Raw genomic sequence first — 72,089 nt, 5'->3', positions numbered from 1 at the left:
GTTGACGATGTCTCCAGTCCCGTGGTCGATGCCGTCTCCAGTCCAGTGGTCGACGCCGTCTCCAGTCCAGTGGTCGACGCTGTCTCCTCCAGTCCAGTGGCCGATGCCGTCTCCTCCAGTCCAGTGGTCGATGCCGTCTCCTCCAGTCCAGTGGTTGACGCCGTCTCCTCCAGTCCAGAGGTCGACGCCGTTTCCTCCAGCCCAGGGGTCGACGCCGTTTCCTCCAGCCCAGAGGTCAACGCCGTTTCCTCCAGCCCAGAGGTCGACGCCGCCGCCTCCAGCCCAGAGGTCGTCGCTGCTGCCTCCAGTCCAAAAGTCAAGGATGTCTCCTCCAGCGTCTCTGCCTTCGGTCACCACCGGTCCCACCCTCGCCAGATGCAGGCCCCCAAGAGCCCGTCGTCGCCTCCTCTTCTGCCGCAGACGCAGGCCCCCAAGAGCCTGTCGTCACCTCCTCCTCTGCCACAGACGCAGGCCCCCAAGAGCCCGTCGTCGCCTCCTCCTCTGCCGCAGACGCAGGTCCCCAAGAGCCCATCGTCGCCTCCTCCTCTGCCGCAGACGCAGGCCCCCAAGAGCCCGTCGTCGCCTCCTCTCCTCTGCCGCAGGCCCCTAAGAGCCAGTCGTTGCCTCCTCCTCTGCCCCAGATGCAGGCCCCCGGACTCTACTGGTCCCTGCCTCCTCTCAATCGGCCTCGGTCCCTCTTGGCCCTCCCTCCGGATCCCCCTCCTCCCGCCCTGCTCTGTGTTCCTATGGGCATCTGGAATCGGGGGGGGGGTGTACTGTCACACCCTGTCCTGTCCACATTTGGTTCAGTCTGCGTCTCTGTTAATTGCTCCCACCTGCCTCTCGTTTTCCAGTCACCCAAGCTCTCAGCCCTCTTGTATTTAAACCCAGCGTCCAGCGTGTGTTCACTATTAAAGACTCCAAACTCATTCTGGTTTGTCTGCCTGCCTGCTTCCCTCACCCGCGTGTGGATCCTTGTATCTGCCTCACTCACCGGCACACGCTGACAATTGGACTGTTATGACTGGGGTAATGTCGATGCATCAGTTCTATGACTGTCTGGGGCATCCAAATAAAGGAGCTCTGAATCACTCCAGTTTACAGTCTCAGCTGATTCTGATTAAAAAGCAAAACTTATTGCCATGCTTACTTTAATTTTTAATATAGTTTCCTGCCTGGCAGTGATTCTACAACTGAAGTCCGGCATTGCAGCAATATTACTACCAAGCATGAATGCCGCAAAATTCCCGCATCACCATGCTACCACCGCGCTTTCATAAGACACACCCTGTCGGCAGTATTGCGCTGATTTGTGTAATGGGGTAATTATTGTATGTATCTGGGTGCTTTTAAAGCTTAATATACTACCCTACACTTTGACCAATGTGATGTGAATTTCCATATAATAATGGAAATCCAGTCTGATTGGTCTTGAATGTTTAACCAGAAGATTTAGAATTCTTTGTTTATTCAGGGATTGTAGAACACTTTGTATTGATTCAAGAAGAGAGTCAGGTTTATCAAAAGAAAGAATGAAGACATTATTATTATTATTCCATTTCACGAATGATTAACTCACATGAGCTGAAAATAGTCACTCTTATAACAGTCCAGTCCGGCCTAGATAAGCAGACAGGCTTGGCACAAAAGGGCCTTGAGAAGGGAACATGATGTTGAAGTCTTGACAATCTGAGTGTAAACACGCAGTGGCAAATCTTTTCCTGCAACTTGGAAGAGTAACAGACGCACAGAGGCAGATTCATGTTTGCATCTGACCGATGGCGTGAAGGTCCGTCTGTAGACGAAAAATGACCATTTCTGGACATTACATTTGCCTTCATGATGTGTCTTCTAAATAAGGCAATAGATATAAAGATCTGAAAATAGTAAGATAGTAAATATTTGATCAGTTTGAGTCTTTTACATGTGGCAAAAACACCACTTTGATGCAAACTAAACTTGCTTTTATTTGATGGAATCTTCTCTGATGGTCCAGTTCTATTTGGTTTTCTGGACATTGTTGGTAAAGGTTTTGTGTTGTTTTTGTGCAAATTTTCATTACATTTTCATCTTAATCTACTTAAATCACTGTCAAGAAACAGGAACAGGGACTGTGAATGCAGCTGAAGCTCATTTTGCTGTTGTGTTTTCCTTTAAGTATCACCTTGTGTTGGAGACCCTGCAGACCTATTATGCGAACAGCAGATATGTGCACCATGTAAACATGATAAAACACTTACAGTTTCCTGCTACTGCCTTGTTATTTACTCAGGGAGGCTATAAAGAATGACAATCTTTTCCTACATTTGAGGGGTTTTGTAACAGATGTTATTAGTGTTCGCTTAAAATAAAAAAATTTCCCTTGGAGCATGATCAATAATATGTGCTAAATGTTCAATGTTGAAAATTTAATGTGTTGTTTGTGCATAAGCCATCAGTGTGCAGATTTTTTATACATGTGGAGACTTTTGGACCTCTTCAGAAACACCATTTATGACCAACCAGTGCATAAATGTACTTACATCAATGCACTGTAATTACATCAATACATCTACATGAAGAATCATTGATTTGTGTGTTTCAGTGAGTGTGTTTTAAATGTGTTTAAATTATCACATGAGATATATTAGAATTGTATTCCGTCTATTCCATGTTAGTGATGATAAGGCAGGACAATGTTGTGATAATGAGCCTTGGCAGCATCCAGCCTTCGTATTAAACTCACAATTCTCTCCTTCTTAAGGCAATAAAACATGTTGGGATGTGGTGAAATGTTTACAGCATAGTGGTTGGCTCCTGCAGAATGGCTGGCCATGGGCATTGTTGCACTCCGTTCGAATCGCTCATCCTTGGCACTCAATCAAGGCTCTACACCCCCCACCCCCCACCCACCCATCCACCACCACCACCTTTTCTTTTCCACACTTGTAGAAAACTTAAAGTCTGCTTTACAACAACACTTAAATGTCCTCCTAGGATGCCTATAATCATCAACCCCAGTAAAATAGTTTACTGATTATGCTTGTGTGTGAGATGTTATTCTACAAACCTGCTGCTTGTGGCATCTTGTTGCCGTCTGCAATCACACGGTTGAAAAGACATGTTGAGATGAAAGTCTTTACTGCAGACTTCTCATGAAACATGCTGCTAGTGTGGTTATGGTAAATGTGAAATAAATAACCCGGCAATAGCTGCTACTTGTGTGATGTGGAATCACTTAGCAAAACGACCTTTAACCCCAAAAGTTGCCAAACGTTTTTCAGTTTGTCACTGCTGCAATTAGGAATTATTATCCCGCTTTATTGTTATATGGCTCTAGTAACGCATTCGCAAATGTCTGTAAAATTTTATATTTTAATAAAGTAGAGAGCAGTTTCCTGCTCCTCTGTCCTACTGCTTGAAAGTGGAATTACAGCTTTCGTAAACAACCCTGCAGCAGCCTGCTGTAGCTAGTGCTAACAACAAGCTAACACTAACATGAGTCAACCAATACTAAAATAAACCACAAAGTAAAAAGATCTATGCTGTTGGGCAAAAAAAATGTTATTACCTACTAGTCCAGCAGCAACAAAGCCAGATCACATCAGTCCATGATTTTCTAGTCTACTTTAGTTCCCTCAAACTAGTGTAGGCCGCGCCATGTTCACTCTGGTTTTAGGTCTCCAAAGATATTCACTTACTTTTACTTCCAGGCTCCACCATGATGCTTTTGCTTTTTGTTGACAAACTTAAAATGATGTCCGCTAGCAGTACAGCTACCATTTTCTAAGCAGGTGAAGATTGCTCCCTGCTTCACAAAACTGTAAATAAGGTTTTTGGTCAGCAGAGGGCTGTAGAGTGGTGTCAAATAGGAAACTAGTCAAGTTTCTAACCTAATAATCAAGGAGATCATGAGCTCTAGCTGAAAGTTTAAAAAACTATCTATGATTACTTTAATAATTCAGACTAGCATGGACTGTAGGACCTTTGCAAAGCATTCTTTACAATGTTGTACGATTAATAATGATTATAATAAAAGCAAATAAAGTGAGAAATATAGATTCAACAAAATGTTAGAGGCCAACAAAGTGAGCAGTCATTCAATTAGTAACAGTAAATCCTTAAAGGGGAAAACAAGGCAGTTTTGGTTTACTTTTAGCACCCCCTAGTGTCCGTTTGGTGAACCAAATGCAAAACCCATCTCCTCGCTGTGCGTTTATCTTTTTAACACTTTATCTAACAGCTGAAATATCTCACCAGCCTTCATCAGTGTCTACAAGAGTGATTTATGTCAGCTCAATTTTTCTATGTCCCAACAGAGCAGCCCGCCAGTCTTAAGTTGCAAGTTGAATTTTCTGGCTACAGGGGGTAATGGGGAAGGGAGGGGAAGTTTATTAACTGTACAAAGGGTCATTTTAGCACATATTGGCTCAAGAAAATGATTGCAACCTTTTCATATTTTCAAAGTATACCTTTATATTCACATTGGTGAGGCAGGAACAGTGGTTACATTTGAAACTACATCCTTTGGCCAATCAAAAATAATTTCCTCTGACAAGGATGCCTCTCATAGCACAGATAATCCCATTTCATTTGATTTATTTATGTATTTCACACAACACTGCAACAGTACAAGAGAAGATGAACAAAAATCATATATTTGTAAGAATATAGCTCAGTTATTGATCCTGGTCATTTGAGTTTGAATGATGTTTGGCAGAAACAACCCAAAATAAACAAAATCATTTCATAAATCATCCATCAGATGTCCCGATTTCTCATTGGACATAAAACAAATACAATATTGGTCTACTTTTAATTCAATTTTAGCTTTGAAATTGGTCAGAAATGTAATTTCCGCTTCCGCTCCTACACAGCATACGGTGTATGTTATTGCGTAATACAGCAGAAGAAAGGGAGATAAAACTCACTAGACTGAAACAAGTCGTTCCTCTCAGCACCAGCTGGGTCTTTTAGTTCTTGATGAAGAGATGTCTGATTTTGTTAAGAAGAGCGAGGCTGGCTGCTTACTTTTTGAGTAAGTAGAGCTAATTAGAATTCCTGCAGAGCGAGGACTTTTTTAGCTTCTGCTAAACTCTGTGTGCTTTAGAAGTTCTGCTCTATTTTTGGTAACCTAATTTGTATAAACAGTGGCAAACTGTGCATGTATGTGTGAGTATCGTTTCAGAAATGAGCACTGGTAATGCAGGATATTTGAAGGAGTGTCAACAGTTTCTATAAAGGAAAGTGAAAAAAACATTAATTTGTCTAAAACATTGGTGTTGATGTCTAGTCATTAGCATGCACATGGGCTCTTAATCTAAATTACACATTACACTATACATCTATTGTGATGTCCAGTTTGACCATTCAACATCTGGTCAAAAAGGAGACACAAGACTGCATGTGTTCCTTTTAAATCAGCCTGCCTCCATCCCACCAGCTGGAGCTCAGAGTCTCTGCAGCTGAACACAAATAACAAAATGTCAACCATAACATTCTCTCCTCAAGGTCCAATCTTTCAGGTCTTCATGCCTCCATATAAGGAACACTCCAGCTCGGATCAGTTGCCAAATCAAGAATGGTTTCCTAAAATCAATATGAATTTCTTCTACACCTTATAAGCTAGATAATCATTAAATAAGCATTTGTTTATTGCTACTTATAATAATTATGATATAATGAAATGTTTCATTAATCTGTGCTCAATGATTGAAGTTTGAAAGAATGTTATGTTGTTTATATGGCAAGGTATCACCATTTGCACTCGCACAAGAACAAGTAAGGTTAAGTTGAACTCATGACACATAAATAGTCTTTTACCCTAGTCAGAGCCTTCGTATCAAAGAAGGCGTGTTTCTGAGGTTGTCTTGGTAACCATTCCTCAACTTGTCAACCTTTGGTTGGCTACGCAAATCATAACATGAGATCCTTAAAACTGGATCACTCTGGGTGATTCAGCAGTTCTAGAGAGAGTTTCAGACCAGCTACCTGAAACAAAACCCTCTTTAACCATCAAAGCTTTTGACACTTCATAAAAATCTTTTTGCACCTGCAAAGCTGATACCGCAACAGTTCCTGCAAAACAAGCTGATATTGTTTAGACTCCTTAAGAGTCCCCGACGTGCAGTTCCATCCATCTGTCGTGACCCGAGACATCTCTGGACTAAAGAGGCGGTGCCACGGTATTCTACAGCCCTCCGGTGCCAGAGGTCAGCCGACCTCTCTGACCTTCGGATCCACCAAGAGGGTTTCCGAGAACGGGTGAAGTAGACATGACAGACTGCGTCTGATGTGTTTTGATAACAACCACCTTCATAGCTTAACGCAAACCAAATTCTTTTACATCCAGAACTCCTAGATAAGGAAGTTCTGACTAACATTGCATTCACACATAGGTTCATACATCACATCTAGTTCCATCCATCACAGTAAATGCTTAGTTAACTTGTCATGTTTTAATTGTTGGTAAAATAAATTCTTACATTTATAAACCTGACTGTTTTCTGATTCAAAACAAAGTGTACACAATCCCCTGATAAACAATCCTATATCTTCTGATTAAACACCGTAAAGACCAAGCAGGGTTGATATTCTATATTTAGATAGAGTATCACAGCTTATTGGTCATAAGTAGAGGTTATATATATATATATATATATATATATATATTGAGCTCTTAAAGCACTCAATTTACCAAAGCTGTTCACAAAGCCTATTTATTGGTAAAACAAGCTGATCATGGAGACATCAGAGTGACCTGGTGCTGATGATGCATGCTTTCTACAATGAACAGATGAGCAATGGGAGATTTCCCACAGGTGTGCAAATTACCTGAATATGGCTCTGAGATGCAAATTTAATCAGAAGTCCATGGGACTATTTCAGGTTTTCAACACTAAAGTACCAATAAATGTCAAAGTCTTCTATAGTTTTTGATACTGTTGGATGCCCCTTTGTACTTGTCAGACTGGTTTGTGCGTCTGTGCCAGTGTGATCCTCTATGCTGGGCAGCAGTAATGATCCTGGGGAGAAGCTAGTTGAACTTATTGTGGTGTCTGAGCGAAGGATGGTGCTAAAATTAAACAAAATAATATTTGAGAATAACTCAGTCACAGTGCTGCGGATAGGAGCAGAAGCTCATTTAGCAGCAGAATAATTCCACCATGATGCTCCTCTCACCACAGGAGATCATCCCTGCCACTGGCCCATTGACAGCTCTCTGTAACAACTTAAAGTAAAAAAAATGTATCTTGTGAAAGTAAAAAATGTTCTCATGTTGTATTGTTTTGATTTTTATCCTCATATAATTTTTATCTTTGCAAGTTTGGATCGATTTGTTTTTATTTGTTTTGACCAATTCACCAGCACAAGCTTTGGGTGGTGATCGAAAGAATGAGACCAGGGGCTTAAGCGGGCCAAATGAGTTTTCTCTGCAGAGTATCTGGCCCCTCTCTTAAACATAGGGTGAGAAGCTTGGTCATCCGGGAGGGGCTCGGAGTAGATCCGCTGCTTCTCCACATCGAAAAGAGCCAGTTGAGGTGACTCTGGCATCTACTTAGGCTGCCTCCCATACGCCTCCCTAGCAAAGTTTTCTGGGCACATTCAACCAGGGAAGGGAAGAGACCTACAGGAAGACCCAGGTTATGCCAGAGGGATTATTTCTCTCAGCTGGCCAGGGAACGCCTTGGGATTCCTCTGGAGGAGCTGGCCCAAGTGGCTGGGGAGAGGGAAGTCTGGACCTCTCTGCTTAGGCTGCTGCCCCCGCGACCAGACCCCACATAAGAGGATAAAAATGGATGGATATTTTGTGCAATAATGCAGAAGTTAGAATTTTGGATCATTAAAAAATACTTGATCAGCATCAGAATGTTTGTGGCATTTGACCACAAAAGGTATCTGCCACAGTTGTGTTTTGACAGCTGATGGTCAAAAATGTTTACATCTTATAATTTACAGATTTTCATCTTGATTCTTGTCGTTTTTACTGGTAAGAAAATCGCTTTTTTAACTGGCTATGTTACATCATGTGCTGCAGACGCTGCCAGTACGAACACCTGTCCTTCTCCGACAGTGTTTAAGCTTCTTGGTGATATTTCTGTGCAGATTGAGACTGTCTGCCTGGCAAGCTGAATGCTAAGTTAGTCCTTACAGTATAATTACAGTTCAGCAGATTTGGCTGCTACCGGTCGTCATGCATTAGTCAAACTTTCACACTATTAGCACTGTATACATACATACTTACATACATACATACAATGAAGCCATATTAGAAATGCCACTTTGTTGGTATTGAATGTGAGAATCTAGTCTCATGCTGGTGCTAATTATAAATCTAGTCAGAGGTTGCTCCTGCGTGAAACTTAAGAAAGCACTGCACAGGGCAGTTATCGGCTGATTGTGCCAATTTGCCACCCTCAGACAAGAGACTTACATTTAGTTCAACTTTAATTACCAGGAAGACCTTGTGGTAAATGAGCAGCCAGTGGAGGAGATAAGAAACGAAGAGGAGGAGAATGTTGTAATGATCAGGCCGAAGAGGCAACTTGAGAGGAGCAGAATGAAGCGATGCAGTGATTCTTTTTCTCCTTCTATATTTATCATAGCTATTGCAGATGATTAAGTAGGAGCAGCAGAGAGAGGAGCTAACAGCAACAGTGTACCGTATATCAATGCAGTGCTTTGACAGCATTTTATGCATCGAAGGCAACTGAATACATGCAAACGCTGTCGATATGAAACATATCGCATGTTTAGTGCTGTGCTGTGCAGTGGCAAGATAGTTATATCTGTTCCCTTGGTAATTACCCATTTTTAATGAAGCCAAACTGACTATGCCTCTACCACTGATGTGTATCTGCATATTCACACAATCTGCACATTCATTCTAAAAAGAAAATCAATATGTAATGAACAACAAAAATGTTTGCACCCTGTCGTAATTTTAAGGGATTATGTTAACGGTGTTCACAAAGCCTCATCTATGATTCATTTGATGCAAGAAGCCAAGCCACAGCTGTTTAGCCCCTCAGAGCTTTGTCAAGCGTGCCTATGGGAGATGGTCTGTGGAAAGGCAGAATGGTTTGACTGTTATGAAAAGAATAAATGGCAGGATGGTTCTAAAATGTAACCTTTTGCTGAGTTTGACGTTGCAGCTCCTTTCTCTGCATTTTGTTTTTGCAGCACTCGGTCCTCCATTCCCTCCCTATACTGCAGGTCTTTCCATATTCTATTAATGCTAATTTATGCAGCCTGGCTGGCACAAAACTAGCAGGGAGGGTCTTCTCCCTTGATTACCAGCAGTGAGAACAGCGAGTCGGGGAGGGGGGGGGGGGGGGGGGTTTACACGCTGGGGTAAGGGTGACCTGGACAGACACCTCATTTAATTTAATACATTGGAGCATGCAGCAGCGGGGGAGTTGAGGCGAGGGAGGGAGATAATCAAGAAAGCCAGGGCCTTATAAATGTGCTCTGAGATGACATGGAAGAGATTGGATTTGGAAACGAAGAGCAAAGAAGAGCAAAGCCAAGCGGAACCCAATTGATTGATTCCATTCAAGTGATCGCACCCGCTGATGAGGAATACTTTTTTTTTTTTTGAGGGAGAAGAATCAGATGAGCTTTTTTTGAAATTTCAACATAAGTGTTATCATTGCTTATCCCTTATTCAGCTGACTCTAGCTTCAGGAATAAATATCTACCATAAACCCTGCGGTGCAACTACAAACAGCATTCTCTCCAGCATTAGAGATGGTTGGGTCTATAAAACAAATTCATCTGATTTCAAGAAGCAGCAAATTCACTGATTATGTGGAATAAAGAAACGTTAAATGCACATTTAGATAACTTGATAAATGTATTTAGGAAGTTCACATACTTAAGGATTATTATTTAATTATGGATGTATGGAAAAATGGCAGTTTATGAGCAACATAAACCTTCAGCATAGCCAGACAGCTATTACCCTGCCTTAAATTAGAGTCAATCCTGCCCTTTTAGTACATGGATGAACAATTCATCCTCCAGTACAACACTTCTATAAAGCTTGTCCTCCAAACAACTCACCTCCAACACTCTTTAAAAGGACCCGAGTGTCCGAGCACGAAGAAGTAAAAAGTCAGCTGTAACACTTTTACTCCTGTGCTTGTGTACACTTGTCTTTTAAAGGTGCGGTTCACAAAAAAACAAACATTTTTTTATAATTATTTCTGATTATAACTGATCACTCTGAGTTCTTAATGTGGGCTGAGCATGGAAATACAACGTCATTTAAAATTCATGGACTCATCCATTTTGACTCCCGACGGGGAAGGCTGTTGTTGGTTTAGCCTGTAGGAAACAGCACAGAACGTCTTGACTAGACAAAGCTAACAGTTAGCATTAGCAACACCACCGCACAGCAGAACATTTTCAGACTTGTGTTATTTGTGGAGATAAAACATCAACGTTGCAAGTCAGTGATAGAGTCGCTGTGCTGTTATCCAGTCAGAGGCGAGATGTCTGAATATCAGGAAATAAGACTCCAAAACCTTTCATCTGAAGCTACTTTCTCCAACAGCTGGATTCTTTGTGCTGAAACAGGCACATCTGAGCTTTTTTTCCTCCCAGAGTACAACTTGCAAGCCATTCATTGCTACTAGAGATGAATCACATCAAAGATTTTGATAAAACTCTTTGAAAGTAATAGTCCAATGCAAGATGACTGCCACATTTAAACAGAATTAGTCCACACAAAAGTTACGTCAAAGGGAAACTATGAAATATTTTTATATTTTTAAGTTTTCAGTTTGTGCTAAAATGACCCTTTACACGGTTTACGAAATGCCAGTCAGACCCACCGCCCTTTGTAGCAACAATATCGCACTTGCAACTTCAGAGTGCCGGTCCGCTCCCTTTTGGACTTGGTAAAGGAAAGCTGACATGTGCTTGTGCTGGAGTCTGCCTCCAGCATGTTTCCTACAAGTTTTAGATTGGCTGAATTGTTTGATTTAGTGATGAATCGCTCCTGTAGGCACTGATGAAGGCGGAGGAGTTGTTTCAGCTGTTACATTAAGGTGTTAAAAGACAAACGCCCAGCGAGGAGATAAGTTAGAGCTATTAGAAGCTAACCATCAGCATTAGCTGTTCAGGCTTGTGTTATTTGTTGAGATAAAATTTCGATGCTGCATTTTTTTTTTACCAAAGAAAGAAGCTCAGCTGGAGGCAGAAGTCACATTGTTGTAATTCAATTAGAGGCTAGATGTTCGCATATCATGACTTTTACTCAGTAAGACTCACTACTATAACACATAAAAAAAACATAAAATAATACATTGTTTTTCTAAATAAACATGCTCTGATTGGCCAGCCACAATACTGGCCAGAGCTGTACCGTTCCAATGGAGCATTGCTAAACAGTCAGTTTTGCTTCGGCAAGTGATGGTCGAGAATCCCAGGCTGTGTAATTACGTGATTTCTCATCAAAAGATTATGTTGATTTAAAAATCTAGTAAAAAAGAAAAAATTCTACGTTCAAGGCAATCTCTGTTCCTTTGTGAACGGTTGGATGTTTTCTTTAGTGTTTTGGAGTTAAGCACCCGCCGGGGCTTGTGATCATTTGACCAAATGTTAGAATACACAAGAACGCGGATCTGCAGTATTCTATGTGTCATCCTGGCTCCAGAACTATGTTAACATCCATGTCAGTCATTGAGCTAAACTTTGTTACTCCGTTAGTTTAAATGAAAACCAAACCTTTTCTTTTAAAGATGAGCAGACCCATCCCGAGGCTAAAGCAACTCTCAAAACATCAGCTGAACATTGAAGCACCATCCGCTCATCCCTTCCATACTGTGACGAATGGCAGGAAATCAGATGGTGGCCATGACGGACAGATTATGAAATCCCTCTGTCTACATGACTTAGACCCGTCTCTGCTTCTTAATCGTTAAATGTGATTAAAGCAAACAAACGAAGCATTACTGGATTAGTCAGAAGGACATGGAGTCTTTGTTGCTGATTATGTTTTTCTTTTTAATTAAATGTTGCTTGAAATTAACATAGCCTCCACTGATTTGATTTGGCGTTGCCCCGAGAAATACCAGACAGCTCTCATTTGCCTCCAGACAGTTCGAGATCCTTGTCAGGAGCTTGAGATCAAATGTTGGAACAAGGCAAACATTTCTGATGTTCTGTAAAGTTCAGAGGACTTAACCGAGTTCCTTATGCGTCGCAGTTTAAGCATCAGAGCTTATCGTTGGCGAGAAGTTGCATTACTGAGTTCAGACCTGAAAAAGCAGATCATGGATTAATCAGTTTTTATGTACAACAAAAGAAACGTGAAGCATCAGAGTCACAATGAAACAGCTTATTTATTTTTTTAATTTTTGCAAGCTGGTGTTTTTGGTTTGCACGAATGAGAAGTATGTGTTTCTGCATACAATTGGATGGTAATCTTCTCAGTTTAATCCACCTCTGTGAGTCAATAATCGTTTTAAAATAAAAAAATGTCAAGCTGAGTCCGGTCCGTCTCAGTTGTTATAAAAAGTTGGAATAAATATCAGTCTGGTTTGTCTTAATTGTCTTTGCAACAAGCTAAAAGGGTTGCTTATCCTAAGTCTGTGCAAACAGACATTCAGCATTTTCCAACTTGCATAAAATACATCAGTTAATTTCAAATATTGAAAACTCAAAATAAATGTAATGCTCGATTAAAACAATATTAAATCCATCTCGAAAAAGGGGTGATCGTATTGATGCAGTTTAGTTATTATTATTGTAGGAAGTCACTTTGACATTTGCACCATTTGTTGTTATTTTGATCTCCATTAAAGTTGTGGAACACTGAAAAAAGATTTTTAATGATTATTTCGGAATATAATAATAATTTAAACTCTGGATTTTTCATGCAGGCTGAACATGAAAACAGTCTCCTACACTGATCTGCTTCATTAGCTTCTGATAGAAAATAGATGGTGAAACGCTAGGATTAGAAAAGCCTGACAGATCTACGTCAACCTGTCACTCAATGTCCATGGACCCATCTTAACTCACAACAAGGAAGGCCGTTTTTGTTTTGGAGTCCAGGAAACAGCAGAGAACATCTCAACTAGTAGAAGCTAAATGTTAGCATTAGCAACTTTACCACACCGCAAAAGCTCCTACAGGCTTGTGTTATTTGTAGAGGTAAAACATCGATGTTGCTTCTTTCCAATCTGGGGTGACGTGTAAATATCAGGAAATAAGACTCCAAAACGTGCAGTCTGAATCTCAGCTGTGTTGTGACTCACTTCTAGCTCCTGGAAATGGTGCACTGGTGTTTGTTTTCCCTGAGTACAACTTATAGGGCATTCATTCCTACTGGACCACTGCAAATGTATTGATTAAACGAGCGATACACACCTTTATAGTCCAATTGGTTCTGGATGCTTCATCAGCACTGATTTGGTGAAAACTATGAAAAGATGCATAAAGTAGCATAAAAATATGCATCAAATGAATGGCATGTTTGCCAGTTCTCTGTAGGTTTGTGTTTTATTTTTTTCTTGGGTTTTTTGTTTTTTATGCAGCAAAAGTTTGTAATCCATGCTTTTATGTTGGGTTTTTAATGACCTCCTGCTTTTCTGTAATCTTGCTTTTTTTTCTTTTTTTTTTTTTTTGCTTTCTGCTCTCGTCTCTAACCTAGAGTGTCCTAGTTATGTTTCATTTATGTAGAATGATTTATTATTGTTTTGTGCTGCACTTCCTTACCTTTATCCAACCTGTACAGATGTTATTCATCAGACATTCTGCTATAGCAGCACCCCAGGCTGATGCTCAGCTGTTACTTCATATTTTGTGTGCAGTCAGTGAACAGGATATTTCATGTAAAAGGTTATTTGAACACAAACAAAAAAAGTATATTTATTTGAACCCATTTATGCATTGTTTGTACAGTGTAAACACATTTACTGTTGTTTTTGTATTTTAGCTCCTCCTAGTGTCATCCTTTTCCACCTTTTTTCATTCTGATTATTCTCTCTCTCCTTTTTCCTCCCTCTCCTCTGGCTGGTGGCAGGAGGAAACTTGTCATGCATTTCACGTCAAACTCTGGGTATGTTGCTATGGTGGTTGCTAGGGATTTATCCTGGAGTGACGTGAAATGTCCAAATATTAAAGGTGTCCTTCTGATGCAGAGGCAATGGAAGCTGTGAGGAATGAGCAATCACTTCAGAGAGATTCTCTTTTTAAATCTGCCCTTTTTATTATCACGTCTGGCTCTTTTATGAAACAGCAGAATTGATTTTCAAAACACAATAAAGGTGAATCTGAAGGCATGAAGGGAAATGCTGCCCATGCATCTTATATTTAAACATGTAAACAAAGGTTTATCAGCTTGTGCTTCATAACTAACATCATTTAATTATCTGAAACAATAAATAAGCAAATCAAATGACAAACAATTTGTGCTGCTCTCATTTGCAGCGACTGCAGGTTAGAAGGTAAGATGGCATCCTGCAGCTGAAACAACATACAGAAACACTATTCTGCGGCAAAACTCATTTATCACAGCTCACTTGCTCGTTTTTATAAATATCTAAAAGACTTTCAGGTTTTGCTGGTGGATTTTCACAAATTCTTTCTATGAAAGAATTCTGAGATTCGATGGCCATCTTGCAGGCGCTGCTCCTTTATTAAAGCTACACACAGATTTTTGATGATGTTTTGTAAAAGGATTGCAGCAAATTTTCAGCTTAGCCTTTTAGTGTTGGTCTAAACTGAAGTTGTCTTTATGAGGACTGTTCTTTTGTGGAAACTTTTTTTTTTTTTTACTAACAGCTTCATCCCAGACAGTTTAATGATTTGTATTTATTTTTGCTAGTCAAACGTTTCCTTTTTACTGTCAGTCACAAAATTAACTAGACACCTCAACCTCAGTGTGTAATAGTAACAGGTGATATTGCTTCAAAATCCCAAATAGCTTTACTCAGATGTACTTTTGCTCATTGAAATTTGTCACTAAATTTATTAGGCACATTTCACACACACGGGCAGTTCAATGTGCTTTCCAGAAGCCAGAACAGGATAATCAATGCGAATACGGTAATTAAAATATACCGTAAATCCTCTAATATTAGCCTGTATTTATTTAACTGCCGAGGATCATATTTTGGCCGGTGTCTGAGTCGGCAGAGGTGAATAATGGCCGGTTTTTTATTGTGGCCGGGTAGAATGTGGTAACAAGCAAGTACGGGGGGTGGTTGTGTCATCCGTCTCACTTTTGATTTGCCAGTGATAGACCGCGAGGGTAACTTTAACCGTGCGGAGACGAAGAGGAGGCGAAAATTTGAACGTGCTGATTATGCTGCAGAACACTCTGGGGAGCAGTAGCAGGGGTTGTATGAACTAGTCACTAGTCGACTTCACCGCTCTATAGTGACTTGTTATGCCTGTCATCGACTAGTCGCTGTCACGTGATAATGATCGGCAAAATGCAGTCCACGGAAAAGACAGCAGCCTGCTGTCAGCAGGTGACAAGCTCCTGCGCGTCGGGAGGCAACGCGCTGTGCCAGAGCGTCGGCACTGACACCCGCCGTAAAACGGTCATTTAACCAAATTGTGACGTTTACCCTCTTGCAATTTAACCTTCCCCTCACCCCCATCCTAACCTTAACCAACTTGCGCATGCAAAGCTCTGATTGTTGATGCGCTCCAGACATCTGCGTCCTGAGCACGGCCACAGTAACATTATGAAATCAGGTGTCGCCACCTCAAAAACTAATTTAACACACAATCGTTCATGTCGGCTCATTTCCTTTTATGTTTTCTGTCTTTTATTCTTGTATTTGTGCCTGATGCGTTTCGCTGCTGTGGATCGGGGTGCATCACCTGTTATGTCCTCGGTGACGCACCTAACTGATGTGGCCGGCAAGCAGCAAGCACTCCGCTGTTTTTGCGGTCGGTAGATCTTTTAGAACTGCAGTTCAAAGGTAACTCATAAGGTGAATATATATGAACCCAGGTAGCAGTTTTTCTTTAGGATTGAGAGGAGATGCAGGAAGATAACAGGCAGGACAGGAAAAATAGTCAAATAAAAGCAAGTTAGTTTTTGTACCTGGTTGTTGCAACAAACAGACACCATTGAAGGTAATCAGAAGTGAGGAACAGAAAATGAAATAATTATTTTAATGTTTAGAGCAGCAGGAACTCCGAGAGGCTGCAGGCGCATCAGTGAGTTTGCGGCCGCTGCACAGGGGGAGGGGGAGAGGGCTGAAGCAGAAACTACCGTTGTTAAAAGAAATGTGTTTAACTTTGAAAATGTGGGCGCAATTTTAATTGTCAAAAACTCCAGCGAACCATTAGCTCATTTTGCTCAAATAGAAATTGAGGCCTGCCTCTAATTCTGCCCCTCCTTCCAATAAAGGCCTGGAGCTTGATGAGCTTGAGTCAAATACAGGCCTGGGCCTGTATTAGAGGATTTACAGTAATAAGAAATTTTAATATAATTACATTCACATTTAGAGTGAGCAGGTACAGTGCAGAAGGTGCAGCATAAGAAACAATCATTCATAAGTTCATGAAGAAGCTGATTCCATCTGTATGCAGCAGCTAAAAGCAGCTTTACCCTGTTTCTGACCCGGGGTTCTAATGGCTCTTTTCCATTGGCAGGTTTGGAACGGTCCGGTCTGATTATTTTTGGACCAGTGTGTTCCGGTGTGGGTCTGGAATTTTCAGGCGAGCGTTTAGATCACAGTTTGGGCCATCACGTCAGCAGGTGGGGTTAAACGAACCGCCATGCGCAATTTTCTAAGTTGTCCAATTATTCAGTATTTCTGTGCTGCAATAAATGGTCTACAGAGCTAAAGACAAAAACAAATGCTTACCACAGCCTCCACATGTGACTGCAGAGTGCAGTCGCTAAGTTCAGAAGCCTACCTCGCTGCCTCACCTATAAACAGCATTCAGCGCGTCGTAGCAACTCCGTGTATTTCTCCCATTCGAAAATAAAAATCTACTCTGGCTGTTTCTGTCTTTAACTATTAACTATATTGGGCTTTAATTGCTTTATCTTGGCCCGACACTGAGCCGATGTCTGCTCTGATCCTTGATGCAATCCGCTGAGAAAAAAAACTACCGATTCATCCATCTCCTCCTGACTCTCACTATGACGGTGAGAAATGTATGGAACTCTGAAGGTGACCAACATATGCTGCGACATACTGTTATTTTTTCACATTCATGTACAGCTAACGAAAAAACAAACAACGGAACTCCATTTTATTTTTTTATTTTTTGCTTGTTGCAAGCAGTGACGTATTTCTGTCAGCCAATTAGTGGACTGTGTTCTTGCTCCACCCATACTGTACGGCTCCAAAAATTTCTGGACCTACAACAGAAGGGAGCCAAAAAAGTCCTGTAATTGTCGTGGTTGGGCTAGGTTGTCTGGACCGGTTTTACAATCGGAACAGAAACAATTAGCAACCCAATCCTTCCCATTCCATGCCAGTTTGGGCGATGGAAAAGGCCTATAAGAGCTGACTGCTTCTTAAGGATCTCAGAGCCCTGCTGGGCTACAGGAAAGAGATCCGACATGTATTTTGGCCCCATGTTATTGAGTGATTTATAAACTAGTAGAAGCACTTTGAAATGGATTCTGCAGATTACTGGTAACCAATGTAGAGATTTAAGAACCGGAGCTATGTGCTCAGTTCTCTTGGTTCTCCTCAAGACTCTAGCAGCAGCATTCTGAAAAAGCTGCAGTTGCTTCACAGCTTTTATGGAAAGACCAGTAAAAAGACTGTAGCAATAGTCCAGCCTGCTGTAGATGAACGCATGAATGAGTTTCTGTAGGTCCTGTCTGGACATGAGATCCCTGAGACCACCTAGTGACTGTGGTCACTAGGTGACAGAGCTAGGTAGATCTGGGTGTCATCTGCATACATGGCTCAATTATATGTCAATTTGTTTGCTTGTTGGTTCAAATTGTTGTTGTATTTTATGTCTGATCAGATTCATCCACCCATCCATCCATTTATCCATCCATCCGTTTTAGGCCACGACAGACCAGTACAACAACCACATCACTGTGGGCGCAGCACCAATCCGCCCATTGATCTCTCACTCCAGCTTTCCCTCACTCGTGAACAAAAGCCTGAGATACTTAAACTCCTCCATTTGGGGCAGGACCTCATCCCTGACCCGGAGAAGAAATGCTACCCTTTTCCGACTCAGGACCATGGTTACCAGATTTAGAGGAGCTGATTCTCATCCCAGCTGCTTCACATTTGGCTGCGAACCGCTCCAGCGAAAGCCAGAGATCACGTTCTGATGAAGCCAATAGGACCACATCATCTGCAAAAAGAAGAGACCCGATCCTCAAGCCATCAAAACAAATCCCTTCTACATCTTGGCAGTGCCTTGAAATCATGTCTATAAAGGTTATGAACAAAATCGGTGACAAAGGGCAGCCTTGGCGGGGTCCAGCTCTTACTGGGAACGAGCCCGACTTACAACCAACAATGCAGACCAAGCTCTGACACCGGTCATACAGAGACCTAACAGCCTGTATCAGAGGGCCTGGTACCCCCCATAGGGCGTACCGAGAGACGCGGTTGAACACTTTTTTCAGATCCACAAAACACATGTAGATTGGTTGGGCAAACTCCCACGCACCCTCCAGGATCCCCTAAGGGTATAGAGCTGGTCCAGTGTTCCACGGCCAGGACGAAAACCACATTGATCCTCCTGAATCAGATAATCAGATACATATAAACTTGTTTTGTTAAGATAAATCTTGGACAAGAAGAGTAAAATCAGTCTTTTGAGAATAATTAATTTGTTGGTGATGTTTGCTGCTTTTAAGCATGTTTCCAGTGCTACAGAATCCTTGTTTTGTCCTGTCCGTGTCGTTCCCATTATCGTTGTTATCCCTCATGAGTCTACCTATTCCTGTTCTCATTTCTGTAGTCTTTTCTCTTCCAAACTCTGTTGCCTAAGCAGTCTATGGTGCCACAAATATAACGAAGTTAACTGCACAGCAGAAGTATGTCACATTTTTCTTTTGCACAATACAATTAACTGGTGAATTTGTTGGTACCAGCTTGTCCAGTTCATAAACATTTAGGTGATTTTTTTTTATTTGTTTTCTGATTTTCTTATTCCTCATTAACCTTTAGATCTGAACGCAAACCACTCCTATCAGCGGCACTAACTGTTTACTTCCTGTAATATATTCTGATTGGATGTTTGAATTCATCCATAAGGCTCTTTCATGTATGTGTGACAGCTCAGTGTGCATCTTTGTTAAGCCTGGAGCAATCGATAGCTGCTTAAGTGATGATGTCTGTTGCCTAAATGGAGGCCTGGGTAAAAATGGACCCAATCTGCCTTCCTCCCTTCTTTACTTGCACAGCCTTTTCCTGTGCAGCGGTCCACAGCTGCAGCAGCTGTCACACAACCTCAGGCAGGCCAGTTGGCCCATAGATAAGAGCCTGAATCCATGATCAATAATTTTGGTCAGTCTTCCTAATTGCTCATTGGTCAACAACATTGGCGCCAGGCTGAATGTAAGCGATGTTCCCCCGAGGGACCGACTTCGGCTCTATTTCCACCACTGCCCATCTAGTAGTCACAGTCAGTCCCTGCATGTTCCCATCCTGTGTTCTCACCTGCATTCACCCTCGTTCGTAGCGGAGCGAAAAATCCAGACCAACTAGGAGGAGAGAGCCCTTCCAGAGATCAAGAGTACTGCCCTCCAGCAGGGCCCGTGACACCAAGGCTGCTCAGGTAAATATCCAGGTTTAATAATAAACGGGAAGATTAGCCTGCTGTTCTCCAACGAGTGCCAGGAAATTACCGAGTCTCGCTTTGAGTTTTCTGAACAGCTTATTGTATGATCTAATGCAGACACATTTTACGGGCATAGCAAAGTATTGATTTTGCTCATTGTGAATTATGTGAATGTATAAAAGTGTGAGGGTGCATATATATTAGGTAATTATATGCTGAAGTGCTAATGTAAAAATTCTGCTGAATAAATATGAAATAATGCTGCTATCAGCATCCAGCGTGTGTCCCTAAAACCAGTCATTTGAGATGATAATTGGGGTACAATGTTTGCCTTTATCTGATGAGATGGACCATTGTGATTGCACTCTACAGCCTCAATTTAAATGTGTATTGATCAGAGTTGGGCTCAGGAGCTCAAATCAAAACACCACTGCAGCCCTGCACACTTGTATAAACTCATTGTTTTGCACATCATATTTTTAGAGGAATCTTCGCCTCCTTTGACACAAATCATCAAATAGTTTGTAACTTTGTTCATTTGCTTTTATTCACACACTATTTCCCCCCTAGTAGTGGGCTAATGTCATGATTTAAATGAAGTATTGATCAGTTTAGGAGGGGAGAACAGAGAGAGAGGGAGTGATTGTGAGAGAAAGAAAGCTAGACCAGGGTTATCGGCGTGGATCGCACACAAGAAAGAGGGTGCTAACGGATGAGACGCGTTTTAGGCGATTGGGCGAAATGGATTCCTGCATAAAATGTATTTTTCATTTAGGGAGAAACAGCTTGGCTTCTTTGTTCGACATGTTCCATGAGGCAAAGATGGACACCGAGGCTACAGTAGTGCTTTGAGCACATCAGAATTTTTTCTTCACGTTTCTTGTTGGTTTTGCGGAGTACTTAGCCCAGCCTACATCCTGATGGTTAAAAAGAGATTTTCCTTGATCCTGTCTTTGGGTCCGTCTTGTCTCGTCGTGATTCCTTCGACACCAGTGACACTGCAGCAGCATCAGGCACTCTGGACTAAAGCCGGTGTCCAACTGAACCAGGAGCTAGGTCTGTTTATCTTCTGCTTGCTATCCTCCCTCCTCTTCCTCTCTCTCTCCCTCTGTTTTTGCTTGCTCTCTTCCCTCCATCCCTTCCTCTCCTGATTTATCTGGGGGGGGGGGGGGGGGGGTAATTAGCTGCCTGTTTAATATTGTCCAGCTGTACAGGAACAGCTCATCGGTTTTAGACATCGTGGATGTTTAGTCGTGAATTCTAGCGTAGCGTCACTTATATAAAGCCAAAAAGTGTTTTTCTAAAGGACCTTTCTTTCAGAGCTTTGATAATCACATAAAGTAGTAATGACCCATAAACCAACAGTTTTTGTTTTGCATTTTTACTGCAGCAAATTGTGCTAAATTTAAAAATCTTTTTATTTTTAAGCCACCTGATTACACATGACACAAAGTTGCTTTACAAATGCTTTAGCTGATACATGTACACCCCAATAAATGTAATTTATTCACATTTTACTTTCTGCACTTGGGAAGTCTCTTGTTTATGGACTTCATCTGCATCTCCTTCAATCCTCTTGACACAAAATTAGCAGATAAAGGCTCTAAGGCCTGCCTGTAAAGAACAGGACTCTGCTTGGCTGAATCTGCTCAGGAGGATGGGGGTCCATGGTGCAGCTAACCCTTAACGACAGAGCGAGCAGGTTTGCTGTGCACAGAGGCTAGTCGCTGTGTACCGGATTGATTTTCTTCTCTTCTCGGCACTCTGCCTCCTTTGTGGTTCAGTGGTTGGGCATCCTGAAGCAAAAATCTCTCAGTCGCCGCCTGACCTGCTGGAGAGCTGATTGGATCTCGAGAGGACCAGGAACACATTGCTTCAGAGCCCGGCTCAGCAGGCCCAGGAGCTCCAGGTTCAGGTATGGTGGAATAATGTTTGCTGTGTTTTTCTAATAGGCCTCAAATTCAGTCCTAACTTGATTCGTTTATCTTTTTTCATCAGTTAGTTTTAAACTAAACGTTCATTTGATGCGTACAGTTCAACAATTTGTAGTTAATGTTGATATTTTGCAGATTGTTTTTCCTCATCTACAGTATGGTCTTTGTCTCAGTAAAGTTGTACACATCTGTTTGTCTAAAAGCCCGAGTTAGGGACTAAAATAAGCATAAAATGCAGACAGCAAGGACTAAAAAAATTATTAATGTACAAACAATATGCAATGTCCAGCTAATCTGTGACATAAGCAGCAAAATCAGAACATACAAATATCAACATGAAATAAAAATGCACCCAGAAATCTCATAAACTTGCCTTTAATGTATTATGAGAAAAGGCACCTGCCTGTTTTGCTCACAAACAAATCAGAGCTACTGGCTTTACTGACTGGCGGTTATCGTGTCACTTGTTGCTAAGCTTCTGGGCAGACGGATTCCAGTTTTCTGAGGCTTCATATTCAGTGTTGCACAGAAAATGACAGTTGTTAATGCATTTGGGTTTTGGTTTTGTTTGGGGTTTTTTTTTTCAGCCACTTTTTAAGCATTTGCTTTATTTTTACACTTTTTAATATTACATCTTCCCAGATAAAGACTCAAAATAGCATCCTGAAGTGTGTTACTAGTGAGTGCGTGTGTGTTTTATAGATTTCAGCTTTAAAGGTGTGGTTGACTGAAAAACATTTAGTATTTTTTTATAATCACTCACTCTGGGTTTTTCATGCAGGCTGAACATGAAAATAGTCTCCTACACCTATCTGCTGCATTAGCTTCTGGTAGAAAATAGACGGTGAAACTCTAGGATTAGAAAATCCAGACAGATCTACGTCACAATGTAACTTAACATTCATGGACTCACCCATCTTGACTCACGATGGGGGAGGCTGTTGTTGGTTGTTTTAATGTCCAATAATCAGCAGAGGCTGTCTCAGCTAGTTTAAGCTAATTGTTAGCATTAGCTAACCTCACAGCAGAAGTCCTCCAGGCTTGTGCTATTTGTGGAGATAAAACAACCACGTTTCAAGTCAATGGTAGAGCCGCGTTGCAATTTTTCAGTCCGGGGCGAGATATCCAAATATCAGGAAATGGGTTTTCAAATCCTGCCATCTGAAGCTCAGCTGATGTCGCAGACCTGGCTTTGCTGAGTCAGGGCTTTGTGGGATTTTTTTGTACCCTGAGTACTGCCTGCAAATGAAAATGCAAATGTATTGATTAAACGGGTATTCCCCTCCTTTAAACAAATGAGTGTTCCCCATCAAAATGTATTGTAGTTATTGTAGTTTCAAATCCGATGCTGATACTTAGAAAATGCAGAAAAATGTAAATAAAACTCAGGGAGCATATTTTATTTTGAGTACAGTGCTGTAAGACATCTTGAATCCTCCAAAGATTCTGATGTCTGTTTTCTTTTAAAGCGGCCTTTCTTCTAGAGGCTTCTCAATGTCCTTCAAAGATTTTTAAGTAGCTTTAGTATTTTTATTTTAGTCAACTAACAGAACTTTTCAGATGAGTGTTTATCTTTGCAGACTCGTCTGCTCCTAAACCCAATGTTGCATTGACACATAACAGACAGCTTAACGAGGAACCAGCTTTAACGGGGATCTTTAGATAATCTGTCAGTGTCGTTCTCTTGATTTAGTTGAATCTGTGACAAATAGCAAGGACAACCCTGTTTCACACATGCTGTGGTACATTTGCACCAATGTGGAGATTCCCCAAAACTCAGAGCTGAGCATTTGTGGAAAAAAACTTTAGTGAATAGTTTTGCTTGCATTTGCCACCAATTCTTTCCCAAAAGTTTGTTGACAGAACCTGTTTGTAGGAGTATTTAGGGGGAAAGGCAGGCTCTTTCTACGTGAGTCTTTCCCACTCGTTCAAAGGCAGAAACCAGCTCCAACCAGACAGATTAACAAATCGAATAAAGAACCTAGAAGGAATCCAAAGCTGCTATTATTGATTGTTGTCCAACCAACTACAGCAGACTGTACTGAACTGAAAGATAGACCGGAGCTAAGCAAGATGGATGCCCTCGTGAATGAGATGCTACAAATACTACAAGAGTCCAGCTGCTGAATGACTTAATGCTGTTTGAAATAGTAGAAGCAACCCCAACTGACTGGTGCTTAAGGAGTCTGGACTGCAGACTGATGCAAACAAACATTGTATCTACAATATCTAATATCTACAATACTCAATGCAACACGGGTCGCCTCTTGGCTTTGCCATTGTCCCCACATAAAGCAAATGTACAAATAAGGCTGAACTTGGTATATTAAATGTATATTATGGGAATTTATTTCAAATTGGCCATGTATGCCTTATGAATTTAATCCATTCTCATGCTGGAGTTGAGGAACAATAGCACAATAGTACACTGGTCTTCTACTGGTATAAAACGAGTTTAAATCAAGATTTGTCCCTACATTGTTGTATTGTTCTGCAGTTTGATATCTTTCATGTCTTCTACAGGTTCAAGACTAGGATGTGTATTACAGAAGGAAGCAAAGAGCAAAGCGCCAAAAGTATAAGAGCCCAGGCAGGATTCAGGTCAGTCGATATTGAAAAAACACTGTGATATATTTAGACTTATCCAGTGCCGTGGGAGCATATTTTCCTAAGGGGGTGCTGTGATCAGCCACATACAAAAAAAAAAAAAAAAACGCACACGTGTTTAACATGTTTATATATATTTATGTGTAATAGTAGTAAGCCTTAATTATTCTTGGTTCATTCTTCAACATAGCAGCAGCTTATTACATCAACACTGGGAAAACCCCACAAATGGCAGGTCAAAACTTCCAGAATCCACACCGAACCGCGCTTTTGGCAAGGTAACTGACTGATGGTCTGCAGGCTCTTCAGACAACAGATCTGATACCGAAATGTTTATCAACGGAAAAAGAACCACCCTCCAAGAACATCTCCCTAAATGTAACAGAAACTAAAAACAACATGGAACAATTCCACCCGTTGTTTATGTATGCGCGACACCACAGAAAAACTGTTTCAAACAAATATCACCTAATATCAGTGCAGTAGCGGTTCATTTTTCACTCCAACACATTCTCACACCCTAAGCGTCGGAAACAAACGCTTGGTCAGCCACCCTCCACGTCAGACCCCAGACGCCAAAAGTGCCCTTTTTCGTTATTTATGTGCGAAAAGGGTTTTTTCCCTTTTGTAACTGCAGATCCCAATGCAGCGTAAAACTGACGTGATTAGATACCCGCTGATGCGGCACCGAATCAGCTCATTTAACCGCACCTAAACCTTAACGTTTCACTATAACCTTCCCCTCTCCCTCATCCTAACCTTAACCCTCTTGCTACCCAAAACGTTACTCTCACTGTGATCAAGCGTTTGTTTCCCATGCATTCTGACTCTGACAGTCAGAGTCTGACTGTCAATTTTCGTATTTGCCGCCCAAGGGGAACGTTAGAACATACCAGCTGGCGAGGGGGAGGTTACACATACCCTCTACTTTTAATCTCCACCGTGGTAGTTGAAACCTCCCCCTCGCGTTGGCTCGGTCCAAACTCGACCAATGACGAGGCGGCTCCCGCCGTTCACTTCATAGAGCCGGCTTTTAGAGCGATCGACACATCACTAACGTGTTCACTAGCAAGATGATTAAGGTTAGGACAGGGGTGAGGGGAAGGTTAAAATAAGAGGATAAGGTTAAGGTGAGGTACAATGAGCTTGTTTGGTGCCTTGGCTGCGGACATCCCATCGCGTCAGTGTAACGCTGCATTGGGATCTGCAGTCAAATAAGGGAAAAACCCCTTTTCGCACATAAGTAACGAAAAAGGTTACTTTTGGCGACAGGGGTCTGACGTGGAGGGTGGCTGACCAAGCGTCTGTTTTTGACGCGCTGGGAGTGAGAACGTGTTGTTCACTCTAGTTTCTAGTTCCATTTTGCACGTTTTTTTTTAGCAGCGTATTGGGTTCTGCTTCTGAAGGTTTGAAATTTGACGATGTTTAAACACAAGAGAAAAGTGAAGAGGTAATGCATATCTGAAAAAAGTGCAGAAGTGAGGGTTTTTTTCGGCGGTGCGCTGGGATGAGCTCATCTGCGGGGACAGGAGCACGCGCTGTGCCGAAGCTGGAGCGCATCAGTAATTTGCGCTCCCGCATGGGGGAGGAGACGCAAATCTGCTCAAATGCTGGAAACAAAACTGTTGAGAAATGGAGTCTGGTGTGTTTTTGTGTGTGACACAAAAAGTAGCTACGTACGCTAAACATGTAAAAAAATAAAGTTGACTACTTTGTGGATTTTGCGGGTTATTTTTAGAACTTAACTCTGGCGATTAAGAACCACTGTAACGAGCACAGAACTGATCAACAAGCAATCAACCTTTCCACACAGAGTGAACAAAGAGCAATAATCAAATCAGTCTTACTCACTTTATGATGACCCTCCAAAAGTGTTCCTGCACTCAGGAATTGCGCTGATGTAACACTGCATCATCATGTCTCATATTTTCAACTGTTCCACAGCATTTCCATGCAGGTGCACATGTCTGAGGTGTGTAAAGTTACCACCCTACGGAAATAAATGTTACGGCGGTTTACACGTAAGCGGCGGCCACATTAATTAACGGAAAACCAACTTGGAAGTCTTCTTTGAAAAGCAATGATTATGTGTAAAATACCAGAAAAACGTCTAAGTACATGAACAAAAAGGAATGTAGATGATCTAGTGGGTTTCTCATCCCAATAACGAATCAACAGGCAAATAATCAAGTGTCCCTGTGTACACACATATCTTACGTCTTATATATAATATAGCTCCGTGTATGTTTGACATACAAAAATGTTTTTGAAAATAATATTATGTATTTGTAGTTGTCTTCAATTAAACTCTAAACTAAATCCAATAAAATGCTTTTACTTACTAGAATACCAACATGCACATAATTTGTCATCCACAAGGGGGTGCTGCAGCACCCTCAGCACCCCTTCTTCCAAGGCCTTGGAGTTATCACTCCTCTGCACACAGGCTCAACATAATATATGTAGGTGAACTGGACTTCACAGACAAAGGAATAAAAGAGCAATCACACATATAAGATTCGTTTTTAGAAGTCCTGCGGGGGTTTGAAACATCAGCACAATTAGGTTGTTGGTGATCCACGTATACTCAGCTTGATCTGGAAGTCTAGCACTGATGCAGTGATTAGAGCAAACTACTCATATTAATGAATGTCTTTTGTAGGTTTGTTCTGTGTAATCCATCAAATTCCATTGCTTGGTTCTTTTCTAAAGAAGTAGTAAAGAGATGTTTTATACCTTTTTAAGCTGGCAAGTTTTGGCTAACGCTGTAGCCTTCCTCAGAGCATCGCCGATGTTGGTGGTGTTACTTCCATATCCGTTTATCTGCAGGCAGCAGAGGATGAAGTCACTCTCTACTGCCCACGCCCTCCTCCAATGTGTAAACTCCATCATCTCTGTTCATGGTCCTGGGTCCACGACTCCAGGTTAAATTACAAACCAAACAAATCAAATCTCAACCCTTTTTACTATAGTAAAGTGTGCCTTGATCAAAGTCTATGCTGTGGATAAGTGTGTGTCATCAGCATAGAGGTGGTACTTACTTTAAGATAAGAAAATGTCAGTGGGCCAAAGACAGGTTCTTGTGGAACAACATTAAACATCAAGACCTGTGACCCCTGACTCACTAAATCTGAATGTACATAGGCCTGTTTAAGAATGGTATGTGGTTTTCTGTATGAAAAGTAGAAAAAAAGTTCAGAGGTTAGATGGGAGTCCAAAGCCAGTACAAGCAAGGCCGTTTTATTTATTCAGCACATTTCATACAAAGAAGCAATTCCATGTGCTTTCCAGGAGCAAGATAAACAAGAACATATTCATTTTGACATCAAGGTGTTTCATATGTTAAATAAAGGATGTCCTATATTATCGGTTCACCCTTATTATCGGTCGATAACTGCATTAAAATTTAATATCAGAAAATCTGAGGTTTGGTTTTCATTCTTTAAATGACACAACGTTTACAAATGATACACATCAAGCTCTTCAGCTCCGTCTCCTCTCACTTTAAAGGTCGAAATATGACAGATCTGAGGTAAAGTAGTTTGAGACATTTTTGTTTATTTGGCACAACTTGTGAAGGAGGAATTTGTCCTCTTCATGACTAAAACAAAAATAAAAATCTTCACTCAAGGCTTCTTATCTAAAGATCTTCATAAATGATTTATTACTGTATCTGAAAAAATAAGATAAAATACATCTCTAATTAATACACACATCACAGAGAGCCTAGGGAGACCAAATAAACATGGCACTTTTTCCTTTGACTAACGTAAATTCAAGTATGTATGACAGGAGAAATGTAATGTTAGTGACCTAAAATGTTTTAGCTTGTCCTTTTTTACGAGAGGGAGACACAGTATTTATCAGCATTGGTTTAAAGCGGTATCGTAAATTAAGAGTTGACAATATCGAACATCCCTAGAAATAAATTTAAATTGTGTCCATGATCAGGGGGAGGAATGTAACTTTTGGATGTAATTAATTATGGAACAATTGATGCATATTGCTTTGTGCATGCTTCTCCACACGTTTCATTGCAGATATCCACACACACCCTTATTTTAAAAGAGCAAAAATGACTTATGAGAAAGTTGGCATCTCTGAAAACAGTCAGTGGCTAGAGCAAACAGATACGGCAATGAAAAAAATAAAAAGAATACACGGCTATAAGTCTACAGAGAAATCAGGGAGAACATCCATCCATTTTCTTCCATTTATCTGGACTTGGGTCGCAGAGGCAGCAGCCTAAGCAGAGGGGCAGACTTCCCTCTCCCCAGCCATTTGGGCCAGTTCCTCTGGGGAAATCCCAAGGCGTTCCTTGGCACGCCAAGAAATATAGTCCCTCCAGCATGTCCTGGGTCTTCCTTTTGGGCTCCTCCCTGCTGGACACGCCCAGAAAACCTCACCACGGAGGCATCCAGGAGGAATCCTGACTAGATGCCTGAGCCACCTCAACTGGCTCCTCTCTGTGTGGAGGAGCAGCAAGTCAATTCCAAGACCCTCCCAGATGACCAAGCTTGTCACCCTATCTCCAAGGGCAGCCACCCTGCAGAGAAAACTCATTTTGGCCGCTTATATCCACATTCTTGTTCTTGTGGTCACTATCCAAAGCTCCTGACCATTGGTGATGGTAGGAACAAGCATCGGCCAGTAAATCGAGAGCTTCACCTTCCAGCTCAACTCTCATGATCACAACAGACTGGTAAAACACCCGCATCACTGCAGACACAGCACCAACCCACCTATCGATCTCAGGAAATACATGACTACACTATTAAAACCAACCTGTAGAGAATTCAAACACATTCCATCCATCCATCCATTCTCAATCACTTATCCAGAGTCAGGTCGCGGGGGCAGCAGCCTAAGCCGAGACGCCCAGACTTCTCTCTCCCCAGCTTGGGCCAGCTCTTCCAGGGGAACCCCAAGGCGTTCCCTGGCCAGCTGAGGGACATAGTCCCTCCTGCGTGTCCTGGGTCTCCTCCGAAATGGATGTGCCCAGAAAATCTCACCAGGGAGGCATCCAGGAGACATCCTGACCAGATGGCTGAGCCACCTCAACTGGCTCCTCTTGACGTGGAGGAGCAGCAGGTCTACCCCGAGCCCCTCCCAGATGACCAAGCTCCTCACCCTATCTCTAAGGCTGAGCCCGGCCACCCTACGGAGGAAACTCATTTCGGCCGCTTGTATCCGCGATCTCGTTCTTTCGGTCACTACCCAAAGCTCATGACCATAGGTGAGGGTAGGAACGTAGATCGACCGGTAAATCGAGAGCTTAAACACATTCCATGAGTGTATTTTCTTGCACTGATTTCATGTGCATCCTACATGCTTCCTCCTATGCCATGACTTTAAAAGAAAGTATTTTCCAGAGTTTAAAAGTGGATTTTCATCTCGACCAGGACCCAGTAGCTGCACTGTAATGCTAATAGCACTCACCAGAACCTCTTCTCCACTCAGCTGGGGACTGACTGCAAGTGGTGCCCTGTGTTCTTCTGGTTCGTCAGGAGTAAATCTCGTTTGATCTGTCTGTGAAACTTGAAAAGTAAGTCTTGATTCACCTCGGTGTCCTTTTCATGTCTAAACACTTGACACCAGTCGTTTATGCAAGGTCTATTGATTCTTGGTGATATCGTCTTAGTATTTAAAGCTTTTGGTTTTTTTAACCTTAATATTTATTTGCAACAAATCCCTTATGAATTTCTTATTCCATGAATGCTACAAATTGCCTATTTATGCTCAATTCACCTTGGTATTGAAGAGAGCAATTATCCACACATTCCTGTTGCTTTAAGCCTTATCATTTCTCTACATTCTGCCCAGAAAGTATTATCATCAGCATGTTAAATCTAGCAAGAACTCTAGTCTATGTGAATTTGATGTTTGAAAATCTAGCTGGAGATATGAGGTGTGAGTTCCTGCTTGTCTAACAGCTGCATATTAAAGTTACTATGTGGGAAAAAAGTACAGTTAGCAGCAACTCTGCAGCCAGCTAAAGTAACACACCCATTATTGTGGTTGCATTTACAAAATAAACAATGAATAACTGAAATTGCATGAGAAAAGTGGAGCATTGTAAACAACAAACAGCACAAAGTATTCAGAGGCTTTGCTGTTGTGATCTGTCTATAGAATCTATACTTTTCTTTGCATTAGTGCCTTTGGTTTAATGCATCTCTCCTCTCAGACATCCATCACAGCAACACCTTATTATTCTTATTCACTGGAGGTTTAGGAAATTATATGTGAGAGAAAAGAGGATTTTATTTGTGTGTGCTGCTGACACAGGCAGACATATGTGCTGTGAGAGTACACAGATGAGGTTTTGTTTGGATGTTTTTAATGCATATGTGCATGGTTGCGTGTGAGGGCACATGTGGGTTTCTGATATCCGTCTCCTCTGTCTCTATCACCTTTGTTGACTTTGTCTCTCCCTCTGCAACACTGTGCTCTCTGCTTTAATGACGCATATATCCTATCTTCGGTCCCTACCTAATCCCGCCAGCGCTAGCTCAGGAGCAGATTACCGCTTCCAGACACAAGAGGAGAAAGCAGCAGAGGAGGGTGGGGGTTGCAGGGTAGAAAATGATGCCTCAGTGATACAATATACAGAGGAATTGAGAAGGTGTGCGTAGCATGCGTGCACACTCTATGTTTGCATGTTTTGAAGTAGGAGCAATCACTAACATGCTGGTAAAAATTCTATTTCAGCAAGAAACGGTTCTTATTTTGTTTATCATTCTACCAGTTTACTCCCGTTTATCCGTTTTATTCTAAACTAATATTTAAATTTTCACATAAGCATCCCAAAAGGCAGAGAAATAAATTCAACTGAATGTCTACAGCATGAAAACAAACGTTAAAAGTGATTTTGATGAAACATCATCACTGGAAGTCTGATTAATTGGTGTGTTAGTTTTTCCTCACCCCAGACTGGAGAGGAGACCCTCCAATGGCTGAATTGCTCAACATGGCCATTGCACTCAGCAGGTACAACAACAGACACTTGAAGCTGAATCAAAAATATTAAACCCACCCATCCATCCATCCATCCATTTTCATCTGCTTTTCTGGAGTCGGGTTGCGGGGGCAGTAGCCTAAGTCGAGAGGCCCAGACTTCCCTCTCCCCAGCCCCTTGGGCCAGCTCCTCTGGTGAAACCCCAAAGCGTTCCCTGGCCAGGTGAGACTAATAGTCCCTCCAACGTGTCCTGGGTCTACATTTAGGCCTCCTCCTAGTTAGACGTGCCAGGAAAATCTCACCAGGGAGGCGTCCAGGAGGCATCCTGACCAGATGCCCGAGTCACCTCAACTGGGTCTTCTTGATATAAAACATGTCATGTAAGCGTCATAGAGAGCCTAAAGCCTGAGGCACACCAGAGGCAGATGCACTGCTCAGCCCAAGATTTTGAGAAGTCAAGTGGTCACACAGGACGCGCCGCTGAGCGCTTCTTAGAAAGTCGCGCAATAGTCACAACATCACGCGGGACTTGAAATCAGAAAGCAGGGAGAGGCTTTATTGTTTATGCGTGATCAGACTTGCCGTCGTGTTTTGTGAGACTCTAATTCAGTGGTTCCTAATCTGGGGGTCCCAACCCCCACAAGGGGGCGCCAAAGCCTCTCAGTGGGTCGCCAGGACCACTCCACTTTAAGGGGTTAAAACTTCATTTATTACTTGTTTAAAGCCTACATTTTGCTCACATTTTTTTCATGAGTGAAAAGTTTACTGATATTAAGACAGGAAATAATTAGTACAGAAAAAGTAACACACTTTTAAGAACATTTTGCTTAGCTCACTGTTTTATTTTCAAGTGTCAAAAGTTCATTAAAGATAGGACTGGTTGATTAATCCCAGCCTTTACAGTAAATAATCTAGTATAAACAGTAATATACACATTTAAGTACATTTTGCTCAGTGTATTTTTTATGTGTCAAACGTTTATTGAAAGGAATGATTGATTTATCAGAGTTTACAAGAAACAATGTGTTCAGAAAAGTAATACAAACTGTCAAGCACATTATGCTCTGTTTGGTTAATGACTTTGTTCTGTACTGGAGCCTACTATTACTGTTATCTATTGAATCAAAGCATATTAAAATGTGCTTGAACAATTTTATCATTTCTTAATACTGTTTGTACTGGAAGAGAGAATGGGAGGGGGTCGTCAAAAATGTTACTGATAAAAAAGGGGTCCCTTGGGAAAAAGGTTGGGAACCACTGCTCTAATTCATTAAAAATGGGTAAAAATGACATATATGACATCAACACAGAATCTCCACTGTGCTGGGGTAGCCGCTACGTACCACATGGCGAGATTTATGGTGGTTCTTTCCTCCTGGACAAAGGATTCGAAGTTCGCTGAGCTTACAGCCATTTTCCCTCTGCTCTTCTTTGCTTCGCTTAGTGAAAATAAGCACATTCTTAGCATCAAAATATGTGTTTAAAATTTACAGACATCATATGTGAAATCCACGGCGCATAATAAACAGGATTAGACAATAGCGTTTTTAGCTCCACTGACTTGCATTTGTTTTTTTTCGTTCTTCCGGGGATCCATGGTCCAGCAGTAGATGGGCGTGACGTTAGCCTGATTTATGCTTCTCCGTCTGCGTCAGTGCGGAGACACGCAACGCCATTATCCGTTCTTGCGTAGGGCTCCGGCAGGCACCTAAGTACGTACGGAGTCGAGCCCACTGTTTTAAACATCCGTCGAACGAGACGGATTACGCAAGCTTGTGATTGGTCAGAACGCCGCTGTTGTTTACAGCTCCGCCATTGCAGAGAGCCGAGGATAACTAGGGTCAGACACGGAGAAGCTTGAAGAATACCTCGCGAAAATAACTAAAAATATGAACGTTTAATTCCCCCGTGACTGGAGGAGTGAAAAGATGTGCAGCAAGCGTTTTATTTGTGGACGGAAATGACAGGAAACGTGTCCGTGTTAAAAAGTCTCTTACATACAAAAAAACGGTGTCCGTGTTAAAAAGTCTCTTATATACAAAAAACACAATATAAACACACTATCTTGGACCGATACATGACAGGATACCACAGAACAGCGCTACGCCCTCTGTTGACCTGCCGGGCAATTGCTTTGCAACACTCTCCAGGAGACGGAGAAGTATGAAAGCAAAACGCTTCCATCAATTCATGCGTGTCTGTCTCTTGCGGAGCTGACGGAGAAGCATAAACCAGACTTTAGGCTCCCTTTAGAGAGTTTTCCATAGTGCAGTCATAGCTTGTTGTTTCTCAGTATTGCAATAAGGCAAAGATTTTATTAACACATTTTGAACCACTTCCTGAAACCCCGTGGTCATGTGGGTTTTGTCCAAACTAACATGTTCTACCATTGAAAATGCAACATCTGCTGGTCCTAGCTCACAGATCAGATCCAAACGACAGTATAACGGGAACTTGTAGACAAGACAGAGGCTGAATGTGTGGATAACCCTTCTACAGGGTTCATTAGAGCTCCTTGCTGTCTTCCTGTGCAGGTGTAAGTAATTGGAAGTGGGTGTAGTCTGTTCTGTCCAGCAGCTGTTGTCACCATGCCAGCTGCCTCTCAAGAACATGACTTTTAGGACCAAATGATTGCCAATAAAAGATTTGATGGAGAGAAGAAGAGAGTGGGAACCATAAACAGCCAGGAATCTGCCCTTTAATTTCACCATCTCCACAGAATTGGTTTTGCCGCGTCGTAGAGGAGGTGCCACACGCAAGCAGTTTAGTGATCTGCCCAAGGACTGAAATTTAATTTAGCCTGTGTGTGGCCAGTGTGTGTGTGTGTGTGTGTGTGTGTGTGTGTGTGTGTGTGTGTGTGTGTGTGTGTGTGTGTGTGTGTGTGAGTTTGGAGTTAGAAGCACTTTCCTTTTTTTAAAAGAAGCTTTGCATGAGCTGCATAAATAAATGTTTATGCTCTCGTGTTTTTGTGGGTTCTCTGTCTTCTTATTCTCGTGTGACTTAGTGATTCTACATTGCCAGGTCGCTGCACCATTACACTCTGTCTAGTTATACTCAAGTTCTGATTTCCTTTGTACATTTGCTTTGTTCTTCCTGGATTTGAACTCATGCTTTTGTATTCCTCCAATTGATGTTTTATTGCAGTTTTAACCTGCAAAACCTGAAAAATGTCCTCTTTTGCTGCTGGCAGAATCCGTTTGTTGTAGGAAACATTTTTTTACTGCAATATTTGGTGGAATGTTTGCTAGATTGTTCAACAGTGGCTGCCTTCCCTGCTAGTTTTAAACAGTGCTTTGTGTATATATGTGTGTCTGTTTGTGTGTTTAGGTGCGGGGTCCTGATGAAAGCCTAGAGCAGAGGCATATATCAGAGCTCCAGCGCTAATAAAAGGCCAGCAAGGTTTGTTCCTCTCCTTCTGGGAACGGTACTGGTTTTTACTGCCTCTCTGACAGCAAGATAAAGTGCCCTTCCAATTAGAAAAATATTTGGCCACATACCTACCAACAGCAATCCTCCTTTTTTTCCCTCCTTTTTATTTTTATGCCCCCTGATCATGAATTTTTGCTATTTTTACCGTGTACATTTGTTATTTTTTATTATCCTGTCCCGGGTGTGAACATGCTAATGTGCACCCCATCAGCGGCACCGTTACGCTGTGTAACGTAATAATGTTGGTTGTGATTTGGTCTTTGTTTCATGAGGGTGAGACGCAGCACGGTGATGTTTAGGTGTAGCTTTCGGACTAAGGCTGTCTGTGTTTTAGCACGCTGCATGAGAGGATTCGTGATTCTGTGTGTGTTTGGGTGGGTGTCATTCTTGTTTCCCCTGTCATCCTTCTCTGCCTCATCCAAAAAATGTGTGCATATACACCTAACTGCTGACGCTAGTCCCCACCTCATACTGTAGATTTTCTTTCCTCCCTTCTTTCCAGAGAGTGCATTAAAATGAAATTCTCTCTTGTTGTGAAAAGAGGCACACGTGAAAAATAATTGGCTGCAGGAGAGAACAAAGGGCTGGCTCCCCTCTCCTGCCTGTACACCACAACCAGGCATTAATGCCAAGCCTGCTGCATTGTTCTGCTGTCTGCAGCCATCCCCCTAGCCAGACACTCAGCTCTGGAGAAGTCACTTTTAATGTCTGATAATCAAGGTGAATTTTCAAAAAGCTGCCATTTTCAAATGGTGCTGTATATATTATGTGTAGATGGGAGTTCAGGAGTGGAGGATCCCCTGCTCAGTTAGAAGGCTTCAGCTATGCAAAGTGAAAGAGAGACACCTAATGTTCAAAAGCAGAACTGCTAACAGGTTTTTTTCTTCCAGGACTAATCACAAGTCGCTGAAGGACAGAAGACAGAAACAATGCCGGTGTTTGTGCTGTCGTTTCTTAGTAATTTGATTTGATGCTGAAAAAAACATGATTTCTACTTCTTTCCTGTGCTTTTTGTCAGTATCTAAGCTTAAAATACAAAGTGCATGATGCAGTGTTGCAGCATCTCCCCGTCCTCTGTGACTGTGAGGTGTCATGGTGGTGCTTTTTCCTTGGTACAGACGCTGCACAGCATTGCCCTTAGCTGAAGGGAGGTCTTGTGCTGTGTTATTGGGGAATCAGGTATCCAGCAGCAGAGCAGTGGAGCTCCATTTCCCTGCTACAGGGCAGACTCATCTTCTTCGTGCTCCTCCCTCCCTCCACCCCCCTTTCCCCTACCACTAGGTATGATTATTTCTGCTTCGCTCCAACGCACCATTATATTCCAGGTCTGCAGTTACCCCTCCCTGCTGTCATTTTTCATGGCATGTTTTTTGTCCATGTGCAGCGCTGCACATTTGCAGTGCCTGTGCAATATGTTAAGGAGGTGAATGTATGCAGTGTGCAGAATGTAATAGGTCTATATTTATTTTTTTGCTGGTGATTTGCTGCTTTTTTCTTTCTTGGTGCTTGAGAAGAAAGGCCAACGCTAGCCATGTATCTTAACAAACATGACTGCTGTGTATGCGCTCGCCTCCAAGGCTTCTTACTCACCGGGGAAACCAAATTATACATCTGAGGCAGACTGGCTGTTCTTCGTGCTACGACTGTTAAAAAACCAACTTATTATTTGGAGGTATAAGCTTTGCTAGCGCTGGCTAGCTAAACTTTTGGTTATGTTGATTTGGCAAAAGTGTGGACAGCCGATGAAGTTCTTTTTTTTTTTACTTAAAAATATCCCACAAAAAGCTGCCACCAAGTCAGCCAACCACCTTAAGCAGTTTGATCATTACCTTCACACTGCCCGCCAGTCAAGCGAAGAGCACAGCAAAACAAGGAAAAACATGGCAGGATTCTTCAGAATCAAATCACAACTTACACACACACACACACACACACACACACACACACACACAAGGATGAAACTGACATTAGACTCAGAGAGGAAACCTTGTGAATCAGTAGGATTTAAATGGAGTCCATGTCAGCAGCAGCACGATACACAAGTCTCCCTCTGAGAGGCTGTCACACTGGGACACTCGCGGTTTTGCAGAATAAACAAAAAAAACAAATTGAATCTCAAAGATGCACCACCTAATTTAGTTAATATACACATTATCTTCACTTACATCCTGGATGTTGGGTCTCAGTTTGCTGGTGATTTGTTAAAAGAATTAAGAAGGGAAATGTAATGATGTAAAAACATGGCTGGCAGCAGACATGACATAAAACTAGGATTTGTATCTGAACATTAAAATGTGTGTTTAAACAAGATTTTTTTGTAGTCATTTTGAGGAAACTGTGGAATAAAAACTAGTTCCTCTCTGGAAAAACAAAATACAAAAAATGTTAAAGAGAGAGAGAGAGTGAAGGGAAAGAGGGAAATCAGTGGATCCTGAGGAAGATGGAATAGGTGGTGAGAGCAGAATCAAGAGAGAGTGGTGAAGAAGGTCATACAAAAGCCACTTTGGACAAGTGAGTCTTCAGCTGCTTTTTGAAGGAGACCACTGAGTCCACTGATCTCAGGCTCAGGGGGAGAGAGTTCCAGAGTCTGGGGGCCACAGCAGCAAATGATCTGTCACCTTTGGTCTTTAGCCTGGTGCTGCACAACCAGTAGGCTTTGATCACTGGACCTCAGGGACCTGCTGGGGGTGTAGGGACTAAGAAGATGGTACTTGTCCATTTAAGGCCCTATAGACCAGAACCTGATAACTTTTTTCTTTCCTTGACGTTGGATCTGCTACTGCTAGTTTACCCGTTTCACTATAGATTAACTACGATAAATACAATAAATTTTATCTCTCGCCAAATAGTGTAACCATCGACACATTGCTTGGTGTGTGTGTGTGTGTGTGTGTGTGTGTGTGTGTGTGTGTGTGTGTGTGTGTGTGTGTGTGTGTGTGTGTGTGTGTGTGTGTGTGTGTGTGTGTGTGTGTGTGTGTGTGTGTGTGTGTGTGTGTGTGTGTGTGTGTGTGTGTGTGTGTGTGTGCGCGCTCTGTCTTCTTGATCCCCGGTGAGTTATTTTGGATGGCTGCTTATACTGATCCAGGGTCTTCTGGAGGTTTGTTCCTGTTAAAAGGGAGTTTCCTCTCCACTATCGCTAAATGCTTGCTTAGTATGAGGATTGCATCAAGTCACTGACACTAGTCAGTGACTTGATGCAATTTGCTGGGTTCCTTATATAGGAAACATTTTTTTTTCTGATTGGCTTAATTAACTGATCTGGATTGGAATTTTTTATTATGAGAAGTGCCTTGAGACGACTCTTGTCGTGATTTGGCGCTACATAAATAAACTTGAATTGAATTGAATTGAACCAGGATCTTGAAATGAACCCTGAAGTTGACTGGCAGTCAATGAAGCTGGAGGAGAAGCGGGGTGATGTGGGTGTGTTTGGAGGACTTGCTCAGAAGAAGAATAGAACAGAATGGACCATATTAATCCCACAGTGGGGAAACTCACTCATTACAGCAGCACCAACACTTGGAGAAAATGAAGAAAAATAATAACAAGATTACAGGTAAACACACAAAGGCAGTAAGCTATTATTGTAACCTTCAACAACTAAAAACAATGAATAAAAAGGAAACGTGTGTTTCCAGAACTAAGCAGCACGGGGACACAGACATACTAATACATCCGGAATTGCACAAGTATTGAACACATACTGAATATTGCATTGGTGTTGTTGTGTAACAGGTTAATGCCAGCACCAGTTCATCTGAGGAGTTACAGTCAGTTACAATAACATCAATGCAATACTCAGTATGTGTTCAATACTTGTAGTACAGGACTTATATAGTATGTCTGTGTCTCTTACAGTATGCTGCATAGTTCTGGAAACCAGGTTCTTCAATTTAATTTGTGTTTTTTAGTGGTTGAAGGTCACAATACTTACTGCCGTTGTGTTTATACATGAACCTTTGTTATGGGCCCACTGTGGGATCAATAAGGTCTATTCTACTCTTACTGCAGAGGGAATGAATGACAAAATATTATTATTATTACTATTTTTATCATTATTATTATTATTATTATTATTACATGTTATTAATCATTATTATTAGTTGCAGAAAAAAAGCACAACAGGAAAGACTTCAGATCCATGATTGAAAAAAAAATCCAAACTGAACACATTTCAGAGTGTCATAGGTATGTTACTGTTCTCCCAGGGTACCTGTGTCAAGTGAGATGAAGTCAAATTGTTTATACGATAACTCGGTTTTGCTTTTATTCTGATTGCATAATGCAAAAGCATTCAAATGGCTGAGTGCTTTATTTGTTCCCTGGCAGTACTAGTGCTGGAGTGCTAGTATTATTTTTCGCTGGCTGGTTGGAGGGCATGCTTTCAAAGTGTTGATCTCAGCTGCGGTGCAGAAAGAAAAGACAGAAGAGAGAGCCGCAGGCGTTCTGATAAAGGATGCATAGGGAATTTGAGTTTGGAGGGAGAGGGAGGGTGGGGTTTGCCCATCCGGTGTGGCAGAGTGGGCCTGGCTGTGTGCCAGCATGGGCAGTGTGCCCACGAGGAGGCAGTGTGTGGCTGACGGGGACTAACACTGATAGCAGGAGAGATGCTGACAGACATAAGTGAGTCTACGAGAGAGAGAGAGAGAGAGCGAGAGAGAGAGAGAGAGAGAGAGAGAGAGAGAGAGAGAGAGAGAGAGAGAGAGAGAGAGAGAGAGAGAGAGAGAGAGAGAGAGAGAGAGAGAGAGAGACCTTCATGTGAAGCTGCCAGCTTGTGATACAGCAGGGACAAAGGAGAGAGTTCCTGGGCAGTGTTATGTCATCAGCCCTGTTACACAGGCTTCATGGAAGCGGCACCAGTTGACTCACAGTGGATTTGAATTCTGTTCATAATAACGAGGAGTTGATAGAACAGCTCATTTAATCAAGCGTCTGTTGTTTTGTTTAATCACACCCCTGATTGTTGCTCTTAATTGTGCCGTCTGCTATTTTCTTACGCAGCGCCTGAATAAATACTTTCTCTGTGGCACACAAATGTTATCTTTCTGCTTTGTATGCATTTACATATTGTTTTGCCTTTTCACATGTTATCTCTCTCTCCCTTCTCCTCTCTCTGTTCTCCTCTTTTGTATCCTTAAAATATTCTGCACACCCCTCAGCAGTTCCGCATGGCAGACGGCCCTAATATAATCTGTGCGTCTGAATTCTAATTTATACCGTCAGGATAAAATAAATAGTCTGCAGTTAATTATGGGGAGCCAGCTCCTGGCTTTGCCGGGTGATTTATGAAGCGCACGTAGGCATTCTGCAACACATTTTTCTTAATTTATTTTTAATCTGTCTTTCAATTAATTTCACTGCAGATGTCTTAATGATGGCGAGGGGGCTGTGTTAATGAGGCCTTTGTGGTGAAATGAGCGGGCACTGGTCCCTGTGGGCTGAAAGTGAGAGGCTTTAGGGGTGGGGTCATGAGAAGGGTTTTCAAATCCATAAAGTTCAGTCTCATTTCAGACTCCTTTCACTGTCATTAGAATAAGCCCGTATCTTCAGAGTAGACTCGAGCCATGCAGCAGGACTCTTTTCTACCTAATTTGACTTCTGCCCATAAATCCAGGAACACACATAGTTCTCAGTGACAGACACCGTCCCACCCGTCATCTCTGCCATTCAAGTTGTCTCAATCAGCTGCTGTAAAGGAAGTGCCATCAATTCAATTAAAGTGTATTTATAGCACCAAATCACGACAAGAGTCATCTCAAGGCACTTCACATAATAAACATTCCAATTCAGGTCAGTTCATTAAGCCAATCAGAAATAATGTTTCCTATGTAAGGAACCCAGCAAATTGCATCAAGTCACTGACTAGTGTCAGCGACTTTACAGCAATCCTCATACTAAGCAAGCATAAAGCGACAGTGGAGAGGAAAACTCCCTTTTAACAGGAAGAAACCTCCAGAGAATCCTGGCTCAGTATAAGCAGCCATCCTCCACGACTCACTGGGGATCAAGAAGACAGAGCAGACACACACACACACACACTCACACACACACACACACACACACACACACACACACACACACACACACAACAAAGTAATGTGTCTATAGTTAAATTGTGATGTCTTAGTAAATATTCTATTTGGTGAGAGATAAACTTTATTGTATTTATCCTAGTGGATCTATAATTAAACGGGTAAACTAGTAGTAGCACATCCAACGTCAAGGAAAGCAAAAAGCCATTATCAGGAGAGGGAGAATGTTTAAGTGGTTAGCAGCAGTGTGCTAGACGATGGCCCCCTCCATGAGGCCACCACAGCTCAGCAGAACATCATTGTAGCTTCTTCTGGGGAGAAAAACACTTAGAGAGAAAATAAAGTTAACAGCTGAAACTGCAGAAAATAATACAGTTAAAGAGCAGATTGTAGAAGAAAGTAGTAGAGTGTGAAAAGTGGTCAGTGTATCCTCCAGCAGTCTAAGCCTATAGCAGCATAACTACAGAGATAACTCTGGATAATCTTTCCTATTTAGATGGAGGCATGTTGGAGGCAGGGCAAGGGAGAGCCGTCTTTACCGACTGTACACTCACCTCCCTGTACTCCCCCACTTGTCCAGATTTAGGATAACATCAGATTTTAACCATAAGCCCTATCAAATAAAAATGTTTTAAGCCTAGTCTTAAAAGTAGACAAAGTGTCTGCCTCACGGACTAAAGCTGGGAGCTGGTTCCACAGGAGAGGAGCCTGATAACTAAAAGATCTGCCTCCCATCCTAATTTTAGATATTCTGGGAACCACCAGTAGACCTGCAGTCTGAGAGCGAAGTGCTCAGTTAGGAACATATGGAACAATCAGATCACTGATGTATGATGGACCTTGATTATTAAGAGCTTTATATGTGAGAAGAAGGATCTTAAAATCTATTCTGAATTTAACAGATAGCCAATGTAGGGAAGCTAAGACAGGAGAGATATGATCTCTCTTTTTAATTCTCATCAGAACTCTAGCTGCAGCATTTTGGACAAGCTGAAGACTTTTAACTACATTCTGTGGACTTCCTGAGAGTAATGAATTACAGTAATCCAGTCTTGATGTAATAAATGCATGAACTAGTTTTTCAGCATCACTCCTGGAAAGTATGCTTCTAATCTTAGCAATATTCCGAAGGTGGAAAAAGGAAATCCTACAAACCTGTTTAACGTGGGATTTGAATGCCATGTCCTGGTCAAAGATAACACCAAGGTTCCTTACTTTGTTCTCGGAGACTAATGTAATGCCATTCAGGTCAGGCGACTGGCTAAGCATCCTGTTCTTGAGATCTATTCCAACAATGCATGGTTGTCCACTTCACACATCTTGCAGACTACTCGTGAAATCCATAGGCGAAAATCCTGGGGGGACAGAGGGGACATGTCCCCCTCTGACTGAAATGCTCCATAAAACACACAAAAAAAATTTGTTTTAATAATATATTCACTTTTGTTGAACGCACAATACAAGTTGCTACTCAAAAACACTGAGAGTTATAAGAAGTGAAAGATTTACACCGCCCCAAAGTATGTTTAATATAGACAACATATATTGTTATTTTAAGCAGTGTGATGTGTTTATATTAACGTTGGGTTAAAGGGAAAGGAGAGAGAACAAAAAGAGAAAGACAGATATGTATATATAGACGGAACAGACAGTAAGATAGAGGATAGACAGTTGACACACTGCCATCATCCTCTCATTAATGTCACAAATATTAGACTAACTTCAAATCCAGATTTTTACATTTATGTTGGATAGTATTACTTAGAATCTAATTTTCTATTTCAGATTTTGTCTTTTTTTATTTTATAGTTCTGCCTTTGACTTAGATATTCCGTTCAACAGATATTCATTTTGTAACATTCTGACTGGTAGTTTCCACTCCATATTTTCCTCTAATTTTATCAATTTTAAAGTCAAACATCTTTTTACACAACATAGTAAGTTCACAGTGTTCTGGACTTGTTACGTATATATTCATGCAAAACTATTTTTATTTTACAGCAGGAAAAGCTAAATGTAGGTCAAATAAACATATTATCAGCTGGGTATTGAACCTCTTCTAAATCTAAAACCTCTGTTCTTGTTATTGTCCAATTGTCTGGCAGCTTCGAGTCAGGTCAAAATTGCAGAGAAACGACAAATGAAAGACATCAGGTCATTTTTCATTTCACCAAAACACCAAGTAAGTTGAAAGATTTGAATAATATTAAGGCAATTTGTGAGACATTTAAGACACATCAGCACAAGAAAATAAAAAAGCTTTTTTTAATGTCCCCCTCAGGAATTACTCCTGAAATTTTTACTGTCTAATGTCCCCCCAACAATGATGAGGGATTTTCGCCCCTGGTGACATCAGATCACAAACAGGAGAGGCGTCACTGTGAAAGGTGTTGCCTGTTTGTGGCTGAAATCTTCATCTGTGGTGTCCTGTGACTTTTACAGTTATGACTAGAATATCTTCGACCACTTTTATTAAGGTGCTGCTGTTTGGGTTAAACAATTGCATGGTGAACCATCAGGAAATAAAAAAAAACATCAACAACAATGTTGCTATGAATGGCATAATTAAAAAAAAAAGCTGTGTGCAAAAAGGCTGAAAATGGTGATTTTGGTGAACTAAGGTTGTACTTCTCATCTAACTCCTTGTAATGCAGTTTTTACCGGTAAAAAAAAGTGTGTGTAAAAAACTGCTTAGAAAAGTTTTCATATCTCTGAATGCCTTCATAAAACTGCTTGTTTAGGTCCGCTGGACCTAACACATGACTCAGGGGTCAACAAGTTCAAGCCAGCACAAAGGTTGGCAACTTCAGATTCAAAAGAAAAGTACAAGAAATAAAGTTTTCATCGAGAATTTCACCATTTTTTCAACCCATGTGGTCTTTGAGCTTTATTATGTGTATGATGATGCATCTTATATGTCAGACTTACAAAAGTAAGAGCATATCTGTGTAACTATCACAACTGCAACCTTTTATGACAACACAGCAGTCAGCAGAAGAAAGGGAAGATATGCAGCCTAAACCTGGAAAACGTAACTCAACAGCCTTTATAATTAAAGGTGTGCATGACTGAAAAACAATGTTTAATGATTCTTTCTGAGTATAATTAGTCACTCTGAGTTTTTCATGCAGCTGAACATGAAAGTAGTCTCCTACATCTATCACCTGCATTAGTCTGATAGAAACTAGACGGTGAAACGCACTAGGATTAAAAACGCCTGACAGCTCTACATCACACTGTCACTTAAAGTGTCGTTCTGGAGTATTTCTCTTATCCGATGGCACCATCTAGTGGCTGACAAGCATATCACATAAGTAGCCAGTAGTTCTGTTTTTTTTAAGATGGCGACTTCACGTTTCCTGTTTCTGAATGTGCTTCTGTAGCCGACAAACAGAGCTAAAACACGCTGTTTTACGAGTAATATTCTCATGTCATGTTGTGTTTACATATGTCTACATTTTAAAGACTTACTTGCTCGTGAAAAGTTCATCAACCCTGCGTCAGCCGAGGTACTTCCTTAAATTTGAAGCACGTAAGCGGTAGTCTAACACTATTGGTTAGTTCTGGTCGGCGCTCAGTTTCCTATAGACCCTTTTACTGTTTGTAAACAATATGACGTCAGCGAGAATGCGCGCACAGCTTGGCAACAGAGAATGGCGTTGTGTCAGGCTTTATCAAGCTACGCTGCGGGGTTATCACCAGCAAATCTTGAATGTTATATTATTAAACTCACTTTAACGAGTGGCAACAGACTCCCGGATCCCTGTGGCATTACGGAATGGGTGGAAGATGTAGGTGCATGGCCAGATATCCAGTGGCCCGATATATATACGTTTTAAAAAATATTAAATATAAATATTACTAAATATTAAATATATCTGTGATGGGAAGATGTAAACCAGGGGTGGGCACTTATTTTTTCCATGGGGCCATATGAGAAACAGAAAATATTGTGGAGGGCCAGGCCAAAAGGCTGAAGTCAATTATACATAATATTAATGGTATTTCTTTATAAAAAGCAGTAAATACCATTGTTTTTCAAGCTGGTAAGAGTAGACTATATGTTATAAATGAGCGACAATGAAAAAGTGAGGTTGGCTTAAGAAAATGTGATTTATTCAAATTTCCCAAGGCAATGTAAACAAAGTGTGCGCATTTGGTTTTTGTTAAACATTTGTGACTTATATTAGTTAACAGTTTCAGTCACATTCACTCCAAAACACATTTTGAGTTTCAAATATTGTTGGAAAGAGGTTCTTAGCATTCTACAGACACACAGTATTGTCTGTAAAATAAAATCACTGAACTGTGATCTTGAGAAAGAGGTTTCAAAAAAAAGTGTCCCAGTTCACTGCTAGTTGCCTACATTTGTGGTCCAAACACCTTATTTCGTGTTTTTAAGCAATTTTTTTCTTATTCAGTGAGAGAAATCTAGTCTCTGCTGGGCTTTAACGAGTGCATCAAAGTCAGGTTGAATGTCTGAGGTGGAGATGCGAAGCACAGCTGACAAATGATCATCAGTGAGAGAGGATCTATACCTGGATTTTGTAAACTTCATCATTGAAAATGTTTGTTCACAAATGTGTGTAGAGCCGAAGAGAACCAACATCTTCTGAGCATGTCTCCTCAGGTTTGGAAAGTTCTCCTCCTTAAGAGAAGAGTAGAAATTCAGCAGAGATCCTGACTTAAAGTGCTCTGCCAGTACTGCATCAGACTGCAGGTCAATGAGTTCCAGCTGCACATCACTGGGTGCATTATCCACACTGCAGGTAAAGGGAGAGGAAATCATGTGCATTTCATCCTCGATTGTTCTGAGATCTTCAAAACGCCTTGAAAACTCATCATGTAATGCTCCTAACATGGATGAGTACCTGCTGAGGTGATCAGCTGATGGTGTGACTTCGTTTAGGGTTTGCATGTGAGTGAGTGTTGCTCTCCAGTTGACTTGAAGGGAACTGCAGCTTTCTCATGAAGGCCTTCACGAGGCTGTGCATTTCATGAACAAAAAAGCCCTTGCCTTGCAGTTTGGTGTTCAGTTCATTCATCAGTGCAGTCACATCAACAGCAAATGCAAAATCTGCCATCCAGTCCTCATCTGAGAGCTCTGGAATGTCTTTGCCTTTCCTCTCGCAAAACTCTCGAATCTCTGCTTTCAAGTCCCAAACCCTATCCAGCACTTTCCCCAGGCTGAGCCATCTGACAGCTGTGTGGAGTCCTCCAAAAGAGCAACAAACTGTGTGATTCATTGCCCGTGCCCTGATGAAGTTTATTATTTTAGTAACAACATCAGTAACATGGTTGATTTTTAGCACTGACTTGCACAACACATGTTGGTGTATAATTCAATGCAAAAACACCTATTTTTGATCTGCATCGATTTCTGTCACTTTATCTTACATGCGTTTCAAAAGTCCGACATTTTTCCCTGTAAGATTTGGACAACCGTCTGTTGTGACACCTGACAGTCTCTCCCATTTCAATCCCAGAGTGTCCATGCACACATTTACCTCTGTAAAAAGATCACTCCCTGTCGTTGTCCCTTTCATCGACCACATTGCTGCCAGCTCCTCTGTGAGCTTGAAGTCCGTTATCCCCCGGACAAATACGAGCAGCTGGGCTGTGTCGCGGACATCACAGCTCTCATCTAAGGCCAATGAGGAAAAAGTCAAAACTTGCCACTTCATGTTGCAGCTGAAGCTCCAGGTTCCCCGCAATGTCCTCGATCCTCCTGGTCACGGTTCGCCTGGGCAGCGGGATTTGCTCAAATGCGCCTTTTTTTCAGGGCATATTAGCGCGGCAGAGTCCACCATGCACTCTTTGACAAACTCTCCCTCCGAAAACGGCTTGCTGTTTTTAGCTATTTTGTGGGATATCACAAAGCTGGTCCTGGTTGCTGCATCCCTGGATGTGTGAAGCTTAGTAAAAGAAGCCTTGCTGCTTTTGCAACTTTGCTAGCAAAGCTTCAAATGTCCGTGCCCTCTCAGCATCAGACAAGTTCTTGTATTTTTCCGAGTGTTTCTTGTCGTAATGCCGACACAAATTGTAGTCCTTAAACACGGCAATCTCCTCGCCGCAAACCAAACACACGGCTTTACCTCCGACTTCAGTAAAAAAAAAAAATACTTAGCAGTCCAATTTTTGTTGAAAATCCTGCATTCGGCATCTTTCTTTTTTTGCATGAGCGGACATTTCTGGGGGCTACAATCACCATGTCAACCGCGGGCACCTGTTGCTATACGTATTTCGTCATTGTGCACGTAAAAAACAACTTCAAAATAAAAGCAATGCAGTCTTAGTCCATGCATGAGGTAAAATGAGAAAACACATTTATTTTGTAATTTCCAATTAACCTTACGCGGGCCGGTCAAAGTCAACCAAAGGGCCGTATGTGGCCCGCGGGCCGTAAAATGACCAGGTTTGGTGTAAACATTACCTGTCCATCTTTGCATGGGGGTTTGGACTTCGCTTTGTGTACGTAAACACAGAAGGCACAAAATCAGGACTCGAGGAGTCCAATGACACCTCGCCTGTAAATAAATAGACTGCTTAAAAGCAAACTAGCAAACGCAACTTACTTTATTTAACAGAACACACGTTAACCAGCTTTCTGGTGTAATCTTAGTACATAATTACCTTACTTGATATAAAATGGGCGCTACAAACTCGAGCATTTCGGATCGTGTTTTCAGTCCAGTTTTCATCAACCCTTTTGATGGCCTGCAGCCACAGACGCCTCCGATTTTGTTGAAATGGATGTGCTCCCTTCGGAATTCTGTAAAGTTTCAGTCCACTGCTTGAAGAGAAGCGATTCTGGCATCCATACACGCAACAACCCGACATTTTTATGTGCTCAGAACTTCAAAACAAAGGGTTTAAAACGCTGTTTTAGTATCGAGTGTGAGTGAGGAAGCCTTCACTCTCGTTGCCAGGCTGCAGGCGCAACTTTTGATGACGTAGGTAGTAAAAGGGTCTGTTGCACAGAGCTCTGCGGGGCAGGGGGCGTGCTTAGCAAAAAAAAAAAAAGACATTGCTTAAATTCTATCACAGTACATGATGAGACAATCGCTTTTATGTATTTCTGAAAATTCCTACATACTTTCTGAAAGAAGAAAACTCCTGAAAGCTAGGAATATCCTGGTTTTAGCACTTATGCAGCTATGTGAAGACAACTAACCTGGCAAGCCAGACTAAATAAATGTATTATTTCCAAAGCAAGAATTTGGTCTCGTTCACCAAGCTACAAGACGACATTTCTGTCTAAATCATCAAAGGTGGTGCATGACTCCTTCTGTAGAAGTCCCCTGTTGCTATCTCATCTGATGGTCCTTGTGTTCGTGTTGACTTGTGGTTTTCCACGAAAGGAAAAAAGTTGCATAAGACAGGACAACGTTACCACTCATCCCTAAAAACAGACCCACTTGTTCTGCACCATCATTTTAATCCCATTAGCATGCACTGTGCCTTTGTCTGCACGGGAGTGGGATCTGGTGTGTGTGATGGGTGGAAAGACAAAAATCTGTGATGGTCAGTTTCCAGACAGCTCACGTCAGCCTATCCCATTAAGGCGCTCCACACTCAGCTCTCTGCATCAGGATGCTCTCATTTACTGCCTCCATATCCAGTCATTTATCTCCCTCCTCTGCTCTCCATTTCATTCCCTTCCCTCTTGGTAATTTGCCTTTTAAAAAAGAAAAAAAAAAACAGATCTCACATTAAGCAACCAGGCATGGCTCGCTGCAGTGCCTCTTCTGAAAGCAAAAGGGAATTATTTAATTTCTCACTCTCTCTGTCTCTGTGGCCTCGTCATACACAGATCATTACTCACAAAGGCCTCGTTTTCATCTCCCGTGGAGGACACGTGCACAGCTGTAACTAGCTGGCCACACCACAGCCGCGGCTGATGATCAATACCTGTGGTCAAGTCTGAGCACCAAGTTCAACCCAAATGGGCGCTGCGAGCGTAAAACACCTTTGTGGCCACACACACAACCCAATAAGTGATTTCTGTTTGATGGAATGAGACGTCTAAAGATTTACATACAGCTCTGTTTATCTCAAAATAAAATCCATGCCCACTGTTTAGTCATTGAGTCACTTTTAACATGTATCTGTTTTTTTTTTTACTGAAAAACAAAATTGCATGTGTTTATGCAAAGCACAGCAGGCGTAGAAGGTGCTATGCAATTTGCTAAAACACCCCAGCTTGTAGTTGGTTTAATTTAAATCCCGAGCCTGTCACAACTGAGATTTTCTAATGAGACCACACACAGCAGGAATCTAAATGAAATGAGTAAGGCTCAGAGGAAGAGTCAGTTCCTGTTTTTCTGTATGGGCGGATTCTCTCTCACTCTGGCTTGTGGGATTGGAATCAGTGATGTATGGACCAGGTGAAAGCAGCCTGGGGCCTGGCAGACTGAGCGGTGAAAAAAGGTGTTAATCATCGTGCTTTCGCCTCTGGGGCGCTCAGCTGGCTTGATCCCTGCATTAACCACACAGATAACCAACAAGTTTAATTACCTTTGCATCCAGTCACTCCACCACTCCCCACTTTGCCTGAATAAATCAAAGAAAGAAAAGGAAAGAAGAAAGAAATGGTATAATTACTTATTTTACAGGGAAGTCACAGAATGCCTTTTGCCAAATGACTAATTTCAAATGGTTAACAGGATGTTTCTTTTTGAAAACCCATGTGACAGCAAATTGCTTTTCTGTTTGGGGCCTTAATGGCTTTTATAGTTTGCACTTCCAATAAGCAGTAGACTCAAAAATTAATATTGCACACTCTGTTATGATGCAAATGGTAGCAGGATAGAAAAGCTGTACCTTCCTCCAGAAACCTCTGATTAGATCCATAATTGCTCCGCCGGGGTAATTTTCTCTGTTTGTTTGAGCTTATTCATAAGTTTTCTTGGTTTTGTTCACATGTGTCACTTCAGTGTTACGAACAGGGTCACGTCAGAACTTCTGTATGTTGGTTCTCCTCTTTGACTGTTTAGTTGCAACAGAAGAGAAATCCATTTATGTGTATCATTAAAGAGCAAGTCACCCCCAAATCAACTTTTTTTGCTGATAAACTAAATAAACGAGTGTATAATTGTGCTGCAGACACGTGTAGTCAATAACTTGGCACTTCAGTGCATCTTAGTTATAATTTTAATATTTTGCTTAAAACTGGCAGTGTTGTGCCATTGTCAGGTCAAAACTCTGCACTGTATTTGAATTTAAAACTGCCACTGCTATTGGCTAAGAGGTATGCTATGATGTAAACGGGTACATTATGATGTCACAATAGTGTCGTGAACCTGTGTGTGTGTGTATTTGTTAGCGGCTCCGCCCTCTCGGTCTGCTAGGCAACGGCATTTGTTGCATTTTTCAAACATGAAGTGGGAGTGGAGTTAGACTCTGGTAGGGGGTGACTTGCTCTTTATGCAAGCTGGTCCAATCTGAAAAGATGTATTTGTACAAAGTTATTTTAATTAACTTTTGATCCAAGATATTTTGCTTCTACTTATTCTCAAATATTAATCTTTCTTTGAATCACGCATCGTGCCTGTAATAAGAAGATTAGGGAGTGAGGCATTAGCATTCACACTAAGGCTCAGTTACCTGCATACCTGTGGCTGTTTCTGACTTTAAAAAAAGCTTTTATTGAATGCACCCACATGCTGCAATCCCACAGTTTCTTTGGATGTTGTGTCATTCCAGTTCAAAGTAGATTTTTTATGCAAACACGAGTCTCAGATCGTTGAATTCTCTAAGGGATTTCATTTGGAAGTGGAGGATCTCTGGGGTCGGACTGCTGCAGCATCAACAAACACTCACCCAGTCTGACCCACGGACAGAAATAGCCAATGAATTCAGCTGGATTGGCCCCTGATCGCTTCCAGCGGCTGAGGTTAAGTGGCCTTTGGTGTGCAGGGCTTGAGCGTTGCTGCCTTTCTCCCAGATATTGGTCATGTGACCAAAGATGAGGTGTACAGTCAGACTCTTTGACATATCCCCATGGCAACTGTTCATTTCTCTTCAGCATGCATCCATCATTCCACCTGTTATTCAAGTAATTGTGTGTGTGTGTGTGTGTGTGTGTGTGTGCCTGTGCGTGCACGTTTGCGTGTAAGTGTACATACATATATATACATATATATTTAGATGTGTATAAATACACATATATATATGTGTATATATATATATATATATGTGTGTGTGTGTGTGTGTGTGTGTGTGTGTGTGTGTGTGTGTGTGTACACTAACATTTATAGATAAATTAAATAAATACACTATGATAAAATAGCAAACAAGAGCGTGATGGTGTGAAGGCTTTCATTAGACTAGAATATTAACAGAAATTGGGCTTATTACGAACTAATAAAGCTTGTTCTTATTGTTTGCACACATTCCTCGCGCTGAACCCCATTTGCAGAGTGAATCTGAGTTTCGATTTGGTTTTAATTGGGCCACCTTCTTTGTTTCCTTCCTTCTTTCCTTTCAGCCTTTCTGCAGAACTCAGCTTAATTAGACCTACTAGATTGTGAAACTAGCAGAAACACATTGTATATGCTCTGCCTCTGTTTCCATTGATGTTCTGTTTTTAGAAGTATTGATGATACAAGCTATATAATGACATTTACTATACTGCTGTAGTCATTAATGGCCTTGCATGGGGCTGGCTTTAGACTGTATGGCAGCACAGACAGCAATGGATAAAAGGTTTTATGGAAATAAAGGATTTCTGAAGGCGGAGAAAGCAAGGCCTAATGACTGTTGTACCAGCTGTTCCTCATTACCAAGGTCGCTGGCATGAGGACCAGCTGAGATATTCTAAGTGGCTTACTGCCATTAAAATGGCCACAAGGCCTTTTTGTCAGTATTGCATTCACTGACACTGTAAACTCCATGAAATTCCCTGCAAACCCCTATTTTCTTTAATTGTCCTGATTTAAGTTGGTTTTCTTCAACGATTCTGTCAGAAAAGCTTTTTCTACTTGACGGCTGAATGTCTTTATTAACGGTTCGCCACAGGATCCATTTTCAAGCTCGGTCGTGGTTGTCTGAGCAGTAATTACAATGAGAGGCGTGTCAAACCTCTCCCAGTCCTTTTATGAAAACCATTTTTGTGTTATGCACAATAGCAACAGTGAGCTATACAAAGCATTGTGTTTCTAATTTATGTGCTCCCTTCTGAACTCGTTAGACTGCCAAACCTCAGAAGTTGCATTCGAACCAATCATACTGCGCTGCTTACTTTTGGTTTAAATTAGGGCGCAGAAACCAAAACTACTCAGTTCTGCTTTATACAGAAAGATCTCATCTAAACTTATTGTTGAATCTGTACGCGTCCTCTGTGGGATGAGGGGGACTTCACAAGAATTAACTAAATTGCCAGTATTTACTAGAAGAGTGTAAGCGCCAGCTTTCATTATTAAAGATGATAGCACGGTGGTTTCTGTGAAACCCACATCACTGACTCAAAGTCTGACATGGGCTGATGATGTATGGATATATTATTCAGTACGTGGTATTGGCTGCAGAACGGTATCTGCCCTCCCAGCTCACAGCCTCCTCATGCACAGACACATGCACACAACAACCACTCTTCAACTCCTGGAGGGCACCTGTGTTTTCAAAGTAAAGACCACTTAAAGAATAGCCCCAGGCGTCTGAATGCTGAAGTGCCCTGTGTTACACATTAGAAGCCGCTGTACTCACCAAGAACACAAATACTCTCAATAGCTTGTCTCCTCCCAAGAATACCCCAAACACGTCAAATTAAGGGGTGGAAACCTAGCACACAGACTCTAATTTAGCTCTAGTCCAGTGGGACTTTACTACATTAAAGACAGAGCATGGGCTTACTGGGAGATGAAGAGCAAATGCAGCGTTTAGGACTTTGGACTGTGGTGGCTCAGGGGTAAGGAGTTCGTCCTGGAATTGGTGGGTTGCCAGCTCGAATCCCAGCTCCGTTCGCGTCAGCTACCTGGCCTGCTGGTGGTGGTTAGAGGGGTTGGTGTTGCAGATTGTGTGGCAGTCTCATTTCTTTCAGACTGTGCGTTTCCATGCACTTAGAGAAAACCAAATAACTGCCTAATTGGACTTTTAAAATGCACCTTAGTCCGGCCAAAGTCAGTTAGACAACTGAACTTCTCTGCAAATGACATCTCAGTTTAGCCAAGCTGTGGCCAGCCTGGCCACGCCCCTTTAAGGATGCAGGCTCCTGATAATATCATCGCCACAGGATTGTGCATCTCAAGTGTAACAAACGAACTGAGCTGCAGCATTGCCGTTGTCCAAATCCTTGGTCATTTTGCATATCCTGCCTTTTCTCCATCTGCTTCACTCATGCCAGTGTTTGTTCACTATTTGTGTTGCTGGCTAACTGGAAAAATGTTGACGCAAAAGGGCACATGTTGCCAGCTACTGCAGCAGAGTCTAAATCACTTCATTCATGATTTGTTTTTTTAACAAACACGTTAACTAGGTTAAAAGCTCACACTCTGGTTTAAGTAGCTGGATTATTGCAGTTGCTCGACTCAGATGTGCATGTAGCTGCCCTGAGCATGCCCCTGGGCAGCTGTGGCTAATGTGGCTCATTACCATCAGCTTGTCAATGGGTGAATGACTGACTATTGTAAAGCTCTTTGGAGTCCTCTGGCTCAGAAAGGTGTTTCACAGATGTCATTTACCAGAATTTGTGAATAAAGACTCCTGGCCAGTTGATGGTTTTGGTGATCAGAACGTCCATGATCCGCTCTTCTCTTCCACAAAATGTCATTGCAGCCTACCTCGAGTTCTCACTTCCCATTGGTAGGACAACCTAGGCAGGCCTTTTTTTTTATTATATTAACCTCTCTGTCCCTGGAATTCCTTAAGATCCCCTAGGAGTTGGAGAATGACACTCAGGAGAGCTGCCTCTGGGTTTCCCTTCTGGACTGGAAGAGTGGAGGAAAATGGATGGTTGGCCAAAAATGTCATGGTTGGTAACTGAAACTACAAGGACACATACAAATAGAGGGAAAAGGAGAATCTGATGAAAGATAATGAAAACCAGGGAGCTAAACTGAAGGAAGTGATTGGGACAGGGACAGGTGAGCTGAATGGTGATGGAGAACAGGTGTGCATGATTAACAGGGAAGCCGAGGGTTGAAACTAAAGCAGAAACACATGAAACACAAGCCATGACAGGAGGAATAATGGCTGTCCTTAATTTGACCTTTTGTTTTGCTTTCAACTGACGGCAACAATTATACAAGCGGTGCATCCATCCTTTATGAGTGCAACTGATTTACTTGATAATCACAAGACAAAAGCCAGCAGCTTTGACGGAGATGCTCAAAGTAGGAGGAAGAGGCAGGCGTACTTCTCATACTGTCCCACGTATCGGCTAAATGAGGTTTGCTCAGATTCCAGGAACAGGAGGGTAAAAAAGCATCCTGGCCTTTAAAGTCAGCCTCTCCTGTTATAATAAACAGTTTGGTGTTAACACGGTCACTTTAGACGGCAGATAAAGACACACTTTCAGAAAAGCAAGAAAGGCGTAATCTAAAAATGGAATGACTATTCCCACATATTTACGGAAGAGAATTGGGGCCACTAGAAAAGGAAAGAAAAGTGAGAATTCTGACTTTAAGCCTGGGGCACATTGGACAGAGCGTTGCTTCGTGCCCGCGCCTGTGCCGTCATTTAAAAAAGAAGCCATTATAGTTACTGAGAGTGGCTACACGGGGAGCACAACGCCACGTCCCAGAAGCGCTGGTCCGCGCAGTCGCTGAAGATGGGCGCCAGTTCTATTTCAAGCACCACCGCGTGGCTAATAATAATAACAATAACAATAATAATAATAATACATTGAACTTATATAGCGCTTTTTAGGACACTCAAAGACACACACAATCTCACATTCACACACTGCTAGTGATGGTAAGCTACTTTGTAGCCACAGCCACTCTGGGAGGTCTGACAGAAACGAGGCTGCCATTTGGCGCCATCAGACCCTCTGACCACCACCAACACAGGCAAGTTGGGTGAAATGTTTTGCCCAAGGACACAAGAAATAGAAGAAGGAGAAGAAAGTATCATTTCTATAGCGCCTCTCAAGATAAAAATGACGAGGCGGTTCACAAAAGCAAAAAATGTAAAAATATAAAAAAGCATTTAGAAAATGTTTAAAATATATTGAAAATGAGCAAAAATGGGCAATTGTGATTAAAAAAATGTTAAGAAGGAGAGAGTGAATAGGAAAGAGGGAAATCAGTGGATCCTGAGGAAGGTGGAATAGGCGGGGAGAGCAGAATAAAGAGAGAGTGGTGAAGAAGGTCATACAAAAGCCAGCTTGAACAAGTGAGTTTTCAGCTGCTTTTTAAAGGAGACCACTGAGTCCACTGATCTCAGGCTCAGGGGGAGAGAGGTCCAGAGTCTGGGGGCCACAGCAGCAAATGATCTGTCACCTTTGGTCTTTAGCCTGGTGCTGCACAACCAGTAGGCTTTGATCACTGGACCTCAGGGACCTGCTGGGGGTGTAGGGACTAAGAAGATCACCAATGTAAGATGGTGCTTGTCCATGTAAGGCCCTATAGACCAGAACCAGGATCTTGAAATGAACCCTGAAGTTGACTGGCAGCCAGTGAAGCTGGAGGAGAAGCGGGAGCTGGAATGGAACCCATGACCCTCAGATCATGATTCAACTCGCTCTACCTCCTGACCTACTGTTGCCTGGCTACAACAGATGACGCAGAACAGCTTTACGGCACAAACCCAACCGCAGTATTGATAACTTTAAAGTACTATTGATCTTAAAATATTCTAGTAAATAGCATACTTACCCATTTTGAATGAATTAGTCTCACAAAACACGACAGCAAGTCTGATCACGTAAAAACAAAAGAGTCACTTTCCGCCTCCTGTTCTCAAGCCCTGCATGATGTTGTGACTATCGCGAGGCTTTCCAAGAAGCGCCTCCTGTGTGACCATTTGACTTCCTAAAACCGCGGGGCTTCCACAGCGCAGCACGTCTTCTTTGTGCACCAGGTTTTAGATTAAGGTCTGAATTCTGTGATTAATGTCAGATTTCTAAGAATTCAGTCAGAATTCTCTTTTTTGTGTTTTTCTTTTCAGTGGCCCTAATCATCTTCTGTACATATTTGTCTATTAGAAAGTGGAACTGTTCTGTACAATTATTATGTGCTGGAGTTCAGTGTAAAAATCTTTTAAAGGTGTGGTTCACTTAAAAAAACACATTTAATGATTATTTCTGATTATAATCAGCAACTCTGAGTTTTTCATGCTAGCTGAATATGAAAATAGTCTCCTACACTTACCTCCTGCGGTAGCTTCTGATGGTAATATTTTAAAAGTGTGACAGATCTATGTCACACTGTCACTTAACATTCATTGATTCATCCATCTAGACTCATGAATGGGAAGGCTGTTGTTGGTTTAGCGTCCAGAAAACAGAGAATGTCTTGACAAGTTGAAGCTAACCAGTAGCATTAAAAATGTCACCATGCAGCAGAACTCCTGCAGGCCTGTGTTATTTCATCACCAGTGGTAGAGTCACGTTGCTATTAGCCAATCAGAGGCAAGATGTCCAAATATCAGGAAATAAAACTCCAAATCCTGCCGTGTTCAGCTCTTCTCTGATGTGGCATTCTGCTAGTTTCTGAAACAAGCGTGTTTTAGTTTTCCCCTCTGAGTTCATTCCTACGAGAGACCACTGCAGATATATTGATTAAATGAGTGTCCAACACCTTTATTAGTTGTTGTAGCTGCTATGTCTATAAATGTGTGGAAAATGAGTCGTGAGGGATGTCATTATTTTGGTATGTGTTTAGGAAGCCAACGGTTTGCTCTAACCGCTGCTCAGGTTGTTATTCTGGAAGTGCACAATGCAAGGCCACATCTTATTCAGAGGGATGCTCAGAGATGCACACACATTTACATATTGTAGGGTTAGATAAACTGGGTACTTTAGCTCAGTATATATTTTAACTCTACTTGTGACCAGTAAGCTGTGATACTCTATCTAAATATAGAATATCACCTTGCCTGGTCTTTATTGTGTTTAATCAGAAGATTCTTGGAGTCTTCATTCAGTCTCGATGTAAAACAGGCCAAGTCATTAGAAACCTTTAAAGGAAGACTGAAAACACATCTGTTCTCCCTGGCTTTTGGACGTTGAAGTTGGGGGAAGTAGGCCGGATATGGAATGTGAACTGGCACTCAGGTTTTTGTACTGTATTTTAAAATGGATTTCTTATTGTATTTTTATAGGATTTATTACGGTATTTTACAGGGATTTTTAGTGTATTTTAATGGATTTTTTAATGTATTTTAATGGTCATATCTCTGTCCTATTGTGTGGCATTTTATTGATGTACAGCGCTTTGTTTGTCCATTCTGGCCATGTGAAAGCGCTCTATAAATAAAGTTGATTTGATTTGATTTGATTCATTCATTAAGGGATTGTACACACTTCATTTTGATTCAAGAAACAGTCAGGTTTATAAAAGTAGGAATTTATTTTAAAAACTTGACAAGTTGGTTGACTATTATTTACTGTGAGTGAATGGAACTAAAGGTGATGTCTGGAACCTACTGTATGTGTGAATGCCATGTTGGTCAGAACTTCCGTATCTCGGAGAGCTGAGTTCTGGGTGTAAAAGAATTTGGTTTGTGTTAAGCTATGAGGTTGATTGTTATCAAAAACCCACATCAGACGCTATCTGTGTGTCTACATTACCCGTATTCAGAGACCCTCTTGGTGGATCCGAACATCAGAGAGGTCGGATGACCGCTAGCACCGGAGGGCTGTAGAATAACGTGGTACCGATCCTTTCAGTCCACAAATGTTTTTTCTGGACTGACAGACGTATGGAACCGAGCGTCTGGGACTCTTAAGGAGTTTAAACAATATCAGCTTTTTCTGCAGGAACTGTTTTGTTGTATCAGCTTCGCAGGTGCGAAAAAAATAAAAGGTTTTGACGAAGTGTCAAAATCTTTGGTGGGTTAAAGAGGTTTTTTGCTTCAGGTGGCCGGCCTGAAGCTTCTCTAGAACTGAAGAATCACCAGCGGGATCTGGTTTTAATGTTATGATGTTATGATTGCGTAGCCAACCAAAGGTTGACAAGTTTGGATGTTAACAAGAATCTCAGCGACACACGCCTTCTTTGATCCGGAGGCTCTGATCTGGGTGAAAGGTTAATTATGTGTCATGGACTTAACTTTACCTTACTTTGTACTTGTGTGAGTGCAAATGCTATGACCTTGTCAAGTACACATGCTAAAACACTCATTGAGCACAGATTAATGAAACATTTCATTATTTTATAATTATTATAAGTAGCAATAAACAAATGTTTATTTAATGATTATCTAGCTTGTAAATTTCAGAAGTTCATATTTAATTTTAAAAATCTTCTTTCTTCTTTGAAGTGAGGAGTTTAGATAAAAGGGTTGCTTTGTGAGGGACCTTGGAAAGAACAGGATGTCAATGTGATGATTTTGTTGTCTCTGTCAGAGCTGCCGGCTCTGAGCTCCAGCTGGTGTGAGGAAAGCAGGCTGATTTAAAGGAATCACGTGCAGTCTCGTATCTCCTTGTTGACCAGATGTCGAATGGTCAAACAGTGCCTAAACTGACCGTTGCTGGACGTTACAATACCTAACTGCTCTTAAAGTGAGTCGTGTCTGCCTGTGTGTGTAACAATAGACATGCAACTGAGATTTGTTTGTGCAGATTCTGCAGCAGTGAAAAACCACCAAGAGCTCAATGTTCTGCAAGGTAGTTTGACCTGCAGGAACGATCATGCATGTTTAGTGGCTTATTTTAGCCTAAGATCAAGTCTCTCTGAACTGCACGGGAAAATGCTCTGATTTCTTTCTTAAACAACCCAGGAGTCAGCAGCCATCTTTCCTCCCAAACAAACACCCCAGGGATCTCTTTCTCCTGCGTTTGGAGGCAATCAGTCCCATAATGACGGTGTGTTTTCATGTCATTTTTTAAATTCCGCTGGTGTTTGTGTTGTGAGCCTTCCATGATGAATTTTACCTATCACTCTCGCCTCCATGGCTGACCAATGAATTCTGTGACAGCACGGCCCGTGGTGTTTTTCTTTAATAAGTCCAGAGGTGAGGCAAAGCAAGCAGGCCATCAGTCATCTTGTCAGGATCTTGCCCTCTGATTGCCAAAGGTGCCTACATCATGAACCAGTCTTATCCTTCATGCTATGATTTACATTAGTCAGCTAAAACCTTGTTTTGCTGAGATTCCTGTGACAACATTTAATTTCTAGGTGTTAGTTTTCACTTTTCTGTTTGCCGAACATTCATGGATTCACCACTTTTAAGGTCGTTCTGCAGTAACTTACTAGTTTGTGTGTGTTTGCTTTCTGTATTTATAATAAATATGCATCAATACAATTACACATTATTCAATGTTAATTAGAATTGTAAAGGAATGATGAATGACCCAGCTGCTCCAATAATACAGTCTGAGGACATATGTCTAACAATCTGAGTGCCTAAATTGAGAACTGCAGCTGGAGTAAGTAACCTGAGAAGATTTTGGGATTAAAGTTATTTTTTAAGTTATTATTAACTAGAACAAACTAAAATGTACAAAAGGACATAGGCATGAATTAATGTAGAGTTTACAAGAATATATTGACAGGTAGATGGGTAACAATTTACAATAAGGGTCCCTTTATCAATGTTATTTAGTGCATTATTAAGCAGTAATAAATGTTGTGTCCCTTTATTAACATTTCCGGTATTGTTATTGTTAAGAGTCCTTAAGGTTAAGGGCCTGGGGGGGGGGGGGGGGGGGGGGGGGGGGGCTTAGTAATGCATTACGCAATATACACAATAATAAGAAGCAATTGTTATTTCTTTATTAAATGGTTTATTAATGTTTAATAATACACTAAGTAATGTTAATAGAGGGACCCTTGTTGTACAGTGTAAATGTAAATGTAACTCAAGACAGTTCATTCTCTCTCTCTGTGTGTGTGTGTGTGTGTGTGTGTGCGCGTGCGTGCGTGCGTGCATGTGTGTGTGTGTGTGTGTGTGTGTGTGTGTGTGTGTGTGTGTGTGTGTGTGTGTGTGTGTGTGTGTGTGTGTGTGTGTGAAATCTGATCTACAGGATGAGCGTCTGTAATTTCTCCAGCCGGCCATTCGTCTTGATCGCCCTCTGTTCTCCATCAGTCTTCACCTTCTGATCGGGACATTTTGGTCCAGCACAACCCATTCCAGCTCAACCTGAACAGCAGCGCCCTCGCCTTTGGGCCTCAGTTACACACCTCAGAATGGATCTTTATTTACAGCACAGAACTCGGAAACAGCTGGTCAATCCATTTAGCCTAAGGCCACTGATTTGTTCGTATTTACTACAACAGCCAGAGAAAAGCCAGGGTATTTTTTCCTCTCTCCTTCCTATTGATCCGGCGCTTAGAAATTCTGCCCCGCTGTCTAAACACTATTGATCCCCCCCTCTCAACGACAGGCTCTCGCACCAGTGTATAAAGGGACTGGATGAATTGAAATTTCATTTCCGACAACTTGTTCCTGTTATTTTTACCCTTTTTTTCAATAGTTGGGAACAAGGGCTGGCGGGCCACTACTCAGAGAGTCAATACATGTTTGGGGGAGACGAGGGATACAGGTGAGACTGTTTAGCTCGCTCTCAGCAGATCTCAATAACAATATGCCATCAACAGGTTTTCTGTCACTTGAATTCCTGCATTTTTGTTTAGAAACCTGGTTGGAGATGTTGGTCAGGCTGAATATGGGTAGTTGGTTATTTCTTCTGACAGCTTCATTAAAGAGCAGCTGGCTGGAAGCCATGCAGCAGGTGGTCCCAAAACATAAACTGTATAAAATCCAGAGCATGTACTAGATGAGAAAATGTAGAAGACATTTTTGTTTTGTATTGAAAAAAAAAATATGTGCACTAAAATAAGTCTTGTCATGGACAGCGGGTTTCTCAGAATCGGCTTTGGACAGTCTGGCTGGGGGGGGGGGGGGGGGGGGTTGATGGTCTTCTGTGGGAAAGGTTAAGCAAATTCTTGATTTATAATAAATGTCAAGTTCACTGAAAAAAAACAGTTTTCTTTGTTTTTTTTTTAAATATGGTCGGTCACTCTGAATTTCACATACAAGCTGAATGTGAAAATGGTCTTCCCTATCTCCTGCATTAGCTTCTGATTTTGAGAAAATCCTGACAGATCTACGTCACACTGTCACTTAACTATCATGGACCCACCCATCTTGACTCATGACAGGAACGATTGTTGTAGTTTTAGCACCCAGGAAACACCAGAGAGCGTCTCGACTAGTAGAAGCTAACCGTTAGCAGCAGCTCCACCACATGGCAGAACTCCTCCAGGCTTGTGTTGTTTGTGGAGATAAAACATCAACGCTGCAGAGCAAACTGAGTTAGTGGCAGAGTCATGTTGCTTTTAGCCAATCAGAGGTGAGATGTCCAAATGTCACGAATTAAGTCTCTAAATCCCGCCGTCTTCTGCTCACCTCTGATCTGGCTTACTTCTTGTTCCTGAAACAGGAGCGCCAGAGCTTTTGTAGAGACCACTGCAAGTGTGTTGGAAAAACAAGTGAACTTGGTCTTCAAAAATACTCCAATGATTATTTATATAATTGACAAATATGTTTATCAGTCACTTATTTTCTAGATTTGCTGGAGGTTGTAAGATCAATCTCAGCAGAGTTCTGCTGTTTTGCCCTTGGGCAAGGCACTTAACCCAGCTTTCTCTGCTGTGGTGGTCGGAGGGACCGATGGCGCCAGCGCTCAGCAGCCTCGCCTCCGTCAGGCCCTCCCAGGGCAGCTGTGGCTACATTGTAGCTCATCACCATCGGCATGAGAATGTGTGTGAATGGATCGGTCTCAGACTTCAAGTCAAGACTGAAGACTCGTTTCTATGATTTGTCTTTTGGATTATGACCCTTTTTATGCTGGTTTTTACTGTTGTGTGTTTTATTGGTTGTTTCACTTGTTTTATCCGTTTTTTTATTGAATTGTTTTTATATTCTGTTTTATTATGACCTTCTGTAAGGTGCTTTGGTCAGCCCTCATGCTGTGGTGAAATGCACTGTTATAAATAAAGCGGTATAGTACAGATGAACGATACACTGTGTAAAGTGCTTTGGAGTCCTCTGACCCCGAAAGGTGCTATAAAAGTGCATTTGTCATTGATTTATATTTTATCATACTGACAAATACTGGGCTGTGACCCTGCGTGGACAAGCGGACAATGAATGGACAAATACTGAGAGTAATTTGAAGGAAATTTATTGTTAAAATGTCTTGAATATATTCAGAATTTCAGCAACACAGGAGAGGCTCACACAAGGGAACTGAGAACCCTTTCCAGGGTTTTGAGTCATTTTGCAAACTCCCACATGAATTACCTTTGCAGTTTGCAGAACAAATTTTGTTCATATTTGTCATAAATCCCAAATGAACAACTAAGAATTATCCTTAAAACCAGAAAGATACCCAAAAGAACCGTCGTGCTCTTGTAGAGGAACATGATCTACCACCATTTGCACTAATATAAAAAGATAGTGTTATGCATATTTTAAAAAGGTTACTGTGTTTTAGTTATCATTAATACACCTGTAATGGTCCTAAAGCCACCCCTTATTCCACCTCTTAAGGTTTATGCATATTTTATATATTATTATTGCCTCAACCATAATTCTTATCATAATAATGGCAATTACTGGAATTATGGGTTTATTCCCTAAAGACACACATTTTGCAGCAAACCCAATTTCCCCTGGTTTAACCCCCCCAAAAAAAATTACACACAGCAAACACTGTTAAAGATAAACATATAAACACCCCAGCGTGTCTGCTGCAGCGCCTGTAAAACACTCGATCTGAATTGCATATCCACCTTGTCATAAGCTGTATTAAGAAAAATGGTCACCCGGTTTGACATAAATTGGAAAATGACATTTGGAAAATGGGTGCTGCTGTGGAGATTAGAGATATTAAAATTATAAATCAGTGTCTGGAACTGCAGAGGGTTGTGGTAGCTTTTCTGCCTTTCTATTTTCAGTGCGCCTCCCTCCATCTTTGTCCTCATCTCTAGCTCTATTTCTCGTCTTGTCTCTCTGTCACACACTTTGTCTTTTGCGCACTCTCTCTCTCTCTCTGGAAGCAGCATGAGGTCAAAGCCCAGAAGCCAGTTCAGTGAAAGTGGTTTTAAATGCAGCCGCACACAAAGCTGCCCTAAAGGGACAATCCCACCCTCTCATCAGCCTCTAAAAGTGGAGGATGCTGTGAGTTTATGATTTTTGGTGTGTGCTACATTTGTCTTTGCGTGTCTTCTGGAGCTACATCTCGTCAGCTTATTGCTCAGCTCTCCCGTCGCAACCTGCTAATGGATCATCTCTGAGGTGTGATGTGTATTATGCAAAAGTTCGGTGTGCTGACACCTTTAAAAACAGGCTGCTCCAATTCTCTGTACGCCTTACCTGAGCTTCGTATTTTCTGTCTGTGTGTTGAGCAGAAGGAGGCGAAAAGGTAGAACAGAGTGGAGATTTCCAAGCTACAGGTGTAGATAAACAAAGATGTGGGACAAAATCTGCAATCAAAAGGTTAGTGATCAAAAACAAACACACACAGTGTTATTTACCGGATCTGTAAATGCACGACTCGTCGAGTTCCATTATGACTCTCAGAAACTTATGAAAACCGCATTTTTTAAAACACATTTCATTTCTAAGGAGCCAGACGTTTCTATAATCATATAAAAAGCTCATCAGCCCTAGTTTTCCAGGCACTTACTGTGTTTTCATTCCAGTCCATAACTACTCCACAAGAAGTTTTGTGATGTCCTTCAAGACTGTTCTTGAGAAACCTTTAAAGAAACGACTAAGAAGTAGGGCTAAAAAGATTAATCAAATAACTCGGAAAAAGTTGACTACAGAAAATGCCTTGCAGCAAAAATCTTTGATTTGATGCTGTTTAATCCACATGATTGCAAAGTCCTCATAAATTACATTATGTGCAATGGAGGATGAAGGAAGAAAATCTGAAAACAGCACATTTTATGGAACAGACCTACAAAAATACTCTGATAAAAATGAAATACTGTAACAATCATTATATGAATAGCACCAGACCTATAAGTTTCTGATTTAAAATGCTTTTGACTTGGACACAAACTGTACAACAGAACCAGTAAATGGGTGCAGCATGCACAAACTGGATAACAGTTGTCAGACAAAGATCTGATGATGCACAACAGATGGAACAGTCCATTGACTCTTTGCATGCATCCTTATGCACAGATTTGCAGCTTGCTCTCAGATGGAATTACATCAAGTCTTGTTTTACTGGTGCTTCTGGTAAAAGGAAGCAAGAGTGGATGGGTTTCTCTGTTTTTACTAGAAGACATATAATATCTCAGCCATGAATCCAGGTGACTGTTAGTTATTGTTATGGAAAGAAAAATATCTTATTAAGGACAAGTAACTGAATTTTTCTTAAGTGCTTAAAGGGAAACTAGGCACTTTTAGCTTTTAGCACCCTCTAGTGTCAATTTCAATTTAAAAAAAACTTTAATCATCCCCGAGGGGCAATTGTTTCAGTACAGAAGAATTGGTACTGTGGTCATTCGCAACAAGAGTCGCGCTACCGTTAATTAGATGAAAAGGGGATCACATGAGGATAAATTGGGGGAGGGGGAAAAAAAGCATACCAGAGTTACTCCCGGCAGGGCGTAACTTTACTATGCAACAAAAACGCCTCAAACATATAAGCACAAACATCAACAATTCACAACATGAGACACTGAGAGGAAGGCGGGGGGGGGGGGGGGGGGGGGGGGGGGGGGCTGGGATCCTGTTTCCCCAGCGAGAGCAGCCTTATGGCGCTCAGCCACTGTAGACACAGGTGGGAGGGAGATCTTGGGAGGAGTGCAGAGCACATTGACACCTGCAGGTTGATGACCTCGCCAGGCTGAAGTCCACGAATCCGAAGGCGGGGGGTAGGTCAGGTTTTCACAGCATCTGTCTGCATTCCTTCGTGGGGGTTTGTTGTTGGCATTCACAAGGCTGCCATGGCGTCAGATTCGGATAACAAGACTTTGTTTGGGTCACGCAGAGATACGTTTCCTCTCTGCCTTGAAGTCTGTAACTGATCATTCAAGTCCTCCAGTGAAGCCAATTCAGGTTTTAAACATCTCCACACCGTCCAGTGACCCTCTCCGAGATGACATCAATTTGGGGAACTGAAAGCTAAATCTCTCTCCTCACTGTGCGTTCGTTTTTTTAAACACCGTAATCTAATAGCTGAAATGTCTTTTCAGCCTTCCTTAGTGTCTACAGGAGTGATGCATCACTAAAGTAAACAAATCAGCTGTCCATGATCTAAAACATGCAGGAAATGTGCTGGAATCAGACTGCAGTACCAGGTAAGTCCCAACAGGGCAGCCCGCCAGTCTGAAGTTGCAAGTAAAATAATCTGGCCACAGGGGACGAAATCGGCTGGGTGTCCTTTCATTAACCCAGTGAAGGGTCATTTTAGATCATACCAGAGATGTGACCAAGTCATTATTGTACAAGTCTCAAGTCTTTGTCCTCAAGTCCGAGTCAAGTCTCAAGTAAATTACAGGCAAGTCCAAGTCAAGTCCAAGTCAAGACAGATAAGCTTCAAGTCAAGTCCAAGTCAAGTCGGAAACTTAGAATTTCAAGTCTCTTCGAGTCATTTTTTAAGATGTTGCATTTTTATGTTAAATGTAAATCATATTCAGTGTATTCTCTTTAAAAGCTGTATTTATTTCAAAACCTGATAAAATTAATGCAACTGAACTTCAAAATTTTACATTAAGCAGTTTTCAACTCAACTCTGTTGTACAGTTTTTATTAAACTTGGCTACAATGAATAGTCTTCCTTTAAACCTTAATTTCACAATAAACAATCAGTGAGCAATGCTGGACTTACGAGTTTCAAACCAAAACCAAAATTGCTGTCACAGCATCTGCACATAACATTTTCAGTAAATTTCAGTTTCTCTCTCTGTAAAACATGTTTGTACGCGTCTGTGTGTGAATGGCTAACAGAAAGTAAATAAAATGTATTGACTGAACAGTAAATAGGAACGTGCAGTTTAAGTTCATTTTAGTCAGTTAATATTCTGCATTGCATTTGCAAAAGACCAAATTGGCTAAAAGTTTGTCAGTCATCTGTGTCCGATGAGGCCGTAGAATGATGCCACCATAGCTGAAAACTCGCTCCACTGCTACACTACATGCAGGCACTGCCAAAACTCTGGTGGCCACATGAAACGGGGAAGGAAGTGTCTGCATGTTCATGGCTTCAGGATGTCTACTATCTCCTTCAACGAGTTTGTAGCATCATGAATGGCCTCTAATGTGTGACAAAGGTCACATTTTCCCAGCTGGGTCAAGCTGGGTCGACTGTAACATTGCCCCACAGATTAAACATGCCAGGAGCCATGATGTCTGCTGAAATCATCTTTATCTGCTGCTGTTCCGTCCCAGGATGAAGGACACTTCAAGTTCACAACAATAATTTTAAATAATTATTTTAATAAACTTTCGACTTTATTACTTTTATTACAGTCATCATAAATAATCTCTTGGCTCAGTATAAATGTATTTGAATTACTGAAATGACTTATTATGCTTTGGGTATAATAATGATTATGGTTGATAATCCTAATATGTGTTCAGCAAACCAGAAGGTCATCTTGCACGTTAATCAGCCTCATTCAGAAGGGATATCCAGGGTAAAGGGTAAAATCATCACGTCTTTTCTCATGACCAAGCTTTCTGATGCTGAGAGGGCATGTTCTGAGGGTTTTGTTAAAACTAAAAATCCCGCAGCAAAAGTTCAGTTCTTGAACCATAACAGGAGAAAAGGGACGGCCGCCCGATTCTCTACTAAGCTGTTCTGTCACACTGATAGAATTGCTCTGAATAAATGCAACGATAACCAGCTGACGCAAAACTCCTTCAGAGTTATTGATTTTGAGACGCAAATAGTTTCACCTGTCGAGTGACCCACGGAGACATCTCAGGACCGATTTGGTCGCACTAAGGTCCTTCTACCAACCTCGTGCCTGGAGGACATCATCTCCACCTGACATCTCGGATCCAGAAGAGGGTCTCGTGATCTGGGTGAGGTAGACACTTCTGACAGATGGCGTCTGTATGTTGTTCCCTCTAAGAAACAACTTAGTTAGCTGCAAAACATAATTTCTCACCCAGAACGCGCTTCTCTCTCTGAAAGAAACCTTCTGATATTCATTCACTCATCCATAAACTCTCATTTTCATTTTAGCTTTCATTCAGTCACAGGTTTGCTTTAAAACAAGTTTTAATATCAAATTGTCTGTACAAAAGTTGTCATTTCTAAATTGTCATTTCAAATTGTCATTTTTTTTAAAGTGTTAGTAATAAATTCTTAACTTTAAAAACTTGACTCTCTTCTTGAAATGAAACACAGAATGGTGTGTGTTTCTGGTTATTGGAAAAGGAAAGATTCCTTTAACTTCTGATTAAATAAATAAACTTTTGCTATTAAATTTAATTATCTTAAATTAAACATTAATCTTTGATGAAAAATATTCCAAGCTCGTTGGCATATGAACTTCTATCGAATATATAATATCTTAGATATTTATATATAATAGAAGCTTCATTGTCAACTCGTTTGGATCTTTTCTCAGAATCTAACAAAACTGATAGCAAACAGTGTTGATTCTAGTATGTAGTTAAACACGCTACAGGTTCCACTTTCTTGTTGTGAATATTAACTCCTCGTGCCCAGCCATTTCAAGAACAGCACAGAGTTTGGGATGTTCACATTGGAGGATCTCCTCCTTGAACCGTCACCTTATCGTGATGGAGGAGTTTGAGTGCCCTAATGATCCTAGGAGCTATGTTGTCTGGGGCACTTTGTGCCCCTGGTAGGGTCTCTCATGACAAATGGGTCTTAGGTGAAGGGTGAGACAAAGAACGGTTCAGAAGATCTTTCATGGACATAAAAACAAAAAGTCGGAGTACCCGGCCTGGAGGGTTACCGGGGTTCCACCCTGGAGCCAGGTCTGGGGTTGGGGCCCGTGAACGAGCGCCTGATGGCCGGGCTTTTGCCCATGGCACCCGGCCGGGCTCAGCCCAAACCAGATACATTGGCTCATCCAACTGTGGACCCACTACCCGCAGGAGGAACATGAAGGGTCCGGTGCAGTGTGGATTGGGTGATAGACCGAGGCGGGAGCCTTGGCGGTTCAATCCCCAGACAAGGAAACTAGTTATTGGGACATGGAACGTCACCTCGCTGGTGGGGAAGGAGCAGGAGCTTGTGGCAGAGGTTGAGCGGTACCGGCTAGACATAGTCCGACTCACCTCGACACATAGCATTGGCTCTGGAACCCAAGTCTTTGAGAGAGGTTGGACACTCTCCTTTGCTGGAGTGGCTCCGGGCAAGAGGCGGAGGGCTGGGGTTGGCTTTTTGTTAGCCCAAGAGTCTCTGCCTGTGTGTTGGGGTTTACACTGGGGGACAAGAGGATAGCTTCCCTGCGCCTTCGGGTAGGGGAACGGGTCCTGACTGTTGATTATGCTTATGGGCCAAATATCAGTTCAGATTACCCACCCTTTTTGGAGTCCCTGGGAGGAGTGCTATATAGTGCTCCATCAGAGGACTCCATTGTCCTGCTGGGGGACTTCAATGCTCACGTGGGCAATGACAGCATGACCTGGAGGGGTGTGATTGGGAGGAACGGCCCGCCTGATCTGAACTCGAGTGGTGTTTCGTTATTGGACTTCTGTGCAAGCCACAGTTTGGCCATAACGAACACCATGTTCGAACATAAGGATGCCCACCGGTACACTTGGTACCAGGGCAGCCTAGGTCGCAGTTCAATGATAGACTTTGTAGTCGTATCATCTGGCCTGCGGCCGTATGTTTTGGACACCTGAGTGAAGAGAGGAGCGGAGCTGTCAACTGATCACCACCTGGTGGTGAGTTGGATCAGATGGCAGGGGAAGATGCCGCGTAGACCTGGCAGACCCAAACACATAGTGAGGGTTTGCTGGGAACGCTTGGCGGAAAAACCTGTCAAGACGGTCATCAACTCCCACCTCCGGCAAAGCTTTGACCGCATCCAGAGAGCAGTGAGGGACATCGACTCCGAGTGGGCCTTTTTCCACTCTGCGATTGTTGAGGCGGCTGCTGCTAGCTGTGGTCGCAAGGTGACCGGTGCTAGTCGTGATGGCAGCCTCCGTATCCGCTGGTGGGCGCCAGAGGTTCGGGGAGCTGCCAGGCTGAAGAAACAGGCCTATAGGGCATGGCTGGTCTGTGGGTCTCCGGAGGCAGCAGAAGGGTACCAGATAGCCAAGCGGGGTGCAGCAGGGGCAGCTGCCGAGGCAAAATCTTGGGCATGGGAGGAGTTTTGTGAGGCCATGGAGAAAGACTATTGATCGGCGCCAAAGAGGTTCTGGCAACTGTGCGGCGCCTCAGGAGAGGGAGGCAGCAACTCGCTCACACTGTTTACAGCTGGATGGGGAGCTGCTGAAGTCAACTGGGGCTATAGTCAGGTGGTGGAAGGAATACTTTGAGGAACTCCTCAATCCCACCTATGCGCATTCCAAGGAGGAGCCAGAGCAGGGAGACCTGGGGATGGACTCTCCAATCTCTGGGGCAGAAGTTGCTGAGGTAGTCAAACAACTACACAGCGGCGGAGCCCCGGGGGTGGATGAGATTCGTCCTGGGTATCTCAAGGCTATGGATGTTGTAGGGCTGTCATGGTTGACATGTCTCTCTGCAACATTGCGTGGTCATCGGGGGCAGTTCCTGTGGAGTGGCAGACCGGGGTGGTGCTCCCCATCTTTAAGAAGGATGACCGGAGGGTGCGTTCCAACTATAGGGGGATCACACTCCTCAGCCTCCCTGGAAAGGTCTACTCCAAGGTACTAGGGTGGAGGGTCCGATCGATAGTTGAATCTCAGATTGAGGAGGAGCAATGTGGTTTTCGTCCTGGCCGTGGAATTGTGGACCAGCTCTATACCCTTGCAAGGGTGATGGAGGGGGCATGGGAGTTTGCCCAACCAATCCACATGTGTTTTGTGGATTTGGAGAAGGCTTATGACCGTGTCCTCAGGGGCACCCTGTGGGGGACACTCCAGGAGTATGGGGTGGGTGGCCTTTTGCTCAGGGCCATTCAGTCCCTTTACCAGAGGAGCGTGAGTTTGGTCCGCATAGCTGGTAGTAAGTCGGACCTGTTCCCGGTGAGGGCAGGACTCCGCCAGGGCTGCTCTTTGTCACCAGTTCTGTTCATAAACTTTATGGACAGAATTTCTAGGTGCAGCCGTGGTGTGGAGTGTGTCGAGTTTGGTGGCAGGAGAATCTGATCTCTGCTTTTTGAGGATGATGTGGTCCTCCCAGCTTCATCCAGCTCTGACCTTCAGCTCTTGCTGGGTAGGATCGTGGCCGAGTGTGAAGCGGCTGGGATGAGGATCAGCACTTCCAAATCTGAGACAATGGTTCTTGACCGGAAAAGGGTGGCTTGCCAACTCCGGGTCGGGAGAGAGGTCCTACCTCAAGTGGAGGAGTTTAAGTATCTCAGGGTCTTGTTCACAAGTGAGGGTAGGAGGGATCGGGAGATCAACAGGCGGATTGGTTTGGCGTCTGCAGTGATGCGGACGCTGAGCCCATCTGTCGTGATGAAGAGAGAGCTGAGCCAGAAAGCCAGTTTCTCGATTTATCTGTCAATATATGTCCCAATCCTCACCTATGGTCATGAGCTTTGGGTAATGACCGAAAGAACGATATCGCGAACACAAGCAGCCGAAATTGGTTTCCTCCGTAGGGTGGCCAGGCTCAGCCTTAGAGATAGGGTGAGAAGCTCGGACATTTGGGAGGGACTCGGAGTAGAACCGCTGCTCCTCCGGATCGAAAGGAGTCAGTTGAGGTGGTTTGGGCATCTGGTCAGGATGCCTTATGGACGCCTCCCTGGGGAGGTGTTTCGGGCATTTCCTGCTGGCAGGAGGCCCCCGGGTCGACCCAGGACACGTTGGAGAGGTTACATCTCCAATCTGGTCCAGGAACGCCTTGGGGTCGTGCCGGAGGAACTGGTGGAGGTGGCTGGGGAGAGGACGGTCTGGAGCTCCCTAGTTGGGATGCTGCCCCCGCGACCCGGACCTGGATAAGCGGAGGAAGATGACAACAACACATTGGAGGTCTGCCTTCACTTGTCTCAGTGTTGAATTCCATCTTGTTATTACTGCAGCAGGGATGCCTTTATCTTCACCAAATTCAGCTTCAAACACATCTTTGAATGCTGTGCTTGTGTGCAGTAGTGAGCTGAGCTTAGATAACTTTGAAAGAGAAGGAGATGCCACTTTGGTCTCTGTCAAGCCATCTCTCACCACCAGCTGCAGTGTGTGTGCAAAACATTGCAAGCGTTGTGTTTTTACCATTGAAGCAGCCACTGTTTCCTGGTCTTCAAAGGTTAAGCCATGCCAGAGCTTTGGGTCGTCAAGATGATCCCATCCTCATCACGTTCCTCAGCTTGCCCGGTGGGGAAGCATATGGTGAATGCTTTCCGCATATTGGCAGCATTATCATATAATCTATTTTGTTCTTCATCACATATATTCATCACATATAGTTTCGAATTTCTCACAGATTATTTCACCTGTGTGTGAGCCTTTGAAGCGGTCAAAGTGCAACAGTTTTGAGTTTAGCTGTATCCTCTCCATCTCCTTTTGGATCCAGTCAACAGTGACACCAAGAAAGCCCCGCATCTTTTGGTCAGACCAAACACCCAAAGTGACTGAAACATGGTCTACCTGGCTCAACTGAGTTTTTAGCATTAAACGTTTCTCTGCAGCAAGGTTCTCTATTTTTGATGCCATTGTCCTGCGACATACTGGGCTGTATTTGTTGTCAGGTACTGATAGAAAGTGGCGAAAGCTCTTGTTTTCCACATTACAGAGGGGAAAGTTGAAACCAATAATCAAGTAGTATAATAATGCGTTTGTGATGGCTTTCTGCTAAGGATGAGTTGAGCTGTAGCGACCAGCACGGCTGTCCAGAAATTGTGATATGGAAGGTTGTTGCGGTTCATTTGTGATCGTCTTGTTCATCTGGTATTCTTCAAATCCTGTCAGAGGGAAGCATTAATAATTGGATGTCAGAAAAAAACAGACATTTCTGAATTGTACTTTACTTTATCATAAACCAATTTTACATGATTCCAAGACGGCAACCCACAGAGAATAAATTTTAAGAGACTCATGAAATTTTGGCCAGACTACACCTGTTTACATGTCATCTCAATCTCTCAAGGGGGCGACGGTGGCACAGGAGTTAAGTGCTCGCCCCATAATCGGGAGGTTGCAGGTCCGAGCCCCGCTCAGTCT

The 72,089-nt window shown here is 42.2% G+C and overlaps 1 long non-coding RNA gene across 1 annotated transcript; it reads left to right on the top strand.

The window, feature by feature from the left end:
* The first annotated feature begins 19,769 nt into the window (after positions 1 to 19,769).
* On the top strand, positions 19,770 to 60,674 carry LOC107381586 (uncharacterized). Its single transcript, XR_008559306.2, has 4 exons — positions 19,770 to 20,781; positions 21,510 to 21,640; positions 24,183 to 24,260; positions 59,815 to 60,674. It is a non-coding gene; the product is annotated as an uncharacterized lncRNA (long non-coding RNA).
* Positions 60,675 to 72,089: the final 11,415 nt, after the last annotated feature.

The sequence above is a fragment of the Nothobranchius furzeri genome, chromosome 9 (genome assembly GCF_043380555.1).
Source record: "Nothobranchius furzeri strain GRZ-AD chromosome 9, NfurGRZ-RIMD1, whole genome shotgun sequence".
In the NCBI taxonomy this organism is placed as follows: Eukaryota; Metazoa; Chordata; class Actinopteri; order Cyprinodontiformes; family Nothobranchiidae; genus Nothobranchius; species Nothobranchius furzeri.
This window is presented reverse-complemented; position numbering and strand designations above follow the sequence as displayed.